This window comes from Anthonomus grandis, chromosome 20 (assembly GCF_022605725.1).
Source record: "Anthonomus grandis grandis chromosome 20, icAntGran1.3, whole genome shotgun sequence".
Classification (NCBI taxonomy): domain Eukaryota; kingdom Metazoa; phylum Arthropoda; class Insecta; order Coleoptera; family Curculionidae; genus Anthonomus; species Anthonomus grandis.
In genome coordinates this window covers 7,775,423-7,834,890 of record NC_065565.1, presented here as the reverse complement: position 1 = coordinate 7,834,890, position 59,468 = coordinate 7,775,423, and the positions used below count along the sequence as shown (strand labels likewise).

Sequence of the window (59,468 nt, the reverse complement as noted above, 5' to 3'; positions counted from 1 at the left end):
CGAACCGGACACGCCTAAGGCCTCCCTAACACGAGATTCGATAGAGACGTTCCTATCCTCTATCTTGTATGCTCAGCTTTAGTAAATAGAGACTTTCCTATTCTCTATATTAATTATTGAAAATAGAGAGTTTTTCTATTGTTTAAATAGTGAGTTTTCAATTGTTTATAATTGAGGAAAAAGAAAGAGTGACAAGTGAGAATCGTTTGTTTTTTGTTTTGTTGTTAATTAAAAGTGAATGAGGTTTGTTTAAAATGTAGTGAATGAAAGAGATATATTGCGCTCTTTGTTCTTTTTTTGTAATTTTGAGCCCTAACATTAATGATTTTTTTTCAAAAATTTTATAACCTAAAAATTCCTATTTTTTAGTTAATTTTCAAAAAAAAAATTTTTTTTTTAAAATTAGTAAAGCAGAGACATTCCATTCTCTGTTAATTTTTATTAATATTCTCTCAATAAATCATGAAATTCCCGAATTAAAGAGGCATTTCCACCTCAATCTCATCGGGAACACCCTCTAACTTATCTAGTAACAAATGGTTTGCAATTCGGTTTCCTAAGGGTTCATTTATTGTCCCATGATGGTTGTTTATACACGTAAGCAAATATAACAAAAAAATCAATTTTTTTTTAATTAATTAATTAATTAATAATTCCACCCAAACGCGAAATACAATAAAATACAATAAGGCAAGACTCCCATAGAACCGGAAAAAACCGACGGAAACAGACGACGACCGCGACCCGACCGTAACCGAACAAACCCGACACCGCACAATTGTCATTTGTCACTTGTCACTCGCGAACCGACCCGATGACACTCGCGACCTGAAACCCGAAAACAAACGAAGATCGACGCCGGGCGACGCTTCCGGCGGATCTTCACGACCCTGACCGACGACGTCCGAACGAGAAGATCACGGGACGCTGATCGACGGATTTCAGCGGATCTTCAAGAAACGCGGAGATCGACGTCGATCGGGTTTCGACGGATCTCTTGACATCATCAGGAAAACCGATCGGTGGTAGTGGGAGATCGACGCTGGCGACGGATCCAGCGGATCACGCTCCACAAACGAGGAAAGGTGGGAGTGACCAGTCAATAGTGAAAAAGTGGATGCGAGCAATAGAGCCCCAAAGGAGGCTCTGGTTAAATGGAAAAATGATGGAAAAAGCTTTTCCAAGGACAAATAACGAACAATATCCCAAAAAAATAAAGTACCAGAGGTACTGTAATGGATGGTACTGCTATGAAATTAACAGGGAATTGTGGTGGCCGAATCAGTGGCTCCCGACAAAGACAATAACCGAAGGCGACTCGATCCTGATGGCGTGGACTCCCTGAAGATGGCGGAGCTGAAAGAGAAACCTGAAAGAGAGGTACATGACGAAACTCTACTCAGAAACTATTTGACTCAGAAAAAAGTATTATACATCAAAATATTCTCCATTAAACACAGCTCCTTTGAGTGTAACCCTCATTTGAGTGCCTCAAAAAATGCCCAAGATATACTCAAAAAAGTGTTACTGCAACTTTTCAAAAACCTTGAATCAAGTGGACAAGTAAAAGTGTCGATAACTCAGAAACTACTTGACTCAGAAAAAAGTATTATACATCAAAATGTTCCTCATTAAACATAGTTTCTTTGAGTGACACCTTCATTTGAGTACCTCAAAAAATGCCCAAGATATACTCAAAAAAGTGTTACTCCAACTTTTCAAAAACCTTGAATCAAGTGGACGGGTAAAAGTGTTGATAACTCAGAAACTACTTGACTCAGAAAAAAGTGTTATACATCAAAATATTCTCCATTAAACACAGCTCCTTTGAGTGACACCTTCATTTGAGTACCTCAAAAAATGCCCAAGATATACTCAAAAAAGTATTACTGCAACTTTTCAAAAACCTTTAATCAAGTGGACAGACAAAAATGTCGATAACTCAGAAACTACTTGACTCAGAAAAAAGTGTTATACATCAAAATATTTTCCATTAAACACAGTTCCTTTGAGTGACACCCTCATTTGAGTACCTCAAAAAATGCCCAAGATATACTCAAAAAAGTATTACTGCAACTTTTCAAAAACCTTGAATCAAGTAGACAGACAAAAGTGTCGATAACTCAGAAACTATTTGACTCAGAAAAAAGTATTATACATCAAAATATTTTCCATTAAACACAGCTCCTTTGAGTGTAACCCTCATTTGAGTGCCTTAAAAAATGCCCAAGATATACTCAAAAAAGTGTTACTGCAACTTTTTAAAAACCTTGAATCAAGTAGACAAGACAAAAGTGTCGATAACTCAGAAACTATTTGACTCAGATAAAAGTAATATACATCAAAATGTTCCTCATTAAACACAGTTCCTTTGAGTGGTACCCTCATTTGAGTGCCTCAAAAAATGCCCAAGATATACTTAAAAAAGTGTTACTGCGACTTTTCAAAAACCTTGAATCAAGTTGACAGACAAAAGTGTCGATAACTCAGAAACTACTTGACTCAGAAAAAAGTATTATACATCAAATTGTTCCTCATTAAACACAGTTCCTTTGAGTGACACCCTCATTTGAGTACCTCAAAAAATGCCCAAGATATACTCAAAAAAATGTTACTGCAACTTTTCAAAAACCTTGAATCAAGTAGACAGACAAAAGTGTCGATAACTCAGAAACTATTTGACTCAGAAAAAAGTATTATACATCAAAATATTTTCCATTAAACACAGTTCCTTTAAGTGTAACCCTCATTTGAGTACCTCAAAAAATGCCCAAGATATACTCAAAAAAGTGTTAGTGCAACTTTTCAAAAACCTTGAATCAAGTAGACAAGACAAAAGTGTCGATAACTCAGAAACTATTTGACTCAGATAAAAGTAATATACATCAAAATGTTCCTCATTAAACACAGTTCCTTTGAGTGGTACCCTCATTTGAGTGCCTCAAAAAATGCCCAAGATATACTTAAAAAAGTGTTACTGCGACTTTTCAAAAACCTTGAATCAAGTTGACAGACAAAAGTGTCGATAACTCAGAAACTACTTGACTCAGAAAAAAGTATTATACATCAAATTGTTCCTCATTAAACACAGTTCCTTTGAGTGACACCCTCATTTGAGTACCTCAAAAAATGCCCAAGATATACTCAAAAAAATGTTACTGCAACTTTTCAAAAACCTTGAATCAAGTAGACAGACAAAAGTGTCGATAACTCAGAAACTATTTGACTCAGAAAAAAGTATTATACATCAAAATATTTTCCATTAAACACAGCTCCTTTGAGTGTAACCCTCATTTGAGTGCCTCAAAAAATGCCCAAGATATACTCAAAAAAGTGTTACTGCAACTTTTCAAAAAACTTGAATCAAGTGGACAGACAAAAGTGTCGATAACTCAGAAACTACTTAACTCAGAAAAAAGTATTATACATCAAAATATTCTCCATTAAACACAGCTCCTTTGAGTAAGACCCTCATTTAAGTACCTCAAAAAATGCCCAAGATATACTCAAAAAAATGTTACTGCAACTTTTCAAAAACCTTGAATCAAGTAGACAGACAAAAGTGTCGATAACTCAGAAACTATTTGACTCAGAAAAAAGTATTATACATCAAAATATTCTCCATTAAACACAGCTCCTTTGAGTGTAACCCTCATTTGAGTGCCTCAAAAAATGCCCAAGATATACTCAAAAAAGTGTTACTGCAACTTTTCAAAAAACTTGAATCAAGTGGACAGACAAAAGTGTCGATAACTCAGAAACTACTTGATTCAGAAAAAAGTATTATACATCAAAATATTCTCCATTAAACACAGCTCCTTTGAGTAAGACCCTTATTTGAGTACCTCAAAAAATGCCCAAGATATACTCAAAAAAATGTTACTGCAACTTTTCAAAAACCTTGAATCAAGTAGACAGACAATAGTGTCGATAACTCAGAAACTATTTGACTCAGAAAAAAGTATTATACATCAAAATATTCTCCATTAAACACAGCTCCTTTGAGTGTAACCCTCATTTGAGTGCCTCAAAAAATGCCCAAGATATACTCAAAAAAATGTTACTGCAACTTTTCAAAAAACTTGAATCAAGTGGACAGACAAAAGTGTCGATAACTCAGAAACTACTTAACTCAGAAAAAAGTATTATACATCAAAATATTCGCCATTAAACACAGCTCCTTTGAGTAAGACCCTCATTTGAGTACCTCAAAAAATGCCCAAGATATACTCAAAAAAGTGTTACAGTAACTTTTCAAAAACCTTGAATCAAGTTGACAAACAGAAGTGTCGATAACTCAGAAACTATTTGACTCAGAAAACAGTATTATACATCAAAATGTTCCTCATTAAACACAGTTCCTTTGAGTGACACCCTCATTTAAGTACCTCAAAAAATGCCCAAGATATACTCAAAAAAGTGTTACAGCAACTTTTCAAAAACCTTGAATCAAGTTGACAAACAGAAGTGTCGATAACTCAGAAACTATTTGACTCAGAAAACAGTATTATACATCAAAATGTTCCTCATTAAACACAGTTCCTTTGAGTGACACCCTCATTTAAGTACCTCAAAAAATGCCCAAGATATACTCAAAAAAGTGTTACAGCAACTTTTCAAAAACCTTGAATCAAATGGACAGACAAAAGTGTCGATAACTCAGAAACTACTTGACTCAGAAAACAGTATTATACATCAAAATGTTCCTCATTAAACACAGTTCCTTTGAGTGACACCCTCATTTGAGTACCTCAAAAAATGCCCAAGATATACTCAAAAAAATGTTACTGCAACTTTTCAAAAACCTTGAATCAAGTTGACAAACAGAAGTGTCGATAACTCAGAAACTATTTGACTCAGAAAACAGTATTATACATCAAAATGTTCCTCATTAAACACAGTTCCTTTGAGTGACACCCTCATTTAAGTACCTCAAAAAATGCCCAAGATATACTCAAAAAAGTGTTACAGCAACTTTTCAAAAACCTTGAATCAAGTTGACAAACAGAAGTGTCGATAACTCAGAAACTATTTGACTCAGAAAACAGTATTATACATCAAAATGTTCCTCATTAAACACAGTTCCTTTGAGTGACACCCTCATTTAAGTACCTCAAAAAATGCCCAAGATATACTCAAAAAAGTGTTACAGCAACTTTTCAAAAACCTTGAATCAAATGGACAGACAAAAGTGTCGATAACTCAGAAACTACTTGACTCAGAAAACAGTATTATACATCAAAATGTTCCTCATTAAACACAGTTCCTTTGAGTGACACCCTCATTTGAGTACCTCAAAAAATGCCCAAGATATACTCAAAAAAATGTTACAGCAACTTTTCAAAAACCTTGAATCAAGTTGACAAACAGAAGTGTCGATAACTCAGAAACTATTTGACTCAGAAAACAGTATTATACATCAAAATGTTCCTCATTAAACACAGTTCCTTTGAGTGACACCCTCATTTAAGTACCTCAAAAAATGCCCAAGATATACTCAAAAAAGTGTTACAGCAACTTTTCAAAAACCTTGAATCAAATGGACAGACAAAAGTGTCGATAACTCAGAAACTACTTAACTCAGAAAAAAGTATCATACATCAAAATATTCTCCATTAAACACAGCTCCTTTGAGTGACACCCTCATTTGAGTACCTCAAAAAATGCCCAAGATATACTCAAAAAAGTATTACTGCAACTTTTCAAAAACCTTTAATCAAGTGGACAGACAAAAGTATCGATAACTCAGAAACTACTTAACTCAGAAAAAAGTATCATACATCAAAATATTCTCCATTAAACACAGCTCCTTTGAGTAAGACCCTCATTTGAGTACCTCATAAAATGCCCAAGATATACTCAAAAAAGTGTTACAGCAACTTTTCAAAAACCTTGATTCAAGTGGACAGACAAAAGTGTCGATAACTCAGAAACTACTTAACTCAGAAAAAAGTATTATACATCAAAATATTCCTCATTAAACACAGTTCCTTTGAGTGGTACCCTCATTTGAGTATCTCAAAAAATGCCCAACATATACTCAAAAAAGTGTCACTGTAACTTTTCAGAAACCTTGAATCAAGTGGACAGACAAAAGTGTCGATAACTCAGAAACTACTTGACTCAGAAAAAAGTTATATACATCAAAATATTCTCCATTAAACACAGCTCCTTTGAATGAGACTCTCATTTGAGTACCTCAGAAAATGCCCAAGATATTCTCAAAAAAGTGTAAATGCAACTTTTCAAAAACCTTAAATCAAGTGGACAGACAAAAGTGTCAATAACTCAGAAACTATTTGACTCAGAAAAAAGTATCATACAACAAAATGTTCCTTATTAAACACAGTTCCTTTGAGTGATACCCTCATTTGTGTACCTCAAAAAATGCCCAAGATATACTCAAAAAAGTGTCACTGCAACTTTTCAAAAACCTTGAATCAAGTGGACAGACAAAAGTATCGATAACTCAGAAACCATTTGACTCAGAAAAAAGTATTATACATCAAAATGTTCCCCATTAAACACAGCTCCTTTAAGTGATACCCTCATTTGAGTGCCTCAAAAAATGCCCAAGATATACTCAAAAAAGTGTTACTGCAACTTTTCAAAAACCTTGATTCAAGTGGACGGGTAAAAGTGTCGATAACTCAGAAAGTATTTGACTCAAAAAAAAGTAATATACATCAAAATATTCTCCATTAAACACAGTTCCTTTGAGTGTAATCCTCATTTGAGTACCTCAAAAAATGCCCAAGATATACTCAAAAAAGTGTTACTGCAACTTTTCAAAAACCTTGAATCAAGTGGACAGACAAAAGTGTCAATAACTCAGAAACTATTTGACTCAGAAAAAAGTATTATACATCAAAATATTCTCCATTAAACACAGCTCCTTTGAGTGTAACCCTCATTTGAGTTCCTCAAAAAATGCCCAAGATATACTCAAAAAAGTGTTACTGCAACTTTTCAAAAACCTTGAATCAAGTGGACAGACAAAAGTGTCAATAACTCAGAAACTACTCGACTCAGAAAAAAGTATTATACATCAAAATGTTCCCCATTAAACACAGCTCCTTTAAGTGATACCCTCATTTGAGTGCCTCAAAAAATGCTCAAGATATACTCAAAAAAGTGTTACTGCAACTTTGCAAAAACCTTGAATCAAGTGGACAGACAAAAGTGTCGATAACTCAGAAACTATTTGACTCAGAAAAAAGTATTATACATCAAAATGTTCCTCATTAAACACAGTTCATTTGAGTGTAACCCTCATTTGAATACCTCAAAAAATGCCCAAGATATACTCAAAAAAGTGTTACTGCAACTTTTCAAAAACCTTGATTCAAGTGGACGGGTAAAAGTGTCGATAACTCAGAAAGTATTTGACTCAAAAAAAAGTAATATACATCAAAATATTCTCCATTAAACACAGTTCCTTTGAGTGTAACCCTCATTTGAGTTCCTCAAAAAATGCCCAAGATATACTCAAAAAAGTGTTACTGCAACTTTTCAAAAACCTTGAATCGAGTGGACAGACAAAAGTGTCAATAACTCAGAAACTATTTGACTCAGAAAAAAGTATCATACAACAAAATGTTCCTTATTAAACACAGTTCCTTTGAGTGATACCCTCATTTGTGTACCTCAAAAAATGCCCAAGATATACTCAAAAAAGTGTCACTGTAACTTTTCAAAAACCTTGAATCGAGTGGACAGACAAAAGTGTCAATAACTCAGAAAATACTTGACTCAGAAAAAAGTATTATACATCAAAATGTTCCTCATTAAACACAGTTCCTTTGAGTGTAACCCTCATTTAAGTACCTGAAAAAATGCCCAAGATATACTCAAAAAAGTGTCACTGCAACTTTTCAAAAACCTTGAATCAAGTGGACAGACAAAAGTGTTGATAACTCAGAAACTACTTGACTCAGAAAAAAGTATTATAAATCAAAATGTTCCTCATTAAACACAGTTCCTTTGAGTATAACCCTCATTTGAGTACCTCAAAAAATGCCCAAGATATACTCAAAAAAGTGTCACTGCATCTTTTCAAAAACCTTGAATCAAGTGGACAGACAAAAGTGTCGATAACTCAGAAATTACTTGACTCAGAAAAAAGTATTATACATCAAAATGTTCCTCATTAAACACAGTTCCTTTGAGTGTAACCCTCATTTCAGTGCCTCAAAAAATGCCCAAGATATACTCAAAAATGTGTCACTGTAACTTTTCAAAAACCTTGAATCAAGTGGACAGACAAAAGCGTCGATAACTCAGAAACTACTTGACTCAGAAAAAAGTATTATACATCAAAATATTCTCCATTAAACACAGCTCCTTTGAGTGTAACCCTCATTTGAGTACCTCAAAAAATGCCCAAGATATACTCAAAAAAGTGTCACTGCAACTTTTCAAAAACCTTGAATCAAGTGGATAGACAAAAGTGTCGATATCTCAGAAACTACTTGACTCAGAAAAAAGTAATGTACATCAAAATGTTCCTCATTAAACACAGCTCCTTTGAGTGCCTCAAAAAATGCCCAAGATATACTCAAAAAAGTGTCACTGTAACTTTTCAGAAACCTTGAATCAAGTGGACAGACAAAAGTGTCGATAACTCAGAAAGTACTTGACTCAGAAAAAAGTGTTATACATTAAAATATTCCTCATTAAACACACTTCCTTTGAGTGTGATCCTCATTTGAGTACCTCAAAAAATCCCCAAGATATACTCAAAAAAGTGTTACTGCCACTTTTCAAAAACCTTGAATCAAGTGGACAGATAAAAGTGTCGATAACTCAGAAACTACTGGACTCAGAAAAAAGTTTTATACATCAAAATGTTTCTCATTAAACACAATTCCTTTGAGTGTATCCCTCATTTGAGTACCTCAAAAAATGCCCAAGATATACTCAGAAAAGTGTTACTGTAACTTTTCAAAAACCTTGAATCAAGTGGACAGACAAAAGTGTCGATAACTCAGAAACTATTTGACTCAGAAAAAAGTATTATACATCAAAATGTCCCTCATTAAACACTGCTCCTTCGAGTGTAACCCTCATTTAAGTACCTCAAAAAATGCCCAAGATATACTCAAAAAAGTGTTACTGCAACTTTTCAAAAACCTTGAATCAGGTGGACAGACAAAAGTGTCGATAACTCAGAAACTACTTGACTCAGGAAAAAGTATTATACATCAAAATGTTCCTCATAACACACAGTTGTGGTGGCCGAATCAGTGGCTCCCAACAAAGACAACAACCGAAGGCGACTCGATCCTGATCCTGTGGACTCCCTGAAGATGGCGGAGCTGAAAGAGAAACCTGAAAGAGAGGTACATGACGAGCGGTCCTCCGATGACAATAAAAAAGCCTGAAAGAGACGTCATGATTAGTAAATGTGCGTTTGGATGGACGATTTACCCCAATAATCATTAAATTATTTAATTTACCATTTAATCGTTAAAGCGTATGAACCCTTAGGAAGCACCGAACGCAAACGGGGTCCGACCTGAAGGGCTCCGAACCCCCACGGCAACGATGGAGGATTTTTGGCACTCCACATTCCATAAAAGACATCACTGCTTCCCCCATCGAATGACGTCACCAAAAAGCACCAAAACCACCCCCCGTAGTATCGAACGATCACCATAAAACCTCATGCTGAACATCGAGGGACTAAAGGGGATGCAGATGTTTGAAAAAATTGACTTTTAAGTTACAACCCTCCTTCAGTATTTAATTACCACCATAAAAACTTATGCTGATAACAAAAGGGACTGAAGAGGGCCAAAAAAAGGGAGAAACCTTCTTGGTGACGCCCCCGGGGGACAATTTGGCACCCCCGGCATGCTCGGGGGAGGGTTTTGGCACCCCCGAGCACGGAAATGTGTGTGTGTCATGCAACAATACGGAAGCGAACCGCGAGAAAACAACCCGGATTTTTCTCACGTTTTACTTCCGGTGTGTGTGAGTGTTTTAAGGGACCCGAGCTGAAAGAGAAAGTGACGGGGTGGGCATCGTTTACAGGGTGTCCCAAGGGAGGCTGCTATCACGGTCATAAAACGACAAGGAGGGCAAGTGTGTCAGTGTGTACCTCTTTCTAAGTCAAAGCGACTTAGAGCCTGAAGGGCTTTAATAAGTTTGAAAATCCTTAAAAGAGAGAGAGAGAGAATTCAAGGTCAAACAAATGTGACCTTGAACCGCCCCCCCAAGGTCAAAGTCAGACAAATGCCTGGCTTTGACAGAATTATTTGGCGATTTTCAAACTTTCATGCTTAGTATGAAACAAACGGCTTACTTGACTGTACTCTAGTAGATACCTGAAATAAAAGAAAATAGTATTAAAACACATTATAAATAAATAATTTATATGTCATAACTGTCAAAAATGCACTCTCTTTTTCTGACCTTACACTCGACCCAGGCTCCATCTATCGACGAGGAACGCGTACAAAACGTCACAATGACGCTTACTACGCTTTCATTAATAAAAATGGCCGTCACGCCACGCCACGCCCCTTTCACGTTGTGCCTCATTCATTATTTCAGCTTAATATTCCCCATGTGCCCCCTTTATTATAAGGGATTTATGTATTTATCCCTTGTGATACGTAAGTATGTGAAAAAAGGAAGGAAAATTCTCTCTCTCGAGAGAGAGAGAGAGCAGAAGGAGCATCATTACCACCCCCCAAGAAGAAGACAAAGAAAGAGTCTTTTTGGGGTACCTACAACACGGTTCCTGAAGCTTAAATCGACACAACCCCTAGGAGGCTTCTTTTTGTAGACCTCGAGGAGCTCTACAAAATCGAGTCTACAATTTTTTTTATGTAAGTGGCATGGTTTCCTAGATATTTGGCTCCGAAGCCATTATTATTGTAAGTAGTGGTGTCCTCTCCCTAGGGAAGCTCAATAAGGACTAAGGGGGCCCTATTAGGGCTGAACCAGTAGATTTGGAGAAGGAGAAGCATTAAAACCAGGGCCAACGGAAGTGAAATTGAGATATCCCATATTGGGATCTGCTCGGGTGATGCAAAGAGAGCGGGGAGACTTATGTTGCTGTAAGTGCATTCATCATTTTTTTTTTGATAAAATTGTAAAATAATTTGTGTTCTCTTTAATAATGTGAAAGAATAATTGGAATATCTTAAACGGTTAGGAGGTTATTGGGGAAAATGTCTCAAAAAAAAAGCCTGATACAGGTAAAAGTGGGGATAACTCGGAAAGTACTTGACTCAGAAAAATTTATCATATATCAAAATGTTCCTTATTAAACAGAGCTCCTTTGAGTGAAAACCTCAATTTAATATTTCAAAAATTACTTGAGATATCCGCAAAAATGTCTGACCGAAAATGTCAATAAACCCTAAATCAGGTGGGTGAGTAAAAGTGCCAATAACTCAGAAACTATTTGACTCAGAAAAATGTATCATATATCAAAATATTCCTTATTAAACACTGCTCCTTTGAGTGAAAACCTCAATTCGATACCTCAAAAATTACTTGAGATATCCTCAAAAATGTCTGACTGAAAATATCCATAAACCATAAATCAGGTGTGCGGCTAAAAGTGTCAATAACTCAGAAACTATTTGGCTCAGAAAAGTGTATCATATACCAAAATGTTCCTCATTAAACCCTCCTCCTTTGAGTGAAACCCCCATTCGAGTCATTAAATTATTTTTCCTTCAAATGCCTGGAATAAAAATCAGTTTTTCCCTTATGCCAAAACAACTGAAAGTGGTGCATCCTTCCCCACCCCTTGAGTGGCCTCGCCCAGTAAGTTTTTGTCTTTTGTTTATAATTTGTTTATTGTTTAAGGGGGTTGTTTACTTCCCCTTCGCCCCCTCCCTCCCATTTATTTATTTTAAGGTACAAATAGGGTGGGAATATGGGAGAGAGAGAGAGAGGAAACCAAGGTGGGGTCATAACTCGGGTTTGGTTGGTCTAATGAAAAAAATCATAGGGGGCTTTTTTGTAGATCTCGAAAAAGTCTACGAAGTTGCTCCCCGAGGTTTTTTGCGTGGGACCAACGGTTCTCGAGATATTTGGTTCCGAAGTATAATTTTGATTGAAGTAGTTCTTGCTATAGGGAGCCCCATTGGCTGCTTTTTAGGGGATGGAATGGGGGAACCGGAAGCCCCTTTTTAGGAGCTGACCGAGAAGAAGAAAAGGAACCCTGAACAGTTGCCAACCTGACCACCAGATGGAGTTTTCTTTATTTTAAATTGGAATAAATGTAAGTGATTTAATTATAGAGTTTTAATTAAGGTGTGTCCTCTTTATTTATTTATTTATTTATTTATTATTCTTTTCTTTATATTTTTTTATACAGAGGGGGAGGAATATGTGAAAAAGTCAATGGGCTTTAAATCTGGAGGGTGGGTGGGCCAATGAATAAAATGTGTTGTGTAAAAGTGGGGATAACTCAGAAACTACTTGGCTCAGAAAAATGTATCATATGTCAAATTGTTCCTCATTAAACGCAGCTCCTTTGAGTGAAAACCTTATTTGAATACCTCAAAAAGTGTTGGAGTTATCCTCAAAAAAGTCTTAGTGAAAATTTCAAATTAATCTTGAATCAGGTGTGCGGGTAAAAATGTTAATAACTCAGAAACTATTTGACTCAGAAAAATGTGTCATATATCAAAATGTTCCTCATTAAACACAGTTCCTTTGAGTGTAACCCTCATTTGAGTACCTCAAAAAATGCCCAAGATATACTTAAAAAAGTGTTACTGCAACTTTTCAAAAACCTTGAATCAAGTGGACAGACAAAAGTGTCGATAACTCAGAAAGTATTTGACTCAGAAAAAAGTATTATACATCAAAATGTTCCTCATTAAACACAGTTCCTTTGAGTGACACCCTCATTTGAGTACCTCAAAAAATGCCCAAGATATACTCAAAAAAGTGTTACAGCAACTTTTTAAAAACCTTGAATCAAGTGAACAGGTTAAAGTGTCAATAACTCAGAAACTACTTGACTCAGAAAAAAGTATTATACATCAAAATATTCTCCATTAAATACAGTTCCTTTGAGTGTAACCCTCATTTGAGTACCTCAAAAAATGCCCGAGATATACTCAAAAAAGTGTTACTACAACTTTTCAAAAACCTTGAATCAAGTGGACAGGTAAAAGTGTCAATAACTCAGAAACTACTTGACTCAGAAAAATTTATTATACATCAAAATATTCTCCATTAAACACAGTTCCTTTGAGTGTAACCCTCATTTGAGTACCTCAAAAAATGCCCGAGATATACTCAAAAAAGTGTTACTGCAACTTTTTAAAAACCTTGAATCAAGTGGACAGGTAAAAGTGTCAATAACTCAGAAACTACTTGACTCAGAAAAATTTATTATACATCAAAATATTCTCCATTAAACACAGTTCCTTTGAGTGTAACCCTCATTTGAGTACCTCAAAAAATGCCCGAGATATACTCAAAAAAGTGTTACTGCAACTTTTCAAAAACCTTGAATCAAGTGGACAGACAAAAGTGTCGATAACTCAGAAACTACTTGACTCAGAAAAAAGTATTATACATCAAAATGTTCCTCATTAAACACTGCTCCTTTGAGTGAAAACCTCAATTCGATACCTCAAAAAATTCAGGAGTTATCCTCAAAAAACGAAATTTTGGACCCTGAGTCACTAAACTGACCCTAACCCAGCCAATTTTCTGCTCAGAACCACTATCTTTGCACAGAACCCATCTCCAAAGGGTTCTTAAGCACATGACAAAAGAATTATTAAAAAATCTCAAATAGTTGGGAAGTTATAAGGGAAAACGTCCTAGAAGGATGAAAAACCTCAAGTTTAGTGGGTGGGTAAAAGCGGGGATAACTCAGAAACCACTCGGCTCAGAAAAATGTATCATATATCAAAACGTGCCTCAGAAAACGCCCGTTCTTTGAGTGGAAACCCTCGATTGAGTAACTCAAAAATTTCCTCAAAAAAACGCTCAATTTCCAGGACGAGAGACGAAAAAAAGGAGGAGTTTCTACAGGAGAGGGTCGACAAGAAGTACGATTAATGCGTGTGAGAGAGAGAGAGAGAGATCGACCTGGAGCGGAAACAAAAGAAGATCGGCCATTTTGGAAAAGAAACTCCGGGAGTAAATGGAAGGAGGAGGAGGGGGGGAGGAGCTGATATCCCGCTGGTTACTGGATGCAATTGAACATTTGGTAAGTAATAAGCAAAAAAAAAAAAAGTCCAGAGACCTTAGGTCTGGTGGGTGCGTGGGCGAAAATGGTGATAACTCAGAAACTATTTGGCTCAGAAAAGTGTATCATATACCAAAATGTTCCTCGTTAAACACAGATCGTTTGAGTGAAAGTCCCATTTGAGTGCCTCAAAAAGTGCCTGAGAAATCCTCAAAAACCTTTACCGAGTACCTTTAAGAGCCAATATTGCTCTAATTTATTCATTTTTTAATATAGAATCGATATTTTTGCACAGAATCGATCTGCAGAGTGTTCTCGATAATATGGCGAAAGAATTATGAAAATATCTTGAATAGTTTAGGAGTTATAAGGGAAAATGTCAATGGACCTCAAATCTGGTCGGTGGGTAAAAGTGGCGATAACTCAGAAACTACTTGACTCAGAAAAATGTATCGTATATCAAAACGTTCGCCCTAAGAAGCCCTTCCTTCGAGTGCCAGTTTCATTTAAGCGCATAAAGAAATAATTAAGATATTCGCAAAAAAACATTCCTCACCTTTTCAAGGTATATTCCGCCGCCTTATCGTCTACTTCACAGGTCCTTCTTCTGTCCACGTCCCGAGGACTTTGCCCCCGTAGAGACAAGCCCCCGGGGAAGAGACTATAACGCCAACCGGATCTGCTACACCCTCATGCCGCCTAAAAAGAGCGAGGAATACTCGGTGTTAAAATTGGTGAAAGTTCCGGAAAACAAGGTTTTTGAATTGTTAAGAGGAAGGAATATTCCTTCTTCTATTGATCGGATGGTTTGCCAGACTGTTCTGCAACTTTTAAGGCATAAATCATTGAAATCGGTTCAGTAGAACCGATTTTATTTGAAAAATTGTGAAAATTCTTTAGTCGAGACCCAGTTTTTGCTAAAAATGAATATATCCCCTTGTAATGATCAGATTTTGTTGGTTCTACCCTTAAAATGTTCCAAAAAGAATTCTGCAACTTTTAAGACATGAACCATTCAAATCGGTTTAGTAAAACCAATTTTATTTGAAAAATTGTGAAAATTCTTTAGTCGAAACTCAGTTTTTGCAAAAAATTGAATATTTCCCCTTGTAATGATCAGATTTTGTTGGTTTTGGTCTTAAAATGTCCCAAAAAGAATTCTGCAACTTTTAAGACATGAACCATTCAAATGGGTTCAGTGGAACCAATTTTATTTGAAAAATTTTGAAAATTCTTTAGTTGAGACCCAGTTTTTGCAAAAATTTGAATTTATCCCCTTGTAATCATCAGATTTTGTTGGTTTTGGTCTTAAAATGTTCCAAAAAGAATTCTGCAACTTTTAAGACATGAACCATTCAAATGGGTTCAGTGGAACCAATTTTATTTGAAAAATTGTGAAAATTCTTTAGTTGAGACCCAGTTTTTGCAAAAAATTTAATTTATCCCCTTGTAATCGTCGGATTTTGTTGGTTTTGGTCTTAAAATGTCCCAAAAAGAATTCTGCAACTTTTAAGACATGAACCATTCAAATGGGTTCAGTGGAACCAATTTTATTAGCAAAATTGTAAAAATTCTTTAGTCGAGACCCAGTTTTTGCAAAAAATTGAATTTATCCCCTTGTAATCGTCAGATTTTGTTGGTTTTGGTCTTAAAATGTTCCAAAAAGAATTCTGCAACTTTTAAGACATGAACCATTCAAATCGGTTCAGTAGAACCAGTTTTATTTGAAAAATTGTGAAAATTCTTTAGTCGAGACCCAGTTTTTGCAAAAAAATGAAAATTTCCCCTTGTAATGATCAGATTTTGTTGGTTTTGGTCTTAAAATGTTCCAAAAAGAATTCTGCAACTTTTAAGACATGAACCATTCAAATGGGTTCAATGGAACCAATTTTATTAGCAAAATTGTAAAAATTCTTTAGTCGAGACCCAGTTTTTGCAAAAAATTGAATATATCCCCTTGTAATCATTGGATTTTGTTGGTTTTGGTCTTAAAACGTTCCAAAAAGAATTCTGCAACTTTTAAGACATGAACTATTTAAATGGGTTCAGTAGAACCAATTTTATTTGCAAAATTGTGAAAATTCTTTAGTCGAGACCCAGTTTTTGCAAAAAATTTAATTTATCCCCTTGTAATGGTCGGATTTTGTTGGTTTTGGTCTTAAAATGTTCCAAAAAGAATTCTGCAACTTTTAAGACATGAATCATTGAAATCGGTTCAGTAGAACCAATTTTATTTGAAAAATTGTGATAATTCTTTAGTCGAGGCCCAGTTTTTGCAAAAAATTGAATTTATCCCCTTGTAATCATCGGATTTTGTTGGTTCTGGTCTTAAAATGTTCCAAAAAGAATTCTGCAACTTTTAAGGCATGAACCATTCAAATGGGTTCAGTAGAACCGAGTTTATTCATCAAGAACCTTTAAGAAAACCCTTTTTTACTAAAAGTCGAATATCTCCGGACCTAATGAACCGATTTTCTTCATTTTTGCACCAAAATGGTGCCCTTTTAAACCCCAAAACAGTAAATTTAAATATTTCTTCAATTTTATTAAAAAAAGCAAAAAAACCCCGTAAAAAGTGAAACAACACTAAGGGGGTAAAAAAAATAAATAAAACACATACAACCGACTTTATTGGCCCTAAACGACTGGTTTAAGGGGGAAAAAAACACTAAAAACTGCCGCTTACTTTATTATCAATTAATCAAAAGAAAAATACATAATAATAAAAAAAATATAAATAAAAATACATTTTTTGTGAGGAAAAACAAACAAAAGAAAAATGCATCAAAGATCATCTGCTCCTCTGCTGCCCCCTCTCCCTTGGCTTCTTCGAGAAACAAATGAACGTCGTCACCGCAGGCTTCTGGATTTCTTCAAAAAAAAAAAAAAAACAAAAGAAACCTCCCCCCCCTCGGTCTACTACAGTATCCTTGAGGAAAACAGCTGAAGCTGTTACCATGGTGTCTCTATAGTCAGTCAGTGGTCTAATATGCTCCTTCTAACCCCATTTTTGCAAGAGAAACGTTCAATTGTTTGTTTGTTTGATGATGAACAAATGAAAGCGTTAATGGCGTCCCACTATAGCTATAGAGTTACTGTCTGTCTTATGGTGGTGGGGGGGGAAAAAACTGGATTCTGTCAATTGTTTCTGTTAAAAGTTACTTGGGTGCAAGCGAGATGGAAACATATATCTATATACAAGCATCTATCTATTCTAAGGTACTGCTACATTATTTAACGGTTTTCTCTGGTACCATGGTGTCAATTGTTTTTTTTTTCTTTGGTATGTACAAGTGAGATGGAAATATATACACTACAGGTGACAATGGTATTAAAAACGCACAAAAAATAATCCGGTGCAAACATTGAGGTTATGTGTAGGTGAGGACGTAAGCATTACACGACAATCAAAAAGCATGCGCGAGTAAAAAAAAACAAACGAGTGTCGCTATATATGTTGCCAAATTTCACCCTTCTACTTTTTCTAATCCCATGCAACAATTTTGTACACTTTAAAAGCATGCAACAGTGGCAACACCGCATTTATTATATAAATACCTTGTTTCCGTTATAAGCAATGAAAATGTTAATAAAAAGCGAGTAAACAAATGAATGAATGAGAGAGAGAGAGAGAAAATTGAATGTTGGTTACCTCTGGCCTCCGAGGGGCATTTCCAGTCTTCGTTTGTTTTCCATCCTGCTTAAAGGGACGACTCGAGAGGAATCACGTGTGCCTTGAGATTCCTTCTGAAACAATTGAAAGAAATGTTAAGTTAAAAAAAAAAACAAAAGCTAGTTGTTGTTCTCCATTAAATAAAAGAGGATGTACCTATACTGACCTCTTTTGATTATCTCTTTGTCCTTTTCTTATATGATATCTTCTGTCCCTGTTTGACCTCTGGACTCGGTAACTTCCAGAGGGCCAATAAGTGAGGTTATGTCTGAAACAATGAAGGAAAACGTTTGAAAAACAGTTGAATATGAGAATGTTTTAAGTAGGAAAACTGCCGTAATTTCCCTAATTTCCAACCGATTTTCATGGAAATTGGCTCTAAGGGAGGGGATTTTAATTTAGAACAAAAAGTGTATCCATGAAATTTTTGAAAAAGTGGAAAATTGGGGAGTAAATGGACAAAATGTGTCAAACTAATGGGAGTGTCTTAAGTAGAAAAACTGCCATAATTTCCCTAATTTCCAACCGATTTTCATGGAAATTGGCTCTAAGGGAGGGGATTTTAATTTAGAACAAAAAGTGTATCCATGAAATTTTTGAAAAAGTGGAAAATTTGGGAGTTAAAGAGAAAAATTGGAAAATATGTCAAATTAAAAAAAGTGTTAAAGTGGAAAATTCTTGTTTTCCATAAGAAAATAAAAGAAAATAAGCAAATCCACCAAAAAAGAGTAAACACACTCAATAACACCATTTAATAAAAACAATAATAATCAATATATCGATTTTCCATAAGGCCAAATGGTGGCGGCCATTTTGCCCCATGAACGAACGGCGGCGTCGTTGCGATGACGTCATTAAAGAGAAAAATCTTTTCACATCAATTTCCACCAAAATAATTCGTCCTCACTATTGAATTATACACCAAAATGAGGCCCTCGATTCATAGAACACGATTCAAGTACTTTCCTTTACGTATCTAAAGAATTTCTCGAGTTTTCGCGAAAAAACCGTTTTCGAACAAAGGAACAAAGAACCAAAATCTTACCTCGAGATTTACCCTCGAAAAAACAGGTGCACACACATAAAAATTACATCAAAACGAATCTCAAGGTCTAGAGAACACTTTTCAAACACTCTTAGTATTGAATCCCCACTTTTCCCGATTTCCTGGACGTTTTTCCGGGAGCAACTCCCCAGAAAATTGTCCCCCCCCCAACTACACAGCGAACAAAGGAAGGATCGTTCCTAGTCGGCCTTATGGCCGATCGATATTTCAGAGCATGCGCATTGTGCACTTGTTTAATGACACCTGACGTGCCGCGACGTTGCCGAATCAACTTATTAGGGCCTTACTAGGGATATTCCCCAGATCTGGGGGAAAACTTTTCCACCAGGAAATCAATAATGACATAACCTCAAAAAACGGTCCCATTTGTATGTCGCATATTGGGGCCCCCAGGAGGCCTATTTGACTGATTCTTTCGATGAAATCAATAAATATCGATGCATAATTTGCTGAGTAATGAATATTTTTGTTTATATGCATTTATTAAGGGTTTTATATGAGGTTAAAATATATTAACAATTTCTGAAGAGTGAAAACTTTTTATACAAAATTGAATAACTTCTGTTCTTTTCATCAGATTTTCATGATTTTGGTCTTGAAAGCTTTGGATTAACGTTCTGCAACTTATAAGACATAAATCATCCAAATCAGTACCATCGAACTGCTTTGATGCACCAATATGTGAAAATCCTATAGTCCACACCATATTTTGGTAAGTGGTTCAATATCTTCCCTTCTTACCAACAGATTTTCATGATTTTGGTCTTAAAAGCTTTGGATTAACCTTCCGAATCTTTTAAGACATGAATCATTCAAATCGGTTCAGTAGAACCCGTTCAAATGCCTGGAAGAAGCTGATTTTTACTTTAATTCCCTGGTACAAGAGGAAAAATGGGTTGCAATGCATGGGAATTATTATAAAAAGGCACCAAATGCCTGGACCAGTTTAAAAATGGCTCTGGATGCCTGGAAAATGTTAATTTTTAAACTTTTAAGACATAAATCGTAGAAATTCAACCAGTAGAAGTGACTTTATTTGGGAAATTGCGAAAGTTCTTTAGTCGAGACCCAGTTTTTGCAAAAAATTGAATATTTCCCCTTGTAATCGTCAGATTTTGTTGGTTTTACCCTTAAAATGTTCCAAAAAGAATTCTGCAACTTTTAAGACATAAATCATTCAAATCGGTACCATAGAACTGCTTTGGTGCACCAATTTGTTAAAATTCCATAGTCCACACCATATTTTGGTAAGTGGTTCAATATCTTCTCTTCTTACCAACAGATTTTCATGATTTTGGTCTTTAAAGCTTTGGATTAACGTTCTGCAACTTTTAAGACATAAATCATCCAAATCGGTACCATAGAACTGCTTTGGTGCACCAATATGTTAAAATTCTATCCTCAACACCATATTTTGGTAAGAGGTTCAATATCTTCTCTTTTTACCAACAGATTTTAATGATTTTGGTCTTAAAAGCTTTGGATTAACATTCTGAATATTTTAAAACATGAATCATTCAAATCGGTTCAGTGGAACCAATTTTATCTGCAAAATTGTAAAAATTCTTTAGTCGAGACCCAGTTTTTGCAAAAAATTGAATATTTCCCCTTGTAATCGTCAAATTTTGTTGGTTTTGGTCTTAAAACGTTCCAAAAAGAATTCTGCAACTTTTAAGACATAAATCATCCAAATCGGTACCATAGAACTGCTTTGGTGCACCAATATGTTAAAATTCTATCCTCGACACCATATTTTGGTAAGTGGTTCAATATCTTCTCTTCTTACCAACAGATTTTAATGATTTTGGTCTTAAAAGCTTTGGATTAACATTCTGAATCTTTTAAGACATAAACCATTCAAATCGGTACCATAGAACTAATCTGGTGCACCAATATGTTAAAATTCTATCCTTGACACCATATTTTGGTAAGTGGTTCAATATCTTCCCTTCTTACCAACAGATTTTCATGATTTTGGTCTTGAAAGCTTTGAATTAACGTTCTGCAACTTTTAAGACATAAATCATCCAAATCGGTACCATAGAACTGCTTTGGTGCACCAATATGTTAAAATTCTATCCTTGACACCATATTTTGGTAAGAGGTTCAATATCTTCTCTTCTTACCAACAGATTTTCATGATTTTGGTCTTGAAGGCTTTGGATTAACGTTCTGCAACTTTTAAGACATGAATCATTCAAATCGGTTCAGTGGAACCAATTTTATCCGCAAAATTGTAAAAATTCTTTAGTCGAGACCCAGTTTTTGCAAAAAGTTGAATATTTCCCCTTATAATCATCAGATATTTTTTGGTTTTACCCTTAAAATGTTCCAAAAAGAATTCTGCAACTTATAAGACATGAATCGTTCAAATCAGTACCATAGAACTGCTTTGATGCACCAATATGTGAAAATCCTATAGTTCACACTATATTTTGGTAAGTTGTTCAATATCTTCTCTTCTTACCAACCAATTGTCATGATTTTGGTCTTGAAAGCTTTGGATTAACGTTCTGCATCTTTTAAGACATGAACCATTCAAATCGGTACCATAGAACTGCTTTGGTATACCAATATGTTAAAATTCTATCCTCGACACCATATTTTGGTAAGTGGTTCAATATCTCCTCTTCTTACCAACCGATTTTCGTGGAAATTGGGTCATAAGAAAGGATTTTTAATTCCAAACAAATAATGTGTCTACAAAATATTTCATAAAACCAACTGCTTTCGCGTCAAGGGAAATTTTGGAAAAGTTGCCCCAAGGTCCTCGATAGAATGTAGGAATAAAGTCAAAAACTGCGATAACTCCCCCAATTTTCCACCGATTTTGATGAAAATTGTCTTAAAAGGAAGGATTTATTATTCTAAAGAAAAAATGTATCTATAAGATATTTCATAAACCCAACTGCTTCTGAGTAAAGGAGAAAGTTGCCCCAAGGTCCTCGATATAGAATTGGAAAGCCAAAAATTGCGATAACTCCCCCAATTTTCCATCGATTTTCGTGAAAATTGCCTTCAAAGAAAGGATTTTAAATTCCAAACAAACAATGTATCTACAAAAATTTCTATAAACCTAATGGTTTTTGAGTTAAAGAAAAATTTGGGAAATTTGCCAAAGTCGTTGACAAGTATGAGTGAAAATTGCTGTAACTCCCCCAATTTTTCACTGATTTTTATGAAAATTGCCTCTAATGAAAGGGCTTTTAATTTAGAACAAAAAATGCCTTTACGGAAATTTTGATAAACCGGAAACTTTCAGAGTTACAAGAAAAATTGAACAAAATGTCAAGAAATCGAAAGTGTCATGTAAAACCTGAAATAATTTCCACAATTTCCCACTGATTTTTATGGAAATTAAGGAAAATGTGGGAAAACCCTTAACGGATATGTACAACACTGTAAGCACCCCTTTATGCAATAAAATCCCAAATTTTTCAATATTTTGTGTCGAGACCCAACCTACCGAGACCTGACCATACTCGAGTGATTAGAAAGATCCAACTTGACACCTTCTGCTAAACATTCAATTTGTAGGTTAGTTTTTGCATTGAAAAGCTTTAGAGGAAATGCTTCTGGCAGCTGAAAAACTGGAAAATTCCAAAGTTAAAGGGAGACGTTGCCAAAATGTGCCTATAAGACAAAGTGTCATAATTTCCTCAATTTTCCACAGATTTTCTTGAAAGTTGTCTTAAAAGGAAGGATTTTTAATTCTGAACAAAAGATGTATCTATGGAAATTTTCGTTACTTCAATTGTTTCCAAGTTAATGGGAAATTAAGGAAAATTTTCCAAAAAGAAAGTGTTTTTGCTATAACTCCTCCAATTTCAAACCGATTTTCGTGGAAATTGGTTCATTGGAAAGGATTTTTAATTCTAAATAAAAAATGTTTCTATGGAAATTTTCGTTACTTCAATTGTTTTCTAGTTAATGGGAAATTAAGGGAAATTTTCCGGAAAAAAGTGTTTTTGCCATAACTCCTCTAATTTCCCACCGATTTTCATGGAAATTGGCTCTAAAGGAGGGGTTTTTAATTTAGAACAAAAAATGTATCTATGAAAATTTGGAAAAGCTGGAAAATTTCAAAGTTACAGAACAAAATGTGTCAAAAGTGGAAAACTTGAAAAATGATTTTCTTAACTTCTTATAAACAGATGTTCCCCCACCAACAATAAAACAACACAAAAAAAACACAATAAACAATAAATAAATGTACAAACCTTCAAACTCCTTAACAACAGAGTAAAAAAATCTCGAAGAGGGTAAAAACAAAATGCAAACAACAAACAACTTTATTTAACCCCTAAACAATACGATTAGGGAAAGAAAACTCAGTTTTTCTGGATCCAAAGCATTCTCTTATTAATTGTATGATACATAACAATATAAATTATAATACACATATAAATAAATAAATAAATTATATAATAAGGCAAAATTATGGTCCAGTCCTGTCCTGCCTTTCGAGAAGTTGCTACTATGGCTTCGATGCATAAACAGCTTCAAAGTTTCCATGGAAACTCTGGTGCAATTGTTTTTCCCGGATCACTATGCACTTTGTACATAGTTACTAACATGAAGTTTGACAATTTGGTCTTGGAAACAATTGGTATCACACCAATTATTGATACAATATAAAGAATTTATTTTATAATATTATAAACAAACAAACACTACACAAAAAGCACAAAAATTAGCACTTATACCAAAGCGAAGCAATATACACCGATAAAGGTACTATGGAGCACCCTGTATAACTTCTAAGGGAAGATATACATAATGACAAATAAAAGCATTAAAAACCATATAAAATATACGCAAATATCTACAGGGGGTTGGTTTCTTGCAACAATGTATTTAAATTTATATTTTGTTAATGTTGCCGAATTTCAAAAAAAAAAAATGCAAAAATATTTAATTGTTAAGCACCACTGGCAATTGTCAATGTAATTAAGCGCAAATTGCAAATAAACAAATGAATATTGTTTACCTGTGACCTCCGAGAGGCATTTACTTCTGTTCGCCCTCCTCTGGACTCGATAACTTTCATCAGAGGGGCCATGAGTGAGGTTATGTCTGGAAAGGAGGGAGAAAACTGGATAATTAAAGGAAGAATTTATTAATTTTCACGAAAAAACCCTAAAAAAGAGTAAACGCACTCGATAACACCAATTAGTAAAAACAATAATCAATATATCGATTTTCCATAAGGCCAAATGGCGGCGGCCATTTTGCCCCATGAACGAACGGCGGCGTCGTTGCGATGACGTCATTAAAGAGAAAAATCTTTTCACATCAATTTCCACCAAAATAATTCAGCCCCACTATTGAATTATACACCAAAATGAGGCCATCGATTAATAGAACACGATTCAAGTACTTTCCTTTACGTATCCAAAGAATTTTTCGAGTTTTCGCGAAAAAAACCGTTTTCGAACAAAGGAACAAAGAACCGAAAACTTACCTCGGGATTTACCCTCGAAAAAACAGGTGCACACACATAAAAATTACATCAAAATGAAGCTCAAGGTCTAGAGAACACTTTTCAAACAATTTCAGTATTGAATCCCCACTTTTCTCGATTTCCTGGACGTTTTTCCGGGAGCAACTCCCCAGAAAATTGTCCCCCCCCCCAACTACACAGCGAACAAAGGAAGGATCGTTCTTAGTCGGCCTTATGGCCGATCGATATTTTAGAGCATGCGCATCGTGCACTTGTTTAATGACACCTGACGTGCCGCGACGTTGCCGAATCAACTTATTAGGGCCTTACTAGGGATATTCCCCAGATCTGGGGGAAAACTTTTCCACCAGGAAATCAATAATGAAATAACCTCAGAAAACGGTCCCATTTGTATGTCGCATATTGGGGCCCCCAGGAGGCCTATTTGACTGATTTTTTCGATGAAATCAATAAATATCGATGCATAATTTGCTGAGTAATGAATATTTTTGTTTATATGCATTTATTAAGGGTTTTATATGAAATTAAAATATATTAACAATTTATGAGGAGTGAAAACTTTTTATACAAAGTTGAATAACTTCTGTTCTTTTCATCAGATTTTCATGATTTTGGTCTTGAAAGCTTTGGATTAACGTTCTGCATCTTTTAAAACATAAATCATCCAAATCGGTACTATAGAACTGCTTTAGTGCACCAATATGTGAAAATCCTATAGTCCACACCATATTTTGGTAAGTGGTTCAATATCTTCCCTTCTTACCAACAGATTTTCATGATTTTGGTCTTGAAAGCTTTGGATTAACGTTGTGCATCTTTTAAGACATAAACCATTTAAATCGGTACCATAGAACTGCTTTGGTGCACCAATATGTGAAAATCCTATAGTCCACACCATATTTTGGTAAGTGGTTCAATATCTTATCTTCTTACCAACCGATTTTCATGATTTTGGTCTTGAAAGCTTTGGACTAACGTTCTGCAACTTTTAAGACATAAATTATTCAAATCGGTTCAGTGGAACAAATTTTATCTGCAAAATTGTAAAAATTCTTTAGTTGAGACCCAGTTTTTGCAAAAAATTGAATTTATCCCCTTGTAATCATTAGATTTTATTGGTTTTGGCTTTAAAACGTTCCAAAAAGAATTGTGCAACTTATAAGACATGAATCGTTCAAATCGGTACCATAGAACTGCTTTGGTGCACCAATATGTTAAAATTCTATCCTTGACTCCATATTTTGGTAAGTGGTTCAATGTCTTCCCTTCTTACCAACAGATTTTCATGATTTTGGTCTTGAAGGCTTTGGATTAACATTCTGCAACTTTTAAGACATAAATCATTCAAATCGGTTCAGTGGAACCAATTTTATCTGCAAAATTGTAAAAATTCTTTAGTCGAGACCCAGTTTTTGCAAAAAATTGAATATTTCCCCTTGTAATCGTCAGATTTTGTTGGTTTTGACCTTAAAATGTTCCAAAAAGAATTCTGCAACTTATAAGACATGAATCATCCAAATCGGTACCATAGAACTGCTTTGGTGCACCAATATGTGAAAATCCTATAGTCCACACCATATTTTGGTAAGTGGTTCAATATCTTCTCTTCTTACCAACCGATTTTCATGATTTTGGTCTTGAAAGCTTTGGACTAACGTTCTGTAACTTTTAAGACATAAACCATTCAAATCGGTACCATAGAACTGCTTTGGTGCACCAATATGTTAAAATCCTTTACTCGACACCATATTTTGGTAAGAGGTTCAATATCTTCCCTTCTTACCAACAGGTTTTCATGATTTTGGTCTTGAAAGCTTTGGATTGACGTTCTGAATCTTTTAAGACATAAATCATTCAAATCGGTTCAGTATAACCAATTTTATCTGTAAAATTGTAAAAATTCTTTAGTTGAGATCCAGTTTTTGCAAAAAATTGAATATTTCCCCTTGTAATCGTCAGATTTTGTTGGTTTTGACCTTGAAATGTTCCAAAAAGAATTCTGCAACTTATAAGACATGAATCATCCAAATCGGTACCATAGAACTGCTTTGGTGCACCAATATGTGAAAATCCTATAGTCCACACCATATTTTGGTAAGTGGTTCAATATCTTCTCTTCTTACCAACCGATTTTCATGATTTTGGTCTTGAAAGCTTTGGACTAACGTTCTGCAACTTTTAAGACATAAACCATTCAAATCGGTACCATAGAACTGCTTTGGTGCACCAATATGTTAAAATCCTTTACTCGACACCATATTTTGGTAAGAGGTTCAATATCTTCCCTTCTTACCAACAGGTTTTCATGATTTTGGTCTTGAAAGCTTTGGATTGACGTTCTGAATCTTTTAAGACATAAATCATTCAAATCGGTTAAATTCTTTAGTTGAGATCCAGTTTTTGCAAAAAATTGAATATTTCCCCTTGTAATCGTCAGATTTTGTTGGTTTTACCCTTAAAATGTTCCAAAAAGAATTCTGCAACTTATAAGGCATGAATCGTTTAAATCGGTACCATAGAACTGCTTTGGTGCACCAATATGTTGAAATTCTATCCCCAACACCATATTTTGGTAAGAGGTTCAATATCTTCTCTTCTTACCAACAGATTTTCATGATTTTGGTCTTGAAAGCTTTGGATTAACCTTCTGCAACTTTTAAGACATAAATCATCCCAATCGGTACCATAGAACTGCTTTGGTGCACCAATATGTTAAAATTCTATACTTAACACCATATTTTGGTAAGTTGTTCAATATCTTCTCTTCTTACCAACCGATTTTCATGATTTTGGTCTTGAAAGCTTTGGATTAACGTTCTGCATCTTTTAAGACATGAATCATTCAAATCGGTTCAGTGGAACCAATTTTATCTGCAAAATTGTAAAAATTCTTTAGTTGAGATCCAGTTTTTGCAAAAAATTGAATATTTCCCCTTGTAATCGTCAGATTTTGTTGGTTTTACCCTTAAAACGTTCCAAAAAGAATTCTGCAACTTTTAAGACATAAATCATCCAAATCGGTACCATAGAACTGCTTTGGTGCACCAATTTGTTAAAATTCTATAGTCCACACCATATTTTGGTAAGTGGTTCAATATCTTCTCTTCTTACCAACCGATTTTCATGATTTTGGTCTTGAAGGCTTTGGATTAACGTTCTGCAACTTTTAAGACATAAACTATAGAAATTGAACCAGTAGAAGTGACTTTATTTGGACATTTATTGGAACATTCTTTATTCAAGGTCATTTTTCAGAAAAATGAAGAATAGGGAATATTCCATGATTGGATTTGCTCGATTTTAATAGTAAAATGTTCCAAGGAATATTCTGCAACTTTTAAGGCATAAATGATCGAAATCCGATGAGTGGAACTGATTTTATTGGGAAAATTGTAAAAATTCTTTAGTCGAGACCCAGTTTTTGCAAAAAATTGAATATTTTCCCTTGTAATCATCAGATTTTGTTGGTTTTGACCTTAAAACGTTCCAAAAAGAATTCTGCAACTTTTAAGACATAAACCATTCAAATCGGTACCATAGAACTGCTTTGGTATACCAATGGGTTAAAATTCTATCCTCGACAGCATATTTTGGTAAGTGGTTCAATATCTTCTCTTCTTACCAACCGATTTTCGTGGAAATTGGGTCATAAGAAAGGATTTTTAATTCCAAACAAATAATGTATCTACAAAAATTTTCACTGCTTCAATTGTTTTTAAGTTAATGGGAAATTATGGAAAATTTTCCAAAAAAAAGTGTTTTTGCTATAACTCCTCTAATTTTCAACCGATTTTCGTGGAAATTGGGTCATAAGAAAGGATTTTTAATTCCAAACAAAACATGTGTTTATGAAAATTTTCATTATTCCAATAGTTTCCCAGTTATTGGAAAAATAAGAAAAATTTTCCAAAAAAAAGTGTTTTTGCTGTAACTCCTCTAATTTCCCACCGATTTTCATGAAAATTGCATCATTGAAGAGGATTTTTAATTCTAAACAAAAAATGTATCTATAAAAATTTTGAAAAACTAAAAAATTCCTGGAAAAAATTGGAAAATTAAGTGTCTAAGAGGAAAACCCTACATAACTTCTTTGACTGCCCCCCCAAACAGGTGTTTCCCCACTAATAATAGCAACACAAAATAACAATAAACAATAAATATTAAAAACAATAAAAAACAAATGAAATCTTACCAGTAAACAGTTGAAAACAAGTCTGGAAGAAGGTAAAAATAAAACACAAACAACTTTATTGAACCCCTATAAACAACACGATTATAGGGAAAGAAAACTGGATTTTTCTGGATTCAAAGCATTCTTTGATTATTGAGGACACATTTGTTTATTAAAGTATAATAAATAAATAAATAAATAAATAACACAGAAGGAAAAGTTAGGGTCCACAGTCCTGCCCTGCTTTCGAGAACTGTCCTTTGGTATAACATCATAAACACTAAATATATGTAAAATACACTAAAACACCAAAACGAGTAAATATACACTGATAAAGGCACTATAACTAAAAAAACACTATAAAAATCGATTTTATCGATAAGGCCCAAATGACGGCGGCCATTTTCCCATTTAATGAGAGGGTCATGGGTGACGTCATTAAAAACGAAAATCTTTTCACGTCAATAACCACCAAAATAATTCATGCTCACCATTGAATTATACGTCAAAATGAGGCCCTCGATTCATAGAACGCGATTCAAACGCTCTTTCTTATGCGTCTCACGGATTTCGCGAGTTTTCGTGAAAAAACCACTTTGGAACAAAGGAAGTGGAAAACGTTGAACTTACCTCGGGATTTACCCTCGAAAAAACCGGCGCACGCCCATGAAAGTTACATCAAAATGAAGCTCGAAGTTCCGAGGACACTTTTCACGCACTTTTCGTAATTAATCCCCACTTTTCCCGGTTTCCCGGACGTTTTTCCGGGAGCTCTCTCTCTCCCCCTCTCCGTTTTCGACCAGTGACGCACGCAACAGCTAATGAGGCGATGGGGAACCAAAATGGCCGCCGTGCATGCGCACTCGTTTGTTTTCTGCTCGATATTTATTATCTAATGGGACTTTGGGGGTGGGGGGGGGGCTATTGGGGGCCTATTTGGGCCCCAAATTGGTTGATTTCGAGGATTTTCTCGATGAAATGAATGGAAAAAGGTTCCTCGGCACCTTTAGCCTTTAATGCAAAATTTTTGAATGTTTCATCATAGTCACTCATCACCCGAGCCCTTACCACACCCACTAGTGATAAATTGTATTTTACGATTGACGAATTCATTCATTTTGGTCCTAAAGGCTTTAAAGGGCAGATTCCGCAACTTTTAAGGCATAAATGACCCAAATCAGGTCAGTAGAACTGGCTTTAGAGGCAAATTTGTAAAAACCCTCCGAGTGACCCTCCATTTTGTACAAAGTGCAATAACTTCGGTTCTACTGCACGGATTCACTTGATTTTTGCTTTAAAAGCTTCAGAAGGACGTTCTGTAACTTTTAAGACATGAATTAATGAATTCGGTTCAGTAGAACCGATTTTATAGAGAAATTCATGAAAAACACTTTAGTTGATCCCTATTTTTGTACAAAGTGCAATAACTTCTCTTCTCCTGGACGGATTTATTTGATTTTTGCTTTGAAAGCTTCAGAAGGACGTTTTGCAACTTTTAAGACATGAATCATTGAATTCGGTGCAGTAGAACCGATTTTATGCACAATTTTGTAAAAATCCTGTACTCCCAACTCTCATTGTCACATAAGGTGCAATATCTCCCCTTCCAATCAACGGATTTGGTTCATTCTTGCACCAAAACGTCCTCAAAACTTCCCTTCAAGTTTCAGTATAAAAATCATTGAAATCCGTGCATCGAAAGGAGTCTTTTATACAACTTTTACCTCAAACATCCTTTTGCAGGCACCTCTTTGAGTGGAGGAGACATGAAGGTACCACAGGAGACAAAAGAGCAGAGCAACTGCTCCAGATCGTAAAGAAAAGTTGTGTGAGATTATAAATAAATTTGTTTATTCATTATTTATTGTTTAATTGATCCCAATAGACCATGGATAGAGTAATAAGCATTCAAAGGTGTTGAACCATTGAACTAGAGAGAATAAAACACACTTTTGCTTGTAACTAGTGTTAGGAGTAACTTTAGATTAGGAGAGTTGTACTGTAATAAAGAGGATGATTTAAGGATCGTTTATTCTAAATTTCATGAATAAACATGAACTAGGGACAAAGTTATAAGCATTCAAAGGTGTTGAACTATTGAACTAGAGAGAATAAAACACACTTTTGCTTGTAACTAGTGTTAGGAGTAACTTTAGATTAGGAGAGTTGTACTGTAATAAAGAGGATGATTTAAGGATCGTTTATTCTAAATTTCATGAATAAACATGAACTAGGGACAAAGTTATAAGCATTCAAAGGTGTTGAACTATTGAACTAGAGAGAATAAAACACACTTTTGCTTGTAACTTGTGTTAGGAGTAACTTTAGATTAGGAGAGTTGTACTGTAATAAAGAGGATGATTTAAGGATCGTTTCTACCAAATTTCATGAATAAACATGAACTAGGGACAGAGTAATAAGCATTCAAAGGTGTTGAACCATTGAACTAGAGAGAATAAAACACACTTTTGCTTGTAACTAGTGTTAGGAGTAACATTAGATTAGGAGAGTTGTACTGTAATAAAGGGGATGATTTAAGGATCGTTTCTTTCAAATTTCATGAATAAACATGGACTAGGGACAAAGTTATAAGCATTCAAAGGTGTTGAACTATTGAACTAGAGAGGATAAAACACACTTTTGCTTGTAACTAGTGTTAGGAGTAACCTTAGATTAGGAGAGTTGTACTGTAATAAAGGGGATGATTTAAGGATCGTTTATTCCAAATTTCATGAATAAACATGAACTAGGGACAGAGTAATAAGCATTCAAAGGTGTTGAACCATTGAACTAGAGAGAATAAAACACACTTTTGCTTGTAACTAGTGTTAGGAGTAAGATAAGATTAGGAGAGTTGTACTGTAATAAAGGGGATGATTTAAGGATCGTTTCTACCAAATTTCATGAATAAACATGAACTAGGGACAGAGTAATAAGCATTCAAAGGTGTTGAACCATTGAACTAGAGAGAATAAAACACACTTTTGCTTGTAACTAGTGTTAGGAGTAACCTTAGATTAGGAGAGTTGTACTGTAATAAAGGGGATGATTTAAGGATCGTTTATTCCAAATTTCATGAATAAACATGAACTAGGGACAGAGTAATAAGCATTCAAAGGTGTTGAACCATTGAACTAGAGAGAATAAAACACACTTTTGCTTGTAACTAGTGTTAGGAGTAACTTTAGATTAGGAGAGTTGTACTGTAATAAAGGGGATGATTTAAGGATCGTTTATTCCAAATTTCATGAATAAACATGAACTAGGGACAGAGTAATAAGCATTCAAAGGTGTTGAACTATTGAATTATAGAGAATAAAACACACTTTTGCTTGTAACTAGTGTTAGGAGTAAGATTAGATTAGGAGAGTTGTACTGTAATAAAGGGGATGATTTAAGGATCGTTTATTCCAAATTTCATGAATAAACATGAACTAGGGACAGAGTAATAAGCATTCAAAGGTGTTGAACCATTGAACTAGAGAGAATAAAACACACTTTTGCTTGTAACTAGTGTTAGGAGTAACTTTAGATTAGGAGAGTTGTACTGTAATAAAGGGGATGATTTAAGGATCGTTTCTTTCAAATTTCATGAATAAACATGAACTAGGGACAGAGTAATAAGCATTCAAAGGTGTTGAACCATTGAACTAGAGAGAATAAAACACACTTTTGCTTGTAACTAGTGTTAGGAGTAAGATAAGATTAGGAGAGTTGTACTGTAATAAAGGGGATGATTTAAGGATCGTTTCTACCAAATTTCATGAATAAACATGAACTAGGGACAGAGTAATAAGCATTCAAAGGTGTTGAACCATTGAACTAGAGAGAATAAAACACACTTTTGCTTGTAACTAGTGTTAGGAGTAACCTTAGATTAGGAGAGTTGTACTGTAATAAAGGGGATGATTTAAGGATCGTTTATTCCAAATTTCATGAATAAACATGAACTAGGGACAGAGTAATAAGCATTCAAAGGTGTTGAACCATTGAACTAGAGAGAATAAAACACACTTTTGCTTGTAACACTAGTGTTAGGAGTAACTTTAGATTAGGAGAGTTGTACTGTAATAAAGGGGATGATTTAAGGATCGTTTATTCCAAATTTCATGAATAAACATGAACTAGGGACAGAGTAATAAGCATTCAAAGGTGTTGAACTATTGAATTATAGAGAATAAAACACACTTTTGCTTGTAACTAGTGTTAGGAGTAAGATTAGATTAGGAGAGTTGTACTGTAATAAAGGGGATGATTTAAGGATCGTTTATTCCAAATTTCATGAATAAACATGAACTAGGGACAGAGTAATAAGCATTCAAAGGTGTTGAACCATTGAACTAGAGAGAATAAAACACACTTTTGCTTGTAACTAGTGTTAGGAGTAACTTTAGATTAGGAGAGTTGTACTGTAATAAAGGGGATGATTTAAGGATCGTTTATTCCAAATTTCATGAATAAACATGAACTAGGGACAGAGTAATAAGCATTCAAAGGTGTTGAACCATTGAACTAGAGAGAATAAAACACACTTTTGCTTGTAACTAGTGTTAGGAGTAACTTTAGATTAGGAGAGTTGTACTGTAATAAAGGGGATGATTTAAGGATCGTTTATTCCAAATTTCATGAATAAACATGAACTAGGGACAGAGTAATAAGCATTCAAAGGTGTTGAACTATTGAATTATAGAGAATAAAACACACTTTTGCTTGTAACTAGTGTTAGGAGTAACTTTAGATTAGGAGAGTTGTACTGTAATAAAGGGGATGATTTAAGGATCGTTTATTCCAAATTTCATGAATAAACATGAACTAGGGACAGAGTAATAAGCATTCAAAGGTGTTGAACCATTGAACTAGAGAGAATAAAACACACTTTTGCTTGTAACTAGTGTTAGGAGTAACTTTAGATTAGGAGAGTTGTACTGTAATAAAGGGGATGATTTAAGGATCGTTTATTCCAAATTTCATGAATAAACATGAACTAGGGACAGAGTAATAAGCATTCAAAGGTGTTGAACTATTGAATTATAGAGAATAAAACACACTTTTGCTTGTAACTAGTGTTAGGAGTAAGATTAGATTAGGAGAGTTGTACTGTAATAAAGGGGATGATTTAAGGATCGTTTATTCCAAATTTCATGAATAAACATGAACTAGGGACAGAGTAATAAGCATTCAAAGGTGTTGAACCATTGAACTAGAGAGAATAAAACACACTTTTGCTTGTAACTAGTGTTAGGAGTAACTTTAGATTAGGAGAGTTGTACTGTAATAAAGGGGATGATTTAAGGATCGTTTATTCCAAATTTCATGAATAAACATGAACTAGGGACAGAGTAATAAGCATTCAAAGGTGTTGAACTATTGAATTATAGAGAATAAAACACACTTTTGCTTGTAACTAGTGTTAGGAGTAAGATTAGATTAGGAGAGTTGTACTGTAATAAAGGGGATGATTTAAGGATCGTTTATTCCAAATTTCATGAATAAACATGAACTAGGGACAGAGTAATAAGCATTCAAAGGTGTTGAACCATTGAACTAGAGAGAATAAAACACACTTTTGCTTGTAACTAGTGTTAGGAGTAACTTTAGATTAGGAGAGTTGTACTGTAATAAAGGGGATGATTTAAGGATCGTTTCTTTCAAATTTCATGAATAAACATGAACTAGGGACAGAGTAATAAGCATTCAAAGGTGTTGAACCATTGAACTAGAGAGAATAAAACACACTTTTGCTTGTAACTAGTGTTAGGAGTAACTTTAGATTAGGAGAGTTGTACTGTAATAAAGGGGATGATTTAAGGATCGTTTATTCCAAATTTCATGAATAAACATGAACTAGGGACAGAGTAATAAGCATTCAAAGGTGTTGAACCATTGAACTAGAGAGAATAAAACACACTTTTGCTTGTAACTAGTGTTAGGAGTAACTTTAGATTAGGAGAGTTGTACTGTAATAAAGGGGATGATTTAAGGATCGTTTATTCCAAATTTCATGAATAAACATGAACTAGGGACAGAGTAATAAGCATTCAAAGGTGTTGAACCATTGAACTAGAGAGAATAAAACACACTTTTGCTTGTAACTAGTGTTAGGAGTAACTTTAGATTAGGAGAGTTGTACTGTAATAAAGGGGATGATTTAAGGATCGTTTATTCCAAATTTCATGAATAAACATGAACTAGGGACAGAGTAATAAGCATTCAAAGGTGTTGAACTATTGAATTATAGAGAATAAAACACACTTTTGCTTGTAACTAGTGTTAGGAGTAAGATTAGATTAGGAGAGTTGTACTGTAATAAAGGGGATGATTTAAGGATCGTTTATTCCAAATTTCATGAATAAACATGAACTAGGGACAGAGTAATAAGCATTCAAAGGTGTTGAACCATTGAACTAGAGAGAATAAAACACACTTTTGCTTGTAACTAGTGTTAGGAGTAACTTTAGATTAGGAGAGTTGTACTGTAATAAAGGGGATGATTTAAGGATCGTTTATTCCAAATTTCATGAATAAACATGAACTAGGGACAGAGTAATAAGCATTCAAAGGTGTTGAACTATTGAATTATAGAGAATAAAACACACTTTTGCTTGTAACTAGTGTTAGGAGTAAGATTAGATTAGGAGAGTTGTACTGTAATAAAGGGGATGATTTAAGGATCGTTTATTCCAAATTTCATGAATAAACATGAACTAGGGACAGAGTAATAAGCATTCAAAGGTGTTGAACCATTGAACTAGAGAGAATAAAACACACTTTTGCTTGTAACTAGTGTTAGGAGTAACTTTAGATTAGGAGAGTTGTACTGTAATAAAGGGGATGATTTAAGGATCGTTTCTTTCAAATTTCATGAATAAACATGAACTAGGGACAGAGTAATAAGCATTCAAAGGTGTTGAACCATTGAACTAGAGAGAATAAAACACACTTTTGCTTGTAACTAGTGTTAGGAGTAAGATAAGATTAGGAGAGTTGTACTGTAATAAAGGGGATGATTTAAGGATCGTTTCTACCAAATTTCATGAATAAACATGAACTAGGGACAGAGTAATAAGCATTCAAAGGTGTTGAACCATTGAACTAGAGAGAATAAAACACACTTTTGCTTGTAACTAGTGTTAGGAGTAACCTTAGATTAGGAGAGTTGTACTGTAATAAAGGGGATGATTTAAGGATCGTTTATTCCAAATTTCATGAATAAACATGAACTAGGGACAGAGTAATAAGCATTCAAAGGTGTTGAACCATTGAACTAGAGAGAATAAAACACACTTTTGCTTGTAACACTAGTGTTAGGAGTAACTTTAGATTAGGAGAGTTGTACTGTAATAAAGGGGATGATTTAAGGATCGTTTATTCCAAATTTCATGAATAAACATGAACTAGGGACAGAGTAATAAGCATTCAAAGGTGTTGAACTATTGAATTATAGAGAATAAAACACACTTTTGCTTGTAACTAGTGTTAGGAGTAAGATTAGATTAGGAGAGTTGTACTGTAATAAAGGGGATGATTTAAGGATCGTTTATTCCAAATTTCATGAATAAACATGAACTAGGGACAGAGTAATAAGCATTCAAAGGTGTTGAACCATTGAACTAGAGAGAATAAAACACACTTTTGCTTGTAACTAGTGTTAGGAGTAACTTTAGATTAGGAGAGTTGTACTGTAATAAAGGGGATGATTTAAGGATCGTTTATTCCAAATTTCATGAATAAACATGAACTAGGGACAGAGTAATAAGCATTCAAAGGTGTTGAACCATTGAACTAGAGAGAATAAAACACACTTTTGCTTGTAACTAGTGTTAGGAGTAACTTTAGATTAGGAGAGTTGTACTGTAATAAAGGGGATGATTTAAGGATCGTTTATTCCAAATTTCATGAATAAACATGAACTAGGGACAGAGTAATAAGCATTCAAAGGTGTTGAACTATTGAATTATAGAGAATAAAACACACTTTTGCTTGTAACTAGTGTTAGGAGTAACTTTAGATTAGGAGAGTTGTACTGTAATAAAGGGGATGATTTAAGGATCGTTTATTCCAAATTTCATGAATAAACATGAACTAGGGACAGAGTAATAAGCATTCAAAGGTGTTGAACCATTGAACTAGAGAGAATAAAACACACTTTTGCTTGTAACTAGTGTTAGGAGTAACTTTAGATTAGGAGAGTTGTACTGTAATAAAGGGGATGATTTAAGGATCGTTTATTCCAAATTTCATGAATAAACATGAACTAGGGACAGAGTAATAAGCATTCAAAGGTGTTGAACCATTGAACTAGAGAGAATAAAACACACTTTTGCTTGTAACTAGTGTTAGGAGTAACTTTAGATTAGGAGAGTTGTACTGTAATAAAGGGGATGATTTAAGGATCGTTTATTCCAAATTTCATGAATAAACATGAACTAGGGACAGAGTAATAAGCATTCAAAGGTGTTGAACCATTGAACTAGAGAGAATAAAACACACTTTTGCTTGTAACTAGTGTTAGGAGTAACATTAGATTAGGAGAGTTGTACTGTAATAAAGGGGATGATTTAAGGATCGTTTATTCCAAATTTCATGAATAAACATGAACTAGGGACAGAGTAATAAGCATTCAAAGGTGTTGAACCATTGAACTAGAGAGAATAAAACACACTTTTGCTTGTAACTAGTGTTAGGAGTAACTTTAGATTAGGAGAGTTGTACTGTAATAAAGGGGATGATTTAAGGATCGTTTATTCCAAATTTCATGAATAAACATGAACTAGGGACAGAGTAATAAGCATTCAAAGGTGTTGAACCATTGAACTAGAGAGAATAAAACACACTTTTGCTTGTAACTAGTGTTAGGAGTAACTTTAGATTAGGAGAGTTGTACTGTAATAAAGGGGATGATTTAAGGATCGTTTATTCCAAATTTCATGAATAAACATGAACTAGGGACAGAGTAATAAGCATTCAAAGGTGTTGAACCATTGAACTAGAGAGAATAAAACACACTTTTGCTTGTAACTAGTGTTAGGAGTAACTTTAGATTAGGAGAGTTGTACTGTAATAAAGGGGATGATTTAAGGATCGTTTATTCCAAATTTCATGAATAAACATGAACTAGGGACAGAGTAATAAGCATTCAAAGGTGTTGAACTATTGAATTATAGAGAATAAAACACACTTTTGCTTGTAACTAGTGTTAGGAGTAACTTTAGATTAGGAGAGTTGTACTGTAATAAAGGGGATGATTTAAGGATCGTTTATTCCAAATTTCATGAATAAACATGAACTAGGGACAGAGTAATAAGCATTCAAAGGTGTTGAACCATTGAACTAGAGAGAATAAAACACACTTTTGCTTGTAACTAGTGTTAGGAGTAACATTAGATTAGGAGAGTTGTACTGTAATAAAGGGGATGATTTAAGGATCGTTTATTCCAAATTTCATGAATAAACATGAACTAGGGACAGAGTAATAAGCATTCAAAGGTGTTGAACCATTGAACTAGAGAGAATAAAACACACTTGCTTGTAACTAGTGTTAGGAGTAACTTTAGATTAGGAGAGTTGTACTGTAATAAAGGGGATGATTTAAGGATCGTTTATTCCAAATTTCATGAATAAACATGAACTAGGGACAGAGTAATAAGCATTCAAAGGTGTTGAACCATTGAACTAGAGAGAATAAAACACACTTTTGCTTGTAACTAGTGTTAGGAGTAACATTAGATTAGGAGAGTTGTACTGTAATAAAGGGGATGATTTAAGGATCGTTTATTCCAAATTTCATGAATAAACATGAACTAGGGACAGAGTAATAAGCATTCAAAGGTGTTGAACCATTGAACTAGAGAGAATAAAACACACTTTTGCTTGTAACTAGTGTTAGGAGTAACTTTAGATTAGGAGAGTTGTACTGTAATAAAGGGGATGATTTAAGGATCGTTTATTCCAAATTTCATGAATAAACATGAACTAGGGACAGAGTAATAAGCATTCAAAGGTGTTGAACCATTGAACTAGAGAGAATAAAACACACTTTTGCTTGTAACTAGTGTTAGGAGTAACTTTAGATTAGGAGAGTTGTACTGTAATAAAGGGGATGATTTAAGGATCGTTTATTCCAAATTTCATGAATAAACATGAACTAGGGACAGAGTAATAAGCATTCAAAGGTGTTGAACTATTGAATTATAGAGAATAAAACACACTTTTGCTTGTAACTAGTGTTAGGAGTAAGATTAGATTAGGAGAGTTGTACTGTAATAAAGGGGATGATTTAAGGATCGTTTATTCCAAATTTCATGAATAAACATGAACTAGGGACAGAGTAATAAGCATTCAAAGGTGTTGAACCATTGAACTAGAGAGAATAAAACACACTTTTGCTTGTAACTAGTGTTAGGAGTAACTTTAGATTAGGAGAGTTGTACTGTAATAAAGGGGATGATTTAAGGATCGTTTATTCCAAATTTCATGAATAAACATGAACTAGGGACAGAGTAATAAGCATTCAAAGGTGTTGAACCATTGAACTAGAGAGAATAAAACACACTTTTGCTTGTAACTAGTGTTAGGAGTAACTTTAGATTAGGAGAGTTGTACTGTAATAAAGGGGATGATTTAAGGATCGTTTATTCCAAATTTCATGAATAAACATGAACTAGGGACAGAGTAATAAGCATTCAAAGGTGTTGAACTATTGAATTATAGAGAATAAAACACACTTTTGCTTGTAACTAGTGTTAGGAGTAACTTTAGATTAGGAGAGTTGTACTGTAATAAAGGGGATGATTTAAGGATCGTTTATTCCAAATTTCATGAATAAACATGAACTAGGGACAGAGTAATAAGCATTCAAAGGTGTTGAACCATTGAACTAGAGAGAATAAAACACACTTTTGCTTGTAACTAGTGTTAGGAGTAACTTTAGATTAGGAGAGTTGTACTGTAATAAAGGGGATGATTTAAGGATCGTTTCTACCAAATTTCATGAATAAACATGAACTAGGGACAGAGTAATAAGCATTCAAAGGTGTTGAACCATTGAACTAGAGAGAATAAAACACACTTTTGCTTGTAACTAGTGTTAGGAGTAACCTTAGATTAGGAGAGTTGTACTGTAATAAAGGGGATGATTTAAGGATCGTTTATTCCAAATTTCATGAATAAACATGAACTAGGGACAGAGTAATAAGCATTCAAAGGTGTTGAACCATTGAACTAGAGAGAATAAAACACACTTTTGCTTGTAACTAGTGTTAGGAGTAAGATTAGATTAGGAGAGTTGTACTGTAATAAAGGGGATGATTTAAGGATCGTTTATTCCAAATTTCATGAATAAACATGAACTAGGGACAGAGTAATAAGCATTCAAAGGTGTTGAACTATTGAATTATAGAGAATAAAACACACTTTTGCTTGTAACTAGTGTTAGGAGTAACCTTAGATTAGGAGAGTTGTACTGTAATAAAGGGGATGATTTAAGGATCGTTTCTTTCAAATTTCATGAATAAACATGAACTAGGGACAAAGTTATAAGCATTCAAAGGTGTTGAACCATTGAACTAGAGAGAATAAAACACACTTTTGCTTGTAACTAGTGTTAGGAGTGAGATTAGATTAGGGGAGTGGTACTGTAATAAAGGGGATGATTTAAGGATCGTTTCTATCAAATTTCATGAATAAACAAGGATTAGGGACAAAGTTATAAGCATTCAAAGGTGTTGAACCATTGAACTAGAGAGAATAAAACACACTTTTGCTTGTAACTAGTGTTAGGAGTGAGATTAGATTAGGAGAGTTGTACTGTAATAAAGGGGATGATTTAAGGATCGTTTCTACCAAATTTCATGAATAAACAAGGATTAGGGACAAAGTTATAAGCATTCAAAGGTGTTGAACCATTGAACTAGAGAGAATAAAACACACTTTTGCTTGTAACTTGTGTTAGGAGTAAGATTAGATTAGGGGAGTTGTACTGTAATAAAGGGGATGATTTAAGGAACGTTTCTTTCAAATTTCATGAATAAACATGGACTAGGGACAAAGTTATAAGCATTCAAAGGTGTTGAACCATTGAACTAGAGAGAATAAAACACACTTTTGCTTGTAACTTGTGTTAGGAGTAAGATTAGATTAGGAGAGTTGTACTGTAATAAAGGGGATGATTTAAGGATCGTTTCTACCAAATTTCATGAATAAACATGAACTAGGGACAGAGTAATAAGCATTCAAAGGTGTTGAACCATTGAACTAGAGAGAATAAAACACACTTTTGCTTGTAACTAGTGTTAGGAGTAAGATTAGATTAGGAGAGTTGTACTGTAATAAAGGGGATGATTTAAGGATCGTTTATTCCAAATTTCATGAATAAACATGAACTAGGGACAGAGTAATAAGCATTCAAAGGTGTTGAACCATTGAACTAGAGAGAATAAAACACACTTTTGCTTGTAACTAGTGTTAGGAGTAAGATTAGATTAGGAGAGTTGTACTGTAATAAAGGGGATGATTTAAGGATCGTTTCTACCAAATTTCATGAATAAACATGAACTAGGGACAGAGTAATAAGCATTCAAAGGTGTTGAACCATTGAACTAGAGAGAATAAAACACACTTTTGCTTGTAACTAGTGTTAGGAGTAACCTTAGATTAGGAGAGTTGTACTGTAATAAAGGGGATGATTTAAGGATCGTTTCTACCAAATTTCATGAATAAACATGAACTAGGGACAGAGTAATAAGCATTCAAAGGTGTTGAACCATTGAACTAGAGAGAATAAAACACACTTTTGCTTGTAACTAGTGTTAGGAGTAACTTTAGATTAGGAGAGTTGTACTGTAATAAAGGGGATGATTTAAGGATCGTTTATTCCAAATTTCATGAATAAACATGAACTAGGGACAGAGTAATAAGCATTCAAAGGTGTTGAACTATTGAATTATAGAGAATAAAACACACTTTTGCTTGTAACTAGTGTTAGGAGTAAGATTAGATTAGGAGAGTTGTACTGTAATAAAGGGGATGATTTAAGGATCGTTTATTCCAAATTTCATGAATAAACATGAACTAGGGACAGAGTAATAAGCATTCAAAGGTGTTGAACCATTGAACTAGAGAGAATAAAACACACTTTTGCTTGTAACTAGTGTTAGGAGTAACTTTAGATTAGGAGAGTTGTACTGTAATAAAGGGGATGATTTAAGGATCGTTTATTCCAAATTTCATGAATAAACATGAACTAGGGACAGAGTAATAAGCATTCAAAGGTGTTGAACTATTGAATTATAGAGAATAAAACACACTTTTGCTTGTAACTAGTGTTAGGAGTAAGATTAGATTAGGAGAGTTGTACTGTAATAAAGGGGATGATTTAAGGATCGTTTATTCCAAATTTCATGAATAAACATGAACTAGGGACAGAGTAATAAGCATTCAAAGGTGTTGAACCATTGAACTAGAGAGAATAAAACACACTTTTGCTTGTAACTAGTGTTAGGAGTAACTTTTGATTAGGAGAGTTGTACTGTAATAAAGGGGATGATTTAAGGATCGTTTATTCCAAATTTCATGAATAAACATGAACTAGGGACAGAGTAATAAGCATTCAAAGGTGTTGAACTATTGAATTATAGAGAATAAAACACACTTTTGCTTGTAACTAGTGTTAGGAGTAACTTTAGATTAGGAGAGTTGTACTGTAATAAAGGGGATGATTTAAGGATCGTTTATTCCAAATTTCATGAATAAACATGAACTAGGGACAGAGTAATAAGCATTCAAAGGTGTTGAACCATTGAACTAGAGAGAATAAAACACACTTTTGCTTGTAACTAGTGTTAGGAGTAACTTTAGATTAGGAGAGTTGTACTGTAATAAAGGGGATGATTTAAGGATCGTTTATTCCAAATTTCATGAATAAACATGAACTAGGGACAGAGTAATAAGCATTCAAAGGTGTTGAACTATTGAATTATAGAGAATAAAACACACTTTTGCTTGTAACTAGTGTTAGGAGTAAGATTAGATTAGGAGAGTTGTACTGTAATAAAGGGGATGATTTAAGGATCGTTTATTCCAAATTTCATGAATAAACATGAACTAGGGACAGAGTAATAAGCATTCAAAGGTGTTGAACCATTGAACTAGAGAGAATAAAACACACTTTTGCTTGTAACTAGTGTTAGGAGTAACTTTAGATTAGGAGAGTTGTACTGTAATAAAGGGGATGATTTAAGGATCGTTTATTCCAAATTTCATGAATAAACATGAACTAGGGACAGAGTAATAAGCATTCAAAGGTGTTGAACTATTGAATTATAGAGAATAAAACACACTTTTGCTTGTAACTAGTGTTAGGAGTAACTTTAGATTAGGAGAGTTGTACTGTAATAAAGGGGATGATTTAAGGATCGTTTATTCCAAATTTCATGAATAAACATGAACTAGGGACAGAGTAATAAGCATTCAAAGGTGTTGAACTATTGAATTATAGAGAATAAAACACACTTTTGCTTGTAACTAGTGTTAGGAGTAAGATAAGATTAGGAGAGTTGTACTGTAATAAAGGGGATGATTTAAGGATCGTTTCTACCAAATTTCATGAATAAACATGAACTAGGGACAAAGTAATAAGCATTCAAAGGTGTTGAACCATTGAACTAGAGAGAATAAAACACACTTTTGCTTGTAACTAGTGTTAGGAGTAAGATAAGATTAGGAGAGTTGTACTGTAATAAAGGGGATGATTTAAGGATCGTTTCTACCAAATTTCATGAATAAACATGAACTAGGGACAGAGTAATAAGCATTCAAAGGTGTTGAACCATTGAACTAGAGAGAATAAAACACACTTTTGCTTGTAACTAGTGTTAGGAGTAACCTTAGATTAGGAGAGTTGTACTGTAATAAAGGGGATGATTTAAGGATCGTTTATTCCAAATTTCATGAATAAACATGAACTAGGGACAGAGTAATAAGCATTCAAAGGTGTTGAACCATTGAACTAGAGAGAATAAAACACACTTTTGCTTGTAACTAGTGTTAGGAGTAAGATTAGATTAGGAGAGTTGTACTGTAATAAAGGGGATGATTTAAGGATCGTTTATTCCAAATTTCATGAATAAACATGGATTAGGGACAAAGTTATAAGCATTCAAAGGTGTTGAACCATTGAACTAGAGAGAATAAAACACACTTTTGCTTGTAACTAGTGTTAGGAGTAAGATTAGATTAGGAGAGTTGTACTGTAATAAAGGGGATGATTTAAGGATCGTTTATTCCAAATTTCATGAATAAACATGGATTAGGGACAAAGTTATAAGCATTCAAATATGTTGAACCATTGAACTAGAGAGAATAAAACACACTTTTGCTTGTAACTAGTGTTAGGAGTAAGATTAGATTAGGGAAGTTGTACTGTAATAAAGGGGATGATTTAAGGATCGTTTCTTTCAAATTTCATGAATAAACATGAACTAGGGACAAAGTTATAAGCATTCAAAGGTGTTGAACCATTGAACTAGAGAGAATAAAACACACTTTTGCTTGTAACTAGTGTTAGGAGTGAGATTAGATTAGGGGAGTGGTACTGTAATAAAGGGGATGATTTAAGGATCGTTTCTATCAAATTTCATGAATAAACAAGGATTAGGGACAAAGTTATAAGCATTCAAAGGTGTTGAACCATTGAACTAGAGAGAATAAAACACACTTTTGCTTGTAACTAGTGTTAGGAGTGAGATTAGATTAGGAGAGTTGTACTGTAATAAAGGGGATGATCTAAGGATCGTTTCTACCAAATTTCATGAATAAACAAGGATTAGGGACAAAGTTATAAGCATTCAAAGGTGTTGAACCATTGAACTAGAGAGAATAAAACACACTTTTGCTTGTAACTTGTGTTAGGAGTAAGATTAGATTAGGGGAGTTGTACTGTAATAAAGGGGATGATTTAAGGAACGTTTCTTTCAAATTTCATGAATAAACATGGACTAGGGACAAAGTTATAAGCATTCAAAGGTGTTGAACCATTGAACTAGAGAGAATAAAACACACTTTTGCTTGTAACTTGTGTTAGGAGTAAGATTAGATTAGGGGAGTTGTACTGTAATAAAGGGGATGATTTAAGGATCGTTTCTACCAAATTTCATGAATAAATATTAACTAGGGACAAAGTTATAAGCATTCAAAGGTGTTGAACCATTGAACTAAAGAGAATAAAACACACTTTTGCTTGTAACTAGTGTTAGGAGTAAGATTAGATTAGGGGAGTTGTACTGTAATAAAGGGGATGATTTAAGGAACGTTTCTTTCAAATTTCATGAATAAACATGGACTAGGGACAAAGTTATAAGCATTCAAAGGTGTTGAACCATTGAACTAGAGAGAATAAAACACACTTTTGCTTGTAACTTGTGTTAGGAGTAAGATTAGATTAGGGGAGTTGTACTGTAATAAAGGGGATGATTTAAGGATCGTTTCTACCAAATTTCATGAATAAATATTAACTAGGGACAAAGTTATAAGCATTCAAAGGTGTTGAACTATTGAATTATAGAGAATAAAACACACTTTTGCTTGTAACTAGTGTTAGGAGTAACCTTAGATTAGGAGAGTTGTACTGTAATAAAGGGGATGATTTAAGGATCGTTTCTTTCAAATTTCATGAATAAACATGAACTAGGGACAAAGTTATAAGCATTCAAAGGTGTTGAACCATTGAACTAGAGAGAATAAAACACACTTTTGCTTGTAACTAGTGTTAGGAGTGAGATTAGATTAGGGGAGTGGTACTGTAATAAAGGGGATGATTTAAGGATCGTTTCTATCAAATTTCATGAATAAACAAGGATTAGGGACAAAGTTATAAGCATTCAAAGGTGTTGAACCATTGAACTAGAGAGAATAAAACACACTTTTGCTTGTAACTAGTGTTAGGAGTGAGATTAGATTAGGAGAGTTGTACTGTAATAAAGGGGATGATTTAAGGATCGTTTCTACCAAATTTCATGAATAAACAAGGATTAGGGACAAAGTTATAAGCATTCAAAGGTGTTGAACCATTGAACTAGAGAGAATAAAACACACTTTTGCTTGTAACTTGTGTTAGGAGTAAGATTAGATTAGGGGAGTTGTACTGTAATAAAGGGGATGATTTAAGGAACGTTTCTTTCAAATTTCATGAATAAACATGGACTAGGGACAAAGTTATAAGCATTCAAAGGTGTTGAACCATTGAACTAGAGAGAATAAAACACACTTTTGCTTGTAACTTGTGTTAGGAGTAAGATTAGATTAGGGGAGTTGTACTGTAATAAAGGGGATGATTTAAGGATCGTTTCTACCAAATTTCATGAATAAATATTAACTAGGGACAAAGTTATAAGCATTCAAAGGTGTTGAACCATTGAACTAGAGAGAATAAAACACACTTTTGCTTGTAACTAGTGTTAGGAGTAAGATTAGATTAGGGGAGTTGTACTGTAATAAAGGGGATGATTTAAGGAACGTTTCTTTCAAATTTCATGAATAAACATGGACTAGGGACAAAGTTATAAGCATTCAAAGGTGTTGAACCATTGAACTAGAGAGAATAAAACACACTTTTGCTTGTAACTTGTGTTAGGAGTAAGATTAGATTAGGGGAGTTGTACTGTAATAAAGGGGATGATTTAAGGATCGTTTCTACCAAATTTCATGAATAAATATTAACTAGGGACAAAGTTATAAGCATTCAAAGGTGTTGAACTATTGAATTATAGAGAATAAAACACACTTTTGCTTGTAACTAGTGTTAGGAGTAACCTTAGATTAGGAGAGTTGTACTGTAATAAAGAGGATGATTTAGGGATCGTTTCTGTTAAATTTCATGAATAAACATGAACTAGGGACAAAGTTATAAGCATTCAAAGGTGTTGAACCATTGAACTAGAGAGAATAAAACACACTTTTGCTTGTAACTAGTGTTAGGAGTAAGATTAGATTAGGAGAGTTGTACTGTAATAAAGGGGATGATTTAAGGATCGTTTATTCCAAATTTCATGAATAAACATGGATTAGGGACAAAGTTATAAGCATTCAAAGGTGTTGAACTATTGAATTAGAGAGAATAAAACACACTTTTGCTTGTAACTAGTGTTAGGAGTAAGATTAGATTAGGGGAGTTGTACTGTAATAAAGAGGATGATTTAAGGATCGTTTCTACCAAATTTCATGAATAAACATGAACTAGGGACAAAGTTATAAGCATTCAAAGGTGTTGAACCATTGAACTAGAGAGAATAAAACACACTTTTGCTTGTAACTAGTGTTAGGAGTAAGATTAGATTAGGAGAGTTGTACTGTAATAAAGGGGATGATTTAAGGATCGTTTATTCCAAATTTCATGAATAAACATGGATTAGGGACAAAGTTATAAGCATTCAAAGGTGTTGAACCATTGAACTAGAGAGAATAAAACACACTTTTGCTTGTAACTAGTGTTAGGAGTAAGATTAGATTAGGAGAGTTGTACTGTAATAAAGGGGATGATTTAAGGATCGTTTATTCCAAATTTCATGAATAAACATGGATTAGGGACAAAGTTATAAGCATTCAAATATGTTGAACCATTGAACTAGAGAGAATAAAACACACTTTTGCTTGTAACTAGTGTTAGGAGTAAGATTAGATTAGGGAAGTTGTACTGTAATAAAGGGGATGATTTAAGGATTGTTTCTACCAAATTTCATGAATAAACATGAAGTAGGGACAAAGTTATAAGCATTCAAAGGTGTTGAACCATTGAACTAGAGAGAATAAAACACACTTTTGCTTGTAACTAGTGTTAGGAGTAAGATTAGATTAGGAGAGTTGTACTGTAATAAAGGGGATGATTTAAGGATCGTTTATTCCAAATTTCATGAATAAACATGGATTAGGGACAAAGTTATAAGCATTCAAATATGTTGAACCATTGAACTAGAGAGAATAAAACACACTTTTGCTTGTAACTAGTGTTAGGAGTAAGATTAGATTAGGGAAGTTGTACTGTAATAAAGGGGATGATTTAAGGATCGTTTATTCCAAATTTCATGAATAAACATGTACTAGGGACAAAGTTATAAGCATTCAAAGGTGTTGAACCATTGAACTAGAGAGAATAAAACACACTTTTGCTTGTAACTAGTGTTAGGAGTAAGATTAGATTAGGAGAGTTGTACTGTAATAAAGGGGATGATTTAAGGATCGTTTATTCCAAATTTCATGAATAAACATGGATTAGGGACAAAGTTATAAGCATTCAAAGGTGTTGAACCGTTGAACTAGAGAGAATAAAACACACTTTTGCTTGTAACTAGTGTTAGGAGTAAGATTAGATTAGGGAAGTTGTACTGTAATAAAGGGGATGATTTAAGGATTGTTTCTACCAAATTTCATGAATAAACATGAAGTAGGGACAAAGTTATAAGCATTCAAAGGTGTTGAACCATTGAACTAGAGAGAATAAAACACACTTTTGCTTGTAACTAGTGTTAGGAGTAAGATTAGATTAGGGAAGTTGTACTGTAATAAAGGGGATGATTTAAGGATTGTTTCTACCAAATTTCATGAATAAACATGAAGTAGGGACAAAGTTATAAGCATTCAAAGGTGTTGAACCATTGAACAAGAGAGAATAAAACACACTTTTGCTTGTAACTAGTGTTAGGAGTAAGATTAGATTAGGGAAGTTGTACTGTAATAAAGGGGATGATTTAAGGATTGTTTCTACCAAATTTCATGAATAAACATGGATTAGGGACAAAGTTATAAGCATTCAAAGGTGTTGAACCATTGAACTAGAGAGAATAAAACACACTTTTGCTTGTAACTAGTGTTAGGAGTAAGATTAGATTAGGGAAGTTGTACTGTAATAAAGGGGATGATTTAAGGATTGTTTCTACCAAATTTCATGAATAAACATGAAGTAGGGACAAAGTTATAAGCATTCAAAGGTGTTGAACCGTTGAACTAGAGAGAATAAAACACACTTTTGCTTGTAACTAGTGTTAGGAGTAAGATTAGATTAGGGGAGTTGTACTGTAATAAAGGGGATGATTTAAGGAACGTTTCTTTCAAATTTCATGAATAAACATGGACTAGGGACAAAGTTATAAGCATTCAAAGGTGTTGAACCATTGAACTAGAGAGAATAAAACACACTTTTGCTTGTAACTAGTGTTAGGAGTAAGATTAGATTAGGAGAGTTGTACTGTAATAAAGAGGATGATTTAGGAATCGTTTCTGTTAAATTTCATGAATAAACATGAACTAGGGACAAAGTTATAAGCATTCAAAGGTGTTGAACCATTGAACTAGAGAGAATAAAACACACTTTTGCTTGTAACTAGTGTTAGGAGTAAGATTAGATTAGGAGAGTTGTACTGTAATAAAGGGGATGATTTAAGGATCGTTTATTCCAAATTTCATGAATAAACATGGATTAGGGACAAAGTTATAAGCATTCAAAGGTGTTGAACCATTGAACTAGAGAGAATAAAACACACTTTTGCTTGTAACTAGTGTTAGGAGTAAGATTAGATTAGGAGAGTTGTACTGTAATAAAGGGGATGATTTAAGGATCGTTTATTCCAAATTTCATGAATAAACATGGATTAGGGACAAAGTTATAAGCATTCAAAGGTGTTGAACCATTGAACTAGAGAGAATAAAACACACTTTTGCTTGTAACTAGTGTTAGGAGTAAGATTAGATTAGGAGAGTTGTACTGTAATAAAGGGGATGATTTAAGGATCGTTTATTCCAAATTTCATGAATAAACATGGATTAGGGACAAAGTTATAAGCATTCAAATATGTTGAACCATTGAACTAGAGAGAATAAAACACACTTTTGCTTGTAACTAGTGTTAGGAGTAAGATTAGATTAGGAGAGTTGTACTGTAATAAAGGGGATGATTTAGGGATTGTTTCTACCAAATTTCATGAATAAACATGAAGTAGGGACAAAGTTATAAGCATTCAAAGGTGTTGAACCATTGAACTAGAGAGAATAAAACACACTTTTGCTTGTAACTAGTGTTAGGAGTAAGATTAGATTAGGGGAGTTGTACTGTAATAAAGAGGATGATTTAAGGATCGTTTATTCCAAATTTCATGAATAAACATGAACTAGGGACAAAGTTATAAGCATTCAAAGATGTTGAACCATTGAACTAGAGAGAATAAAACACACTTTTGCTTGTAACTAGTGTTAGGAGTAAGATTAGATTAGAAGAGTTGTACTGTAATAAAGGGGATGATTTAAGGATCGTTTCTACCAAATTTCATGAATAAACATGAACTAGGGACAAAGTTATAAGCATTCAAAGATGTTGAACCATTGAACTAGAGAGAATAAAACACACTTTTGCTTGTAACTAGTGTTAGGAGTAAGATTAGATTAGAAGAGTTGTACTGTAATAAAGGGGATGATTTAAGGATCGTTTCTTTTAAATTTCATGAATAAACAAGGATTAGGGACAAAGTTATAAGCATTCAAAGGTGTTGAACCATTGAACTAGAGAGAATAAAACACACTTTTGCTTGTAACTAGTGTTAGGAGTAACCTTAGATTAGGAGAGTTGTACTGTAATAAAGGGGATGATTTAAGGATCGTTTCTTTCAAATTTCATGAATAAACATGGACTAGGGACAAAGTTATAAGCATTCAAAGGTGTTGAACCATTGAACAAGAGAGAATAAAACACACTTTTGCTTGTAACTAGTGTTAGGAGTAACTTTAGATTAGGAGAGTTGTACTGTAATAAAGGGGATGATTTAAGGATCGTTTATTCCAAATTTCATGAATAAACATGGACTAGGGACAAAGTTATAAGCATTCAAAGGTGTTGAACCATTGAACAAGAGAGAATAAAACACACTTTTGCTTGTAACTAGTGTTAGGAGTAACTTTAGATTAGGAGAGTTGTACTGTAATAAAGGGGATGATTTAAGGATCGTTTCTTTTAAATTTCATGAATAAACAAGGATTAGGGACAAAGTTATAAGCATTCAAAAGTGTTGAACTATTGAATTAGAGAGAATAAAACACACTTTTGCTTGTAACTAGTGTTAGGAGTAAGATTAGATTAGGAGAGTTGTACTGTAATAAAGGGGATGATTTAAGGATCGTTTATTCCAAATTTCATGAATAAACATGGACTAGGGACAAAGTTATAAGCATTCAAAGGTGTTGAACCATTGAACTAGAGAGAATAAAACACACTTTTGCTTGTAACTAGTGTTAGGAGTAACCTTAGATTAGGAGAGTTGTACTGTAATAAAGGGGATGATTTAAGGATCGTTTCTTTCAAATTTCGTGAATAAACATGAACTAGGGACAAAGTTATAAGCATTCAAAGGTGTTGAACCATTGAACTAGAGAGAATAAAACACACTTTTGCTTGTAACTAGTGTTAGGAGTAAGATTAGATTAGAAGAGTTGTACTGTAATAAAGGGGATGATTTAAGGATCGTTTCTTTTAAATTTCATGAATAAACAAGGATTAGGGACAAAGTTATAAGCATTCAAAGGTGTTGAACCATTGAACTAGAGAGAATAAAACACACTTTTGCTTGTAACTAGTGTTAGGAGTAACCTTAGATTAGGAGAGTTGTACTGTAATAAAGGGGATGATTTAAGGATCGTTTCTTTCAAATTTCATGAATAAACATGGACTAGGGACAAAGTTATAAGCATTCAAAGGTGTTGAACCATTGAACAAGAGAGAATAAAACACACTTTTGCTTGTAACTAGTGTTAGGAGTAACTTTAGATTAGGAGAGTTGTACTGTAATAAAGGGGATGATTTAAGGATCGTTTATTCCAAATTTCATGAATAAACATGAACTAGGGACAGAGTAATAAGCATTCAAAGGTGTTGAACTATTGAACTAGAGAGAATAAAACACACTTTTGCTTGTAACTAGTGTTAGGAGTAACATTAGATTAGGAGAGTTGTACTGTAATAAAGGGGATGATTTAAGGATCGTTTATTCCAAATTTCATGAATAAACATGGACTAGGGACAAAGTTATAAGCATTCAAAGGTGTTGAACCATTGAACAAGAGAGAATAAAACACACTTTTGCTTGTAACTAGTGTTAGGAGTAACTTTAGATTAGGAGAGTTGTACTGTAATAAAGGGGATGATTTAAGGATCGTTTATTCCAAATTTCATGAATAAACATGGACTAGGGACAAAGTTATAAGCATTCAAAGGTGTTGAACCATTGAACTAGAGAGAATAAAACACACTTTTGCTTGTAACTAGTGTTAGGAGTAACCTTAGATTAGGAGAGTTGTACTGTAATAAAGGGGATGATTTAAGGATCGTTTCTTTCAAATTTCATGAATAAACATGGACTAGGGACAAAGTTATAAGCATTCAAAGGTGTTGAACCATTGAACAAGAGAGAATAAAACACACTTTTGCTTGTAACTAGTGTTAGGAGTAACTTTAGATTAGGAGAGTTGTACTGTAATAAAGGGGATGATTTAAGGATCGTTTATTCCAAATTTCATGAATAAACATGAACTAGGGACAGAGTAATAAGCATTCAAAGGTGTTGAACTATTGAACTAGAGAGAATAAAACACACTTTTGCTTGTAACTAGTGTTAGGAGTAACATTAGATTAGGAGAGTTGTACTGTAATAAAGGGGATGATTTGAGGATCGTTTCTTTCAAATTTCATGAATATACATGAACTAGGGACAGAGTAATAAGCATTCAAAGGTGTTGAACTATTGAACTAGAGAGAATAAAACACACTTTTGCTTGTAACTAGTGTTAGGAGTAACATTAGATTAGGAGAGTTGTACTGTAATAAAGGGGATGATTTAAGGATCGTTTATTCCAAATTTCATGAATAAACATGAACTAGGGACAGAGTAATAAGCATTCAAAAGTGTTGAACTATTGAACTAGAGAGAATAAAACACACTTTTGCTTGTAACTAGTGTTAGGAGTAACATTAGATTAGGAGAGTTGTACTGTAATAAAGGGGATGATTTAAGGATCGTTTATTCCAAATTTCATGAATAAACATGGACTAGGGACAAAGTTATAAGCATTCAAAGGTGTTGAACCATTGAACTAGAGAGAATAAAACACACTTTTGCTTGTAACTAGTGTTAGGAGTAACCTTAGATTAGGAGAGTTGTACTGTAATAAAGGGGATGATTTAAGGATCGTTTCTTTCAAATTTCATGAATAAACATGGACTAGGGACAAAGTTATAAGCATTCAAAGGTGTTGAACCATTGAACAAGAGAGAATAAAACACACTTTTGCTTGTAACTAGTGTTAGGAGTAACTTTAGATTAGGAGAGTTGTACTGTAATAAAGGGGATGATTTAAGGATCGTTTATTCCAAATTTCATGAATAAACATGGACTAGGGACAAAGTTATAAGCATTCAAAGGTGTTGAACCATTGAACTAGAGAGAATAAAACACACTTTTGCTTGTAACTAGTGTTAGGAGTAACCTTAGATTAGGAGAGTTGTACTGTAATAAAGGGGATGATTTAAGGATCGTTTCTTTCAAATTTCATGAATAAACATGGACTAGGGACAAAGTTATAAGCATTCAAAGGTGTTGAACCATTGAACAAGAGAGAATAAAACACACTTTTGCTTGTAACTAGTGTTAGGAGTAACTTTAGATTAGGAGAGTTGTACTGTAATAAAGGGGATGATTTAAGGATCGTTTATTCCAAATTTCATGAATAAACATGAACTAGGGACAGAGTAATAAGCATTCAAAGGTGTTGAACTATTGAACTAGAGAGAATAAAACACACTTTTGCTTGTAACTAGTGTTAGGAGTAACATTAGATTAGGAGAGTTGTACTGTAATAAAGGGGATGATTTGAGGATCGTTTCTTTCAAATTTCATGAATATACATGAACTAGGGACAGAGTAATAAGCATTCAAAGGTGTTGAACTATTGAACTAGAGAGAATAAAACACACTTTTGCTTGTAACTAGTGTTAGGAGTAACATTAGATTAGGAGAGTTGTACTGTAATAAAGGGGATGATTTAAGGATCGTTTATTCCAAATTTCATGAATAAACATGAACTAGGGACAGAGTAATAAGCATTCAAAGGTGTTGAACTATTGAACTAGAGAGAATAAAACACACTTTTGCTTGTAACTAGTGTTAGGAGTAACCTTAGATTAGGAGAGTTGTACTGTAATAAAGGGGATGATTTAAGGATCGTTTCTTTCAAATTTCGTGAATAAACATGAACTAGGGACAAAGTTATAAGCATTCAAAGGTGTTGAACCATTGAACTAGAGAGAATAAAACACACTTTTGCTTGTAACTAGTGTTAGGAGTAAGATTAGATTAGAAGAGTTGTACTGTAATAAAGGGGATGATTTAAGGATCGTTTCTTTTAAATTTCATGAATAAACAAGGATTAGGGACAAAGTTATAAGCATTCAAAGGTGTTGAACCATTGAACTAGAGAGAATAAAACACACTTTTGCTTGTAACTAGTGTTAGGAGTAACCTTAGATTAGGAGAGTTGTACTGTAATAAAGGGGATGATTTAAGGATCGTTTCTTTCAAATTTCATGAATAAACATGGACTAGGGACAAAGTTATAAGCATTCAAAGGTGTTGAACCATTGAACAAGAGAGAATAAAACACACTTTTGCTTGTAACTAGTGTTAGGAGTAACTTTAGATTAGGAGAGTTGTACTGTAATAAAGGGGATGATTTAAGGATCGTTTATTCCAAATTTCATGAATAAACATGAACTAGGGACAGAGTAATAAGCATTCAAAGGTGTTGAACTATTGAACTAGAGAGAATAAAACACACTTTTGCTTGTAACTAGTGTTAGGAGTAACATTAGATTAGGAGAGTTGTACTGTAATAAAGGGGATGATTTAAGGATCGTTTATTCCAAATTTCATGAATAAACATGGACTAGGGACAAAGTTATAAGCATTCAAAGGTGTTGAACCATTGAACAAGAGAGAATAAAACACACTTTTGCTTGTAACTAGTGTTAGGAGTAACTTTAGATTAGGAGAGTTGTACTGTAATAAAGGGGATGATTTAAGGATCGTTTATTCCAAATTTCATGAATAAACATGGACTAGGGACAAAGTTATAAGCATTCAAAGGTGTTGAACCATTGAACTAGAGAGAATAAAACACACTTTTGCTTGTAACTAGTGTTAGGAGTAACCTTAGATTAGGAGAGTTGTACTGTAATAAAGGGGATGATTTAAGGATCGTTTCTTTCAAATTTCATGAATAAACATGGACTAGGGACAAAGTTATAAGCATTCAAAGGTGTTGAACCATTGAACAAGAGAGAATAAAACACACTTTTGCTTGTAACTAGTGTTAGGAGTAACTTTAGATTAGGAGAGTTGTACTGTAATAAAGGGGATGATTTAAGGATCGTTTCTTTCAAATTTCATGAATATACATGAACTAGGGACAGAGTAATAAGCATTCAAAGGTGTTGAACTATTGAACTAGAGAGAATAAAACACACTTTTGCTTGTAACTAGTGTTAGGAGTAACATTAGATTAGGAGAGTTGTACTGTAATAAAGGGGATGATTTGAGGATCGTTTCTTTCAAATTTCATGAATATACATGAACTAGGGACAGAGTAATAAGCATTCAAAGGTGTTGAACTATTGAACTAGAGAGAATAAAACACACTTTTGCTTGTAACTAGTGTTAGGAGTAACATTAGATTAGGAGAGTTGTACTGTAATAAAGGGGATGATTTAAGGATCGTTTATTCCAAATTTCATGAATAAACATGAACTAGGGACAGAGTAATAAGCATTCAAAGGTGTTGAACTATTGAACTAGAGAGAATAAAACACACTTTTGCTTGTAACTAGTGTTAGGAGTAACATTAGATTAGGAGAGTTGTACTGTAATAAAGGGGATGATTTGAGGATCGTTTCTTTCAAATTTCATGAATATACATGAACTAGGGACAGAGTAATAAGCATTCAAAGGTGTTGAACTATTGAACTAGAGAGAATAAAACACACTTTTGCTTGTAACTAGTGTTAGGAGTAACATTAGATTAGGAGAGTTGTACTGTAATAAAGGGGAGGATTTAAGGATCGTTTATTCCAAATTTCATGAATAAACATGAACTAGGGACAGAGTAATAAGCATTCAAAGGTGTTGAACTATTGAACTAGAGAGAATAAAACACACTTTTGCTTGTAACTAGTGTTAGGAGTAAGATTAGATTAGGAGAGTTGTACTGTAATAAAGGGGATGATTTAAGGATCGTTTATTCCAAATTTCATGAATAAACATGGACTAGGGACAAAGTTATAGGCATTCAAAGGTGTTGAACCATTGAACTAGAGAGAATAAAACACACTTTTGCTTGTAACTAGTGTTAGGAGTAACCTTAGATTAGGAGAGTTGTACTGTAATAAAGGGGATGATTTAAGGATCGTTTCTTTCAAATTTCGTGAATAAACATGAACTAGGGACAAAGTTATAAGCATTCAAAGGTGTTGAACCATTGAACTAGAGAGAATAAAACACACTTTTGCTTGTAACTAGTGTTAGGAGTAACTTTAGATTAGGAGAGTTGTACTGTAATAAAGGGGATGATTTAAGGATCGTTTCTTTCAAATTTCATGAATAAACATGAACTAGGGACAGAGTAATAAGCATTCAAAGGTGTTGAACTATTGAATTATAGAGAATAAAACACACTTTTGCTTGTAACTAGTGTTAGGAGTAACCTTAGATTAGGAGAGTTGTACTGTAATAAAGGGGATGATTTAAGGATCGTTTCTTTCAAATTTCATGAATAAACATGAACTAGGGACAAAGTTATAAGCATTCGAAGGTGTTGAACCATTGAACTAGAGAGAATAAAACACACTTTTGCTTGTAACTAGTGTTAGGAGTAACTTTAGATTAGGAGAGTTGTACTGTAATAAAGGGGATGATTTAAGGATCGTTTCTTTCAAATTTCGTGAATAAACATGAACTAGGGACAAAGTTATAAGCATTCAAAGGTGTTGAACCATTGAACTAGAGAGAATAAAACACACTTTTGCTTGTAACTAGTGTTAGGAGTAACCTCAGATTAGGAGAGTTGTACTGTAATAAAGGGGATGATTTAAGGATCGTTTCTTTCAAATTTCGTGAATAAACATGAACTAGGGATAAAGTTATAAGCATTCAAAGGTGTTGAACCATTGAACTAGAGAGAATAAAACACACTTTTGCTTGTAACTAGTGTTAGGAGTAACTTTAGATTAGGAGAGTTGTACTGTAATAAAGGGGATGATTTAAGGATCGTTTCTACCAAATTTCATGAATAAACATGAACTAGGGACAGAGTAATAAGCATTCAAAGGTGTTGAACTATTGAACTAGAGAGAATAAAACACACTTTTGCTTGTAACTAGTGTTAGGAGTAAGATTAGATTAGGAGAGTTGTACTGTAATAAAGGGGATGATTTAAGGATCGTTTCTACCAAATTTCATGAATTAACATGAACTAGGGACAAAGTTATAAGCATTCAAAGGTGTTGAACCATTGAACTAGAGAGAATAAAACACACTTTTGCTTGTAACTAGTGTTAGGAGTAACTTTAGATTAGGAGAGTTGTACTGTAATAAAGGGGATGATTTAAGGATCGTTTCTACCAAATTTCATGAATAAACATGAACTAGGGACAGAGTAATAAGCATTCAAAGGTGTTGAACTATTGAACTAGAGAGAATAAAACACACTTTTGCTTGTAACTAGTGTTAGGAGTAAGATTAGATTAGGAGAGTTGTACTGTAATAAAGGGGATGATTTAAGGATCGTTTCTACCAAATTTCATGAATTAACATGAACTAGGGACAAAGTTATAAGCATTCAAAGGTGTTGAACCATTGAACTAGAGAGAATAAAACACACTTTTGCTTGTAACTAGTGTTAGGAGTAACTTTAGATTAGGAGAGTTGTACTGTAATAAAGGGGATGATTTAAGGATCGTTTATTCCAAATTTCATGAATAAACATGAACTAGGGACAGAGTAATAAGCATTCAAAGGTGTTGAACTATTGAACTAGAGAGAATAAAACACACTTTTGCTTGTAACTAGTGTTAGGAGTAACATTAGATTAGGAGAGTTGTACTGTAATAAAGGGGATGATTTGAGGATCGTTTCTTTCAAATTTCATGAATATACATGAACTAGGGACAGAGTAATAAGCATTCAAAGGTGTTGAACTATTGAACTAGAGAGAATAAAACACACTTTTGCTTGTAACTAGTGTTAGGAGTAACATTAGATTAGGAGAGTTGTACTGTAATAAAGGGGATGATTTAAGGATCGTTTATTCCAAATTTCATGAATAAACATGAACTAGGGACAGAGTAATAAGCATTCAAAGGTGTTGAACTATTGAACTAGAGAGAATAAAACACACTTTTGCTTGTAACTAGTGTTAGGAGTAACATTAGATTAGGAGAGTTGTACTGTAATAAAGGGGATGATTTAAGGATCGTTTCTTTCAAATTTCATGAATAAACATGGACTAGGGACAAAGTTATAGGCATTCAAAGGTGTTGAACCATTGAACTAGAGAGAATAAAACACACTTTTGCTTGTAACTAGTGTTAGGAGTAACCTTAGATTAGGAGAGTTGTACTGTAATAAAGGGGATGATTTAAGGATCGTTTCTTTCAAATTTCGTGAATAAACATGAACTAGGGACAAAGTTATAAGCATTCAAAGGTGTTGAACCATTGAACTAGAGAGAATAAAACACACTTTTGCTTGTAACTAGTGTTAGGAGTAACTTTAGATTAGGAGAGTTGTACTGTAATAAAGGGGATGATTTAAGGATCGTTTCTTTCAAATTTCATAAATAAACATAAACTAGGGACAGAGTAATAAGCATTCAAAGGTGTTGAACTATTGAATTATAGAGAATAAAACACACTTTTGCTTGTAACTAGTGTTAGGAGTAACCTTAGATTAGGAGAGTTGTACTGTAATAAAGGGGATGATTTAAGGATCGTTTCTTTCAAATTTCATGAATAAACATGAACTAGGGACAAAGTTATAAGCATTCAAATGTGTTGAACCATTGAACTAGAGAGAATAAAACACACTTTTGCTTGTAACTTGTGTTAGGAGTAAGATTAGATTAGGAGAGTTGTACTGTAATAAAGGGGATTATTTAAGGATCGTTTCTTTCAAATTTCGTGAATAAACATGAACTAGGGACAAAGTTATAAGCATTCAAAGGTGTTGAACCATTGAACTAGAGAGAATAAAACACACTTTTGCTTGTAACTTGTGTTAGGAGTAAGATTAGATTAGGAGAGTTGTACTGTAATAAAGGGGATGATTTAAGGATCGTTTATTCCAAATTTCATGAATAAACATGAACTAGGGACAAAGTTATAAGCATTCAAAGGTGTTGAACCATTGAACTAGAGAGAATAAAACACACTTTTGCTTGTAACTTGTGTTAGGAGTAAGATTAGATTAGGAGAATTGTACTGTAATAAAGGGGATGATTTAAGGATCGTTTATTCCAAATTTCATGAATAAACATGAACTAGGGACAAAGTTATAAGCATTCAAAGGTGTTGAACCATTGAACTAGAGAGAATAAAACACACTTTTGCTTGTAACTTAAGTTAGGAGTAAGATTAGATTAGGAGAGTTGTACTGTAATAAAGGGGATGATTTAAGGATCGTTTCTTTCAAATTTCGTGAATAAACATGAACTAGGGACAAAGTTATAAGCATTCAAATGTGTTGAACCATTGAACTAGAGAGAATAAAACACACTTTTGCTTGTAACTTGTGTTAGGAGTAAGATTAGATTAGGAGAGTTGTACTGTAATAAAGGGGATGATTT

At 33.9% G+C, this 59,468-nt stretch overlaps 5 long non-coding RNA genes across 25 annotated transcripts; 3 read left to right on the top strand and 2 right to left on the bottom strand.

The window, feature by feature from the left end:
• Window positions 1-2,739: 2,739 nt before the first annotated feature.
• LOC126747772 (uncharacterized) lies at window positions 2,740-13,556 on the bottom strand. Of its 8 annotated transcripts, none has more exons than XR_007664389.1 (4): window positions 13,431-13,556; window positions 8,245-8,370; window positions 6,380-6,434; window positions 2,740-2,758 (listed from the first exon to the last, which is right to left on the bottom strand). It is a non-coding gene; the product is annotated as an uncharacterized LOC126747772 (long non-coding RNA). The 8 variants fall into 8 exon arrangements; XR_007664386.1 differs by lacking the exons at window positions 2,740-2,758; window positions 6,380-6,434 and adding exons at window positions 3,914-4,026; window positions 6,742-6,977; XR_007664387.1 differs by lacking the exons at window positions 2,740-2,758; window positions 6,380-6,434 and adding exons at window positions 3,914-4,026; window positions 6,742-6,796.
• Window positions 10,482-30,410, top strand: LOC126747771 (uncharacterized). The gene is made up of 5 exons (XR_007664383.1): window positions 10,482-10,835; window positions 10,909-11,066; window positions 12,098-12,244; window positions 13,986-14,197; window positions 30,294-30,410. It is a non-coding gene; the product is annotated as an uncharacterized LOC126747771 (long non-coding RNA).
• On the bottom strand, window positions 16,850-29,366 carry LOC126747770 (uncharacterized). Of its 6 annotated transcripts, none has more exons than XR_007664381.1 (5): window positions 29,181-29,366; window positions 23,906-23,991; window positions 18,016-18,117; window positions 17,829-17,923; window positions 16,850-17,047 (listed from the first exon to the last, which is right to left on the bottom strand). It is a non-coding gene; the product is annotated as an uncharacterized LOC126747770 (long non-coding RNA). The 6 variants fall into 6 exon arrangements; XR_007664378.1 differs by lacking the exon at window positions 29,181-29,366 and adding an exon at window positions 24,380-24,567; XR_007664382.1 differs by lacking the exon at window positions 29,181-29,366 and adding an exon at window positions 24,075-24,089 and having other exon boundaries at window positions 23,906-24,010.
• Window positions 30,411-40,109: 9,699 nt separating the features above from the next.
• Window positions 40,110-49,357, top strand: LOC126747963 (uncharacterized). Of its 9 annotated transcripts, none has more exons than XR_007664537.1 (3): window positions 40,110-40,442; window positions 45,431-45,602; window positions 49,215-49,357. It is a non-coding gene; the product is annotated as an uncharacterized LOC126747963 (long non-coding RNA). The 9 variants fall into 9 exon arrangements; XR_007664536.1 differs by lacking the exon at window positions 49,215-49,357 and adding an exon at window positions 49,043-49,196; XR_007664541.1 differs by lacking the exon at window positions 49,215-49,357 and adding an exon at window positions 48,871-49,025.
• A 556-nt stretch (window positions 49,358-49,913) lies between these two features.
• LOC126747964 (uncharacterized) lies at window positions 49,914-54,015 on the top strand. Its single transcript, XR_007664543.1, has 3 exons — window positions 49,914-50,074; window positions 50,935-51,106; window positions 53,859-54,015. It is a non-coding gene; the product is annotated as an uncharacterized LOC126747964 (long non-coding RNA).
• Window positions 54,016-59,468: the final 5,453 nt, after the last annotated feature.